At 38.1% G+C, this 65,925-nt stretch overlaps 1 protein-coding gene across 1 annotated transcript; it reads right to left on the reverse strand.

The window, feature by feature from the left end:
* Positions 1–14,072: 14,072 nt before the first annotated feature.
* Positions 14,073–57,553, reverse strand: LOC134203633 (uncharacterized; the record flags this gene model as incomplete). Its single annotated transcript, XM_062678519.1, has 5 exons — positions 57,451–57,553; positions 43,733–43,830; positions 26,888–26,971; positions 26,246–26,260; positions 14,073–14,231 (listed from the first exon to the last, which is right to left on the reverse strand). Coding segments are annotated over exons 1-5 (405 nt in total), but the record flags the coding sequence as incomplete, so codon positions are not given.
* Between the last annotated feature and the right edge of the window lie 8,372 nt (positions 57,554–65,925).

Genomic DNA, 65,925 nt, shown 5'->3' on the forward strand with positions numbered 1-65,925 from the left:
AATTTCGACAAACATCGCATGAATATTCAAAACATAGAATGACATAGTCAGACGACTACTCCACGAACTCATTCATTCGACTGTCACTGAATGTGTTTACTATGTGCAGAAAAAAACATAATTATCATTGTTTATGTTAATGTTTACCGCTGAAAGTGAATCGCGGATGAAAATCGGATTCAGTCCTGTGTGATAAATCACTTTACACTTTTGAAACGTGTTCAGATTTCAGATAACTTTAGCAATTTGTAAAATGTGCATAAATATTCAATGACTAATATTCAACTGAATATTGACTGTCCAGAGCCGACTATGAATGTGTCGGAAGTGAACTGATAAATGAAGAAAAATGGACTTCACTAAAAAATTTCGATTATTTTACACTCTGATTACATTATTCTTAGGTGAACTAAGGTTTTAAACGAAATTTAAATCCGTATATGGAAAATTCCACAATTTCTATATTTTTTTACACTTACTGAAATAAAACTGATATAAAATTGATCATATTCGGGAGCACACGCTTCACTTTGAATTAATTTGAAAACGGCACAAATGCTGGCCTTATCGCCAAAGGTATACTGCCCATGATCGCATATTTGTAACATTTGCATTTTGGTTGATTTTTTAAATCTCTTTTCAATCCTCCCCACAAACTCAATCTTTCCTAGCTTACCACAGATAAGCAAGATAGTAAAGCCTATTTTATTGTCGTGGGATTAGATGCAGTAAATTGAGTTTTCTGAACGATTCACAGGCTTTTTACAAAATGAACAAAAATGCGATCATGGGCAGTATATGCGGCGAGAATGCGATGATTTATCACCGACTGCCTCTTCTGTTATTATAACTCTATTGGTCGCAAAACCGTTATTTGACTTCGAAAAAGTGAAATCAGAATTGCGTACATAATGTAAAACCAATTTAATAAAAATTCCGCGGAAAAAAAATTAAAATTTCGTTTCGTTTCGAAAAATTTCGAATTAAATGAACCTTGATTTCGTATCGTTTCGAAGTCTCGAAAGTAAATCTATATTTCGTTTCGTTTCGATCCTAATCAACATAGACATTTTAAATTTCGTTTCGTTTCGTTTCGTTAGGAAAAAGTGTGTTATCGCATACCCTTACTAGTGGGTACACAATATTGCGATACACATACAAATTGTTTAATGGTTTGTCTAGAGGGTGAGTGTGTTCAGTTCAATTAAGTTTCACCGGGGCAAGTTGAAATGCGGGGTAAGTTGAAACGGAAGCTGTAATTTGGATCGGAAATGACCCAATGCCCTGTTTATTTTTTACAACAAACTACTCCCCTGAACGCAGCTTCTGACTGCCATTCCCGGAAGATTGCAGCTACAAAAACGCAATCCCTGCCTAAGTTTATTTTTCGCCATTTGCAAAATTTTAACCAACTTTTTGACGTGCCAATAAAACAGGTCTCAAAATAATGCTTGGAAGAGTGTGTTCATCAAATTTTCACAGTAGGTTATCATTCAATGTTGAACAAGCATAATGATTATGAAAAATCGATAGGAGATCCGTTTTAATTTTTGTATTTCAGTCGTTTTAAATCGCTCCGCAATTCAAACCCATTGGGGCAAATAGAAATGTGTGATGCGGGGCAAGTTGAAACAACGATTCAAAACGTCTCCCTCGCAATTAATTTTTTTTCTGATATTCAACATAGTCCGTAATACATTCGGAAAACATAAATTTACAAAAATGTCCAAATTTCTGAAAATGAATTTAATAAATGTCCGCCCATCCCGTCATGAAAGTAACCCTCCTACAATCTGGACTAGAAAATAAAATGAAAAGGGGCCATGTTTAAACCGCATGGTCTAGTTTCGAGATTCTTAATCTACTTTTTCTCGTAGACAGCACTGACTCTCAAAAAAAAAATAGAACAAAGAGCATGTAAACATTTTGTTTTCATTCGGAAAATGAACCATCCTGAAAAGTAATCCGAGTGGTCACCAGTGGGAGGTAATTAATCTGATAAATTTCCAGCGTAGTACGTTCTCTAGAATTTGGTCCCTGAAAATTACTCTCGTGACTTTGGTGTATACTGCCCTTATTCGCAGAAGAGTCCCAAGTCAGTTTTTTCCGACTTGAGTAATTTGCCATTGAATTTTTTCATGATTTGTTTTGCATAATGAAATACAAAAAATCTAAGAAATAAAAAAAATGCAATCTTTTCATAAATTTTACATAATTTTCTTTATCTTATATATAAAAATGAAATGGTCTGTGTTCGTATCCGCATAACTCGAAAACGGATGGATGGATTTTTTTCATTTCTTCAGCAGAAACATTCGTTATAATTTCCGACGGGTTTATATGATATTTCCTAATGCTAAAATTACGAGTAAAGTTGAGCAAATGGTAAAAATCTAAAATTGTGATTTCTATGCGAACTTTGCATGGACAGTTCACAACGCGCATTTTCGCCTACTATGCAGGACAACGTCTGCCGGGTCGACTAGTTTGAATATATTTATATGAGACAATTGAATGGACCATACTTAAATTTTTCGATCAATATCTGGAATGTGACTTTTATGCGAGTAAATACCTATCAAGATAAGGCAACACAATTTGGGATTTGGTTTTCAAATTTTTAGAACAAAGCCTACTATGTCATCAATTTTTCTTAAACAGGAGACAATTTTAAGCTAATTTCTAGAAAGAAAATCAAAATCGTAAAAAAATTACATGGGACTCTTATGCGAATTAAGTCACCTTTACAACCTCGTGCGTCTTGAGTCTCACTGAGTACATATATTGTGATTATGTCTGTATGTAGCGTAGTGTTTCAACTTGCCCCGATACGCGGGGCAAGTTGAAACGATGCACACAATAAAGTAATTACAGTATACAAAATATTTATCAAAAAGTTTGGTGAAGTTGCTTATTTTGTATGTATAATCTTTGGCCTGAACTAGCAAACACCGCAAACGTATTCAAAATTTATCAAAGAGCGATTTTCTTATAGCACTTCAAAGATCAACTTTGAAAAAACCGTTTCAACTTGCCCCGGTGTACCTTACGGATAACATTACTAATTAAATTAATAACAGAACACACTAATTAAATTCAAATTTGACAGTATTATTAGGTACTATGTAGAAAGAGTTCACTAAAAACACCAATCTAATTTTTGGGAAATTTTAGTAAGACGTTGTGCGATAAACAATTGAAGGTGGGTATAACGGAATTGTTGCAAACAAGTAACAGAAGGATGGTCGATATTTCGAATCGCTAACAAATTAATTCGACTCATTCCACTGATTCTTTATACATTCCTGAGCAAAAACTTGATTTTCGTACTTTTTACCAAGATAACGTATTTTTGGGTGAGGGAAATGGCGAAGTATGTCATGGTAAAGGACGGACGCGAAAAAATCTATGTCCGAAAAGAAGATGTCTTTAACAAAAAAAACTTGAAAAGTGAAACTTGTATTTTTGAGAAAAAAAAAAGGTTTGGTGTTCTTGATCATCTATTGACTAGGGTTGTGGTACCAGTAGTAACGGTACCTAAAATACCGGGAATACCGGCGATTTCCAGTACCGAAAATACCGGTTCTGAACAACAATCAGAATCGGTGTTAACGGTACTGAGAAAAATAATAAAAAAATTCAATTTTATTTTGCATAAAATTGTAATATGGAGAAAGTGGAAAGTAAATGATAAAAGTTAACCAACACTTCGAAAAGACGAAATTGCTGTTGTAAACCACAGCTTCTTACGTCTCTGGTGGGCTTATTTGTGCCCACCCACGCAATCCACCGCCATTGAATGAAAGAAGAGGATATGCTCCTTCCATCAGTGGTGTTGGATTGCGTGGGGGGCTCAAGTTAGCTCACCAGCAACGTGAGAAGTTATTGTTTACAAAATCAGTTTTAAAATTATGGTTCCGAATTATCAAAAAATCAATTAGGGTTAAGGCAGGTATTTTCGTCTTTTCGTCATAGTCTCGAAAACCAATAAAAGAGACACTTTTTTGACAAACTCATTCGTATCAAATCTTAAGCTCAGGAGATACGTTCTGCTATAGTGGAGCTCTAGCAAATGGATGTTGCTTTCGATGGTTTTAGCCCCTATGACGATGGACGGAAATAACTGCCGTGTCCCTATCAAATCAAAGAGCTACTGGTAATAATGCACAATTCTGAATTTAGAGTCGTGCTTCAAGAACAAGCAAATTTAAAAACAACATTATCGAAAACAGTAGTTTATTATCTCCTAACAAATTACACGAAAATCAGTAATAAATTAGTAAACACTTGTGATGGATCTAATGATAAACAACCCAGAGGGAAGAAAACTCTTTAGAATCGTACTTCCGAGTTGAGTAATATACGGGACACTGGAAACGGTTGAGATCTGTAAGGATTGCAACGTAGTGGAATTTAATGGAATAGTATTAGAACTCGTCTTATGACAGGCATTCCGAAGGTTTGAAATACATTTAATCACTGGAAGAATTTCTTCAAAAAATTCCCGTTATAATTGCTGCAGAAATTTCCTAAAAAAAACATCGAAGGAACTCTTAAATTAATTTCCGCAGAAATTCCTAAAGCAATTTCCAGAAATCATAAAAAAAATCCGAAAGAAAATGTCTAGGGGAATTTCGGAAGGTTTTTCTGAAACATTTCCGTAGTTATTTTCCCGAAAAAAAATCCGTTAAAAATTCTTTAAAGAATTCGTTGAGGAATTTCCGAAAAAATTCTAAAAAATTTTGGAAGGTATTTCCGAAAAAATTCTTAAGACGCAAGAATTCCTTATGGGTATATTAAGGTTTCCCTTTAGGATTTTTTGAAGAAATATCTTGATGCATTTCGCAAAGAATTTCTGTATCTATCTCCAAAGTAATTTCCTGAAAATTTGCCGAAAGAATCCCTGGATAAAATTTCGAAGGAATTCTTGGAGGAATGCACAGAGAAAGAAAACTGCGGAAATTCCTTCAGGAGTTTCTGCGGAAATTTCTTTAGGAATGCGTTCGGAAATTCTTGTAAGAAACTCCGGCGGTATTACGGGAGTCGAGGATTTGGAATTTCTGAAAGTATTTAGCAACACTTTCAGAATTTCTTATCTATTATCAGGTTATCTATTCCTAAAAGAAATTCCGGAGGAGTTTCTAAAAGAATACTTAGACAATTTTTGGGAGGACTCCCCGACAGACTTACTTGAAGAATATGTGTAGGTATTTCTAGATTCATTTGCGGAGGATTTTTTAAGAAATTCTTTAAGGAGAGAGAAGAAATTTACGATGGAACTCCTGGAGGAATTTTTGAAGGTATGCCTGAAAGAATTTCTGGATGACTAATCGAATTAATTCCTGAGGGTATTTTCACGAAAAAATGTCTGGAGAATTTTCCGAACGAACATTATTTTATGAAATATCACCTGGATGAATACTGAAGAAATTTCCAAAGCAACTTCTGAAGTAAATTCGCAAGGAATTGATAATATCCGATATTTTAGCAATCCCGATATTTTTTGTTTTTTTTTTATACACAATTTTTCCAGAAATTCTTTCGGAAATTCCTCCAGGAATAATTTATAAAATTCCCTATCTAGGGGAACAGACGGCTTTGACAGGTTTTGTTCTATTATTGGCAGGCGGGTTTTTGTCGACCGAATTTTATGAAATTTAGCCACAATATTCTTTGATATGCAAAGAATGTTTGGGCCAAATTTGGGCCTGATTATGCTCAATAAAAAACCCCCCTGCCAATAATAGAACAAAACCTGCCAAAGCCGTCATTACCCCTAGTTCATTTGAAGATATGATTCTTTAGAAAAACCTCCCGAAAGGAATTTATTCGTTCATTAAAACAATGTAAAATTCCCTTCTGGAAGTTTTGATGAAAGAATTCCTCATAAAAAAATCTCTAAAAGAATTTGTGAAGAAATTCATGAAAGAATACTCAAAGGAAATTCCGAAGGAATTTCAAAAGGAATATCCGAAAGTCTAAAATAATTTCGGTAAGAGTTGCTAAAAAAATATGAAAGAATAACCGAAGAAATTCCTAGAAGAATTTTCGAAAGAAGGAGGAAGTTCTGAAGAAATTCCTGAGGAAAGTTTCGAATAAATTTTCTCCCTAGAGTTTCCAAAGGTATTTCTTGAGAAAATACTAGCAGAATTCTTGGAATATATTCCGAAGAAATTTCCATCATAAAGAAATTTCGGAAGGTTTTCTCCTAAAAGAATGGACGAAGGTATTCCTTAAACAATTTGAAGAATCTTGAGAAATTCCTAAAGAAATTCGTGAAGGAATTTCCGATTGAATTTTTGTTTTATTATTATAATCACCTTTTGAATTTTCAAAGGAATATTATTAGGAATTTCTAGAGGAATTTCTGGATTTATATTCGAAAGAGATTCCGGGGAATTTTCATCAGAAATTCCAAGAAAATCCGTTAACAAATTTAAAAAAATAAATATTCCGTTCAGAAATTCCTTTACAAATTCTTTTAAACATTCTTGAGGATATTCCTTTAGTAATTATTTTGGAAAATGCTTCGAAAATACATATGGAAAATCCTTCATTAGGTTTTAGAAATTATTTTAGGAATACCTTCGGAAATTGTTTTAGGAGAAATCCTTCGGAAATTTCTTTAGTAATATCTCGGTAAGTCCAAATTATTTTCGCAAATATCTAACGAATTTATTGGAAAATTCCTCCATAAATTCCTTCGGAAATTTTCTAAGGATTCATTGATTCGAGAATTCCTTTATAGATTCTTTTCTGGGATTTCTTCCGAAATTCTTTTAGAAATTCCTTTGGAAAATCTTTTAGAAATTCCTTTAAGAATACCTACGGAAATTGTTTTAGGTAAACCTTCAAAAATTTCTTGAGAATTCTTTTTATGAATTGCTTTAGGAATTCCTGCCGAAATAGAATAAGAAGGTCCTTCTTCCTGTACTTCTTAAGAAATCATTTCTGAAATTCTAGAGAAAAAAAATTGGAATTTCCTTGAAATTTCTCTTGGGAATTTCTTCAGAATTACAACCAGGAATTCTTTCGAAAATTACTTCAAAAAATCCTAAAAAAATAATTATAGTTTCCGTTCGAAACCCTTCCAAAAATTCTTTTAATATTTTCAAATTCAGGGAAAAAAAACCTCCAACTAAATTTCCGGAATAATTCGTGCAGGAAAGTTTTGCATGTTTTTACTAAAAGCAAAAAGAAGTTCCAATGGAATTTCCGGATGAATTGGGTTGTTATGTTTGTATGGGTATAGATGTTTTAACATATTATGAATCTGCATAAAAAAATGGGCCAAACTCCAATTTTTCAGATTTTTTGGAGCAACGGAACTTTTTTTTATTTTTACTTAAATGCAAATTTTAAATTTATATGGGACTACAAATTTGCTCGTATGCTGCATGGGCCAACTGTCAATCTATATGAATGTTAGTTCATTCTATCGATTGGAATGATTTATTTTTTGCTGTACAAAAATGTAAATAAAAGGTTTACAAACAAAATAAAAATATGTTTGAGATCAGAAAAGCATGCTCTTTATATTAAACTGTTAAAAAAACCTTATATTTTTTTTGCTAAACAACCAAAATTACAAAGGCATTTTCAGAGGATTTTCCAAAGAAATACCTGGAAGAATGTCAAAAGGAAGTAATGACGTAATTTTCTAAATTATTTCCGAAGAGAATTCCTGGACTTGGAAAGAGTTTCAGAAAGATTTTCAGGGGAAAAAAAATTAAAAAAAAACTGTGGTGAAATTTTAGAATAAATTCTCGAACAAATTTCCAAAGGAAAACCGGAAAGATAATTTTTACAGGAATTTACGAAGGCCAACAGAATTTTTGGAATTGGAGAAATTTGTAGATCTCATAAAAAAAAATTTAGAAATTAGAAAACTATTCAAGGAAAATCAGTTTTTTTCACGTTTATGATTTCGTGAATTTAATTCAAGATTTCACATATTATTTTTATGTAACGCATCTGCGACGATACGATCACGTTACGATTTGTTTGTAAACAGTGGCGCCGGGAGTGGGTAGGACAAGTAGGGGATGTCCTATGCTCGAATTTTCCTGGGTGGGACAGTCAGGGTGGTGAGAAGACATCATCTAGCTCATAATTTTAGTTGCAGATCTCTTGTCTAGTTGTACAAAAATATAATAGAGAAACATGGTTTTCGTCTTTATGTCTTGAAGTAGCAATGTGTATTGAAATATTCAATCACTTTCAATGCCTTTTCCTGTGCATTACCAGTCCTCCTGTAGCAAACGTAGTCCAGGGTTCGGATTTCTCACTCACTCACGCGACAACTGATCACTCCACCATGCATTTTATCCGGATAAATTACAGTGCGATAAACTCCGGCACAAGCGATGGTGCGAAAAATTGTTATCCTTCTTCCCATGTTTCGCGAAAATCAAATGCTGCTTACTTTGCCTCTCCAAGCTGATTGAATCTGACGATGCGCCACGATAAGCAGAAGGTTCAATACAGCAGTTTTTCCCATCGCTTTCAATCAATTCATGTGGTGGCGTGGTTTTAGTGGGCGCTCTGAACATTTTAAAATTGTTTTGGGTTCGAATCCCGTTGCGGTCCTAAATTTTTGTAAATATGCTTGTAAAATTTATCTGGTAAAGCGACGAGAAGGAAAATTTGTGGATTAAAATTAAATTATCCGGCGCTCCGGCGCTCACGAATTTATCACCCGCCATTCTATCCGGATAAAAATGTTGTGTGAGAATACTTCCTCACAGGGGGACCATGAAAAATCACACTCCGCTTAATGGATTAATCGTAGGTTTTTATTCATATGAGTAAGAATTCCGAAGCCTGAGTAGTCGAATTAATTTTTCTCTCTTTATCCTACAATCAAACATTAAACATTGTTTTGATTAAAAGACCAACTAGCAACTGCGAAGTATACAATCATGCTAGTTGAAAAGCAATATTTGTTCTGAAAATAGATGAAAATTTTACAAATTATGTAAGGATTCTGTCCGGAAGTCCATATTTTTAATATTTAGAATGGTTTATATGTAAAATGTGCATCGATTACTCAACACCAGAACTGTTTCCCAAAACGTCATTTTGCTCATTTGTCCCTACCCACAACTTGGAAAGTGGATACGCCTCTGGTTGTAAAGATGGAGAAATTAGAAAGAAGCTTAACACGAGGATCGAACCCGAGTCCACTGAGTGAGAGCCCAGCGCGTTGCTTCTCAGCCATCCTTGCTACTTGGGAACAGAACAATCGAAGTGTAATTGGTTATGCATTTTGTCGACTTAAGACCATTATAGAGTGCTATGAAAAAAGTTCCCAAAATCATGACTTGCTTTTAGTTTCATTTATAAGGAATATAAGTTGTCAGATGAATAACAATTATGTAAAAAATTGATTAATTGATTATTTAAATAACAATTAATTTTGCCAAAAATGATGATCAATTCTGCTGTTTTTTCGTAAGCTACGTCGTGCCACGTGTAAGAGAAAGACTCGGATAAAGGAATCAAATAAAAATTTCCAAATTTGGGACCGTCACGCAATTATGCGAGATTTTGAACGTTAATAGTGCCTTTATCTTTCGGTGGATTTTTGAGATTTAAATATATATTAATCGACTCAAAAACTCTCCACAAATTTGCCAATTTCATTGAAACTATTGATTATTGAAAATTTCAATTCTTGACAAATACAGCAAAAATTTTTGAACCAACCAATCTCGTTCATACATTCCCAACACGAACATCATCTTCATCATCTCTGTGCGTTTTTCGCACAAGCGTGTCATTTCCGATCGGGATTTCACGGACAGCGGACGATGACGTCCGGTCCGGTAGTGGTCCCAGCGAAAACGGCTGCCGCAGCGATGGCGTTCGTGGCGGTCATCGATGGTGGAGCGGTGGTTCGCCGACAGCGGCACTTAAGTGAAATTTTTCGCATAGGAGGCGTCGACAGAACTTAGTGGTCTAAGCCAGCGGTTCTCAACCTGTGGTACATGTACTCCTGGGGGTACCTTCGCTGGCCCTAGGGGGTACCTCGGAAAAAGATGCGTAATGGCGGACGTATAACAATTTCAATACAAACTTGTTGATAAAGTTTCAATAATTTTTTATTCTAAAACTTTGCATTGTACATAACATGAATGGCGATCAGTAAATCAAAGACTTTTGAATCCTGCTTACCCCAACCAGCACACACTAAATTAAGGTAACTCCTGACGGAATCCAAGTTCCAAAGTGCTCGCGTTTTCGGGGGCACACCACTCGATTCAGAGGCGGCGCACAACTGTCATTTTTGTTGATTTAGCTTTGCTTCGTCGCAGCATGCGTGAAATAATACAAATGACAATTGTGCGTTGCTTCACTATCGAGTGGTGTGCCCCCGAAAACGCGAGCACTTTTAAATTTGGATTCCGTCAAGAGTGACCTTAAGGGCTGTGAGACAAAATAAACAAAGGGACAAAACGTAGAATAAACAATCTTCAATGTAATAAACCTGATCGAGACAAAATGTTGAATAATATGTTAAGAATATGTTTCAGATCTGTAATATAGAATTTTAAAGGTTCTAAAGACTTCATTCGAGATACAAAAACGGTATTTTTCTGAAAAGCTCTATAGCTTCTTTGCAAGAGACTTGGAAGCTTCCTTCCAAGCAGCTCATAAGCCTCCTTTCGAAAGGCTCGAAAGCCTCCTTTCGAAAGGCTCGAAAGCCTCCTTTCGAAAGGCTCGGAAGCCTTTTTTCAAGAGGATCGGAAGTCTCCTTTCAATAGGCTTGGAAGCCTTCTATCAAGGGGTTTGGAAGCCTCCTTTCAAGGGGCTCGGAAGCCTCCCTTCAAGAGGCTTGGAAGCCTCCCTTCAAGAAGCTCGGAAGTTTTCTTTCAAGGGGCTCGGAAGCCTCCTTTCAAGAGGCTTGGAAACCTCCTGTCAAGAGGCTCGGAAGCCTCCTTTCAAGGGGCTCGGAAGCCTACTTTCAAGAGGCTCGGAAGCCTCCTTTCAAGGGGCTCGGAAACCTCCTTTCAAGAGGCTTGGAAGCCTCCTTTCAAGAGGCTTGGAAGGCTCCTGTCAAGAAGCTCGGAAGCCTCCTTTCAAGGGGCTCGGAAGCCTTCTTTCAAGAGGCTTGGAAGCCTTCTATCAAGGGGTTTGGAAGCCTCCTTTCAAGAGGCTTGGAAACCTCCTGTCAAGAAGCTCGGAAACCTCTTTTCAAGAGCTTGGAAGCCTCCTGTCAAGAAGCTCGGAAGCCTCCTTTCAAGGAGCTCGGAAGCCTCCTTTCAATAGGCTTGGAAGCCTCCTTTCAATAGGCTTGGAAGCCTCCTTTGAAGAGGCTGAAAGCCTTCTTTCAAAAGGCTTGGAAGCCTCATGTCAAGAAGCTCGGAACCCTCCTTTCAAGAGGCTTGGAAGCCTCCTTTCAAGAGGCTTGGAAGCCTCCTTTCAATATGCTTGGAAGCCTCCTTTCAAGAGGCTTGGAAGCCTCCTTTCAAAAAGGCTTGGAAGCTTTCTATCAAGAGGTTTGGAAGCCTCCTGTCAAGAAGCTCGGAAGCCTCCTTTCAAGGGGCTCGGAAGCCTCCTTTCAAGGGGCTCAGAAGCCTCCTTTCAAGAAGCTTGGAAGCCTCCTGTCAAGAAGCACGGAAGCCTCCTTTCAAGAGGCTCGGAAGCCTCCTATCAAGAAGCTCGGAAGCCTCACGCTAACTTCCACCTACTCAGTGACTGAGTAAAATTGTATTGCTCTCTCTCTCTCTATCCCACGAAAATTTTACTCAATTTCCGTCAAAAGCAGGACAACTCAAAACTATGAGTAATCCTGCTTTTGACGGAAAATGAGTAAAATTCCGTGGGAAGAAAAGAGATGGCAATACAATTTTACTCAGTCACTGAGTAGGTGAAAGTTAGAGTGCTCCTATCAAGAAGCTCGGAAGCCTGCTTTCAATAGGCTCGGAAGCCTCCTTTCAAGAGGCTTGAAAGCCTTCTTTCAAGAGGCTCGGAAGCCTCCTTTCAAGAGGCTCGGAAGCCTCTATTTAAGATGTTCGGAAGCCTCCGTCCAAGAGGCTCGGAAGCCTCCTTTTAAGAGGCTCAAAAGTCTTCTCTCAGAAGCCTCCTTTCAAGGATTTCCAAAGCCCTCCTTTCAAAGCGTCCTTCCAGAAGGTATGGAAATATTCTTTCAAAAGGTTAGAAATTATTGTTTCAAGAGGCTTGAAGGCCTCTTTTCACGATGATCTTGAGCCTCCATTTTAGAGGTTCGGAAGCCTTTATTTAGGAGGCTTGGAAGACTCCAAAAATGCCATCAAAGTTGTAATGATGTCTAAACGCAAATTTAATTGGAAACTTTCACGAAGAACATTTCAGACATTTTTTTGGAAAGCAGTTCTGTTTTGCCTATATCTTGAGGAAAACGCTTATTTTTTACAGCGAACAAAATATGCCCTATTTAATAGGGGTACCTCATAATATGCAAAAGTTCGAAGGGGTACCTCGCAAGAAAAAAGTTGAGTATCGCTGGTCTAAGCAATCAGATTTGTTCCACGAGTATCAAACTATTGATTTTTTTTCACGACCACCATTTTATTTCAAAGAAAGTTTAGCTGGGATTTCCAAAGTGACTAGTGAATACATGGTGTCCAGTAATTTTTTCCCCCAAGATTATGTATTTGGTTCAAATGTTCATCAAAGTGCAAAATATAATGGTTTGTCGACCGTAGAAAGTTGCCGCCGGTAGAAGAATCACAAGCACGCGTCAGAGATACTGATTTTAATTCTGTTGCTGTTAGGGATATGAAGGCGTATCATTGAAAATAAATTGTTTTTTTTTTTCATTTTCCAAGAGAAAATTGATCTTCAAAGTTCAAAACATAACCGCAGTGTAACTGCAATCAAATTTAATGGCGTCCCAGTGACGGCCATTGGCGCTGGTTTCTGCAGAGAATTTATTCGCAAAGGTGGCGTCATCAGCGATTGAACCGTAAATAATCGAGTGGCTTTCCTCTGCGTCAGTAGCACTCAAGTGAAATTTTAACGCAACATTCTTAAGTTTTCAAGGTTTTAAACATTCTTATTATGGTTTTGGTTTTTAAGTGGAAGATTTAAATCCCCCTTTTTTGTTATTCCTGTTTTGTTCGAAACCAGTGACATAAGAAATCAAATGAATTATCTTATCATATAAGCCATTTTATAGAAAGCTCAAATGACAGGAGACCAAATACTAATATTTACATTTTACAAGGAACATTTGCGAAAATGAAATGAAATGATGATGATGATGACGAAATGATGATGGTTTACATGCAAATTTACCAAAACAAAGACCGAGCCGTCCACTCAAAATTTCGATCAGCTGTTCGAATCTGTCTCATAAAATGGCTTATACCGCCATCGGGGGTGACAATGGGTCTGGGGGTGAGAATGCGTCATCACTGTCACCGGCAGGCTGGACGTCGGATAGCAAAATCGTTCAATAAGAGACCTTATATTTTAATCTTCTTGCCCTCAGATACATTCAATCTATTCTACAAGCATTCTAAGTACTTGAAACAGTGACCCATTCTCACCCCCATTTGACCCATTGTCACCCCCGACACATTCACACATTCACACATACATTTCACATTCCTTGTAGCACTAAACTGTTTTACGTAATTTATTTCGGGCGGTCGTGTCTTATGCATAACCCTTTTGATTTTTTCGAAAACCTTCCCTAATAACATCGAAGATTTAAGAACTGATCTGTTATGTGCTTACAAAACCATAAAACCATATGGCTTGTCTGTTTCTGTAAGCACGACAGATTCATCAGTTGAGCTACATAGCAATGCTATTTAAAACCAAACAAATCAGTAAGTATTTCAGTGTTGCATCATAAATCTCAAATTAAAGGTTCCCCCAAACACACGCGACGCGATTCTATCGCTTGGCGACAGCCATTCTGTCGCCGTTGGTATGGAAGTGTAAATAGAACATTGCCTGCAACGATAGAACAGCGGCGTCGCGCCGATGAAATCGCTTAGGTCTGGGGGTGCCTTAATACTGAAAAACTCAAATGGCTCAGATGTCGTTGATACAAATTTAAATTAAATAATTGTACTCACCTTTCGCAGCACCTTGATGCGGTAGGGGTCTCTGAGTGCGTCCTCGGCCCGCAACGGTTCCGGCGTGTACCGTAGCCTCTTTATTCTAACCATTGCTCTAATACATAGGATAGCAAATTGGAACTTTTTCCTAGCGTTAAACTGACTTTGTTTACGTAACTAAAGGGATCGGAAAACAAAAGGGAGAGAGCGGTGGCGACACGATGACGTAATGTATTTGATAGGAAAAGAAAATGTCGAAAATGCGAAAGTAAAACGAAAAAAAAAAGATAAAAAATAACAATCGAAAACGAAATGAAAGAGAAAAGGAGAGAGAGAAAAAAGCAATCCGTTAATATTGATTACAGCAGTGGGACGCGGTCGAGTCCGCCCAGGCGGACTCCAAACTAGAATTACATTGCTACAACGAGCTAGAATATTCGAGAAACAAGAGCACAAATGATGACGGCAAGCACTAATACTACTACGGGGACTACTATTGGCAGAGTCGGAATTGTTTGTTGACTGTTTGTTTGCTTCCGCCGCGTGACGCTGGTGGAGGATGTGATTTTTTTGATATTGTTTTTGGTTTTTTGGTTGTGGTGGTTCACACACGCGCACGGAAAAGAGAGAGAAAAAAGAGAGAAAGGAAAACAATAGAAAAGCAGGCTTTTTCTTGTGATTCATTTTTTTTTTGTATCAGATTTTTTGAATTTTGTAGAAATTTGTATTGATAATGTATTCCTGCACGCATAAAGCAAAGCATGATCAAACAAATGGATTCAAATCAAACGTTATTTCTAATAGGACAGTCAAAGCTGTTTTGTTAGTGCCAATGAGATTCTAATTCGATGAAAGTGCGGCGAACACACACGTGCTGTTTAGTTATCATACAATGCTCTTGTAATTGCCTGCCGTTTTATGAATGTATTGTTAGAGGGAGAAAGGATTCCCCTTTAGTATTGAAGGCACACAATAAAAGGCAGATGGAAAGTTTCGGCCGAATTTAAATATAATGGTGAAGTGTGGAATTTTTCCAGTGCTCTAGTCATGCAAAGGAATGAGGATTCTCTGCAGAATGGAAGCAAACAAAGCGATGCGGACATAGTCACGTTTGCAGAATAAAGCGTATTTACCGACAAAATCTCGGAAAAGCATGCGATGCTTCCAATCAGTGTCTAACGTGTGTGGTGCGTACATGAAAATACCGAAACAAAAGAAACAAAGCAACGAAGCTGATTTAAATTGAATTTTTTGGGACAATCTAATTTTATTTACGATGAAAATATCATGTTTTAGTCACAATGATAACTGAAAAAAATCCTTACACAAAAACAGCTTATGTACCATTCGGAGCAGTTGTCACTTATTTATGGACAAATAATTCAGAACTCAAAAATAGTCATTAGATTCTGCAGCATCTGTACTTGACATTAACCTGAACAATGTACGGTTTTGCATCGTTTATTTTTTAATCAAGATCACGTCACGAACAAATAATCGTTATAAAAATATTGGGAAGATCTTACGATATCCATTTGCAAATGATTTGAAGCATGAGGATTGATTATGTACAATGTTTATCGCTTCCAAAATTCTGGATAGATCCTTTCGGTTGAGGATGCTGAAACTGTCGTCGGGTAGTGCTCATTGTTCCTGTTGGTTGTGCTCCAAATTCGCCATGATTTGTTCGGACAAAAACGGTGATAGCTGATCTCACATCGCATTGGTCTGTTTGTAGTAGTTTCCACAGAATGTGGTTGCCAGGTTAAGGTACATCTGTTCCGTCCTTTGTGTTAGCAGTCAATCCTCTAGAAGATTCAGAGCGTCTTCCACTGTTACGCTAGGGAACAATGCTGCTAGAGACCATCGACTCATGTTGAGATGTGGAATGAAAAATCAATGTAAAGTTGTTTGAAGGGACCATCGCAGCAACCCAGAAAATATTTTACATATCGAGTCATAGAACATCGACTCATGGAGGTTTGACTGTACGCCTATTTATTCGATGTGTCCTGATTCCAGCAGCTTCTGGGCGAACTCATGGGTGTTGATCACTGACCTGCTTGGGAATGATTTCAGCATACTTTGGAACTCCTTCACTAGTCATTTGGCCCACTGATGAAACTATCTCTCGCATCTCCCTCCCGGGTTCATGGATCTTTGATTAACCTTTAATCCTAGGTAGCATCGCGTTTACCGTCTTCATTCGAGCTTCTCCGATGTTCGCCTAAGCTCCTTTATCGTTTTCTTCATTAGTCTTATTAATCCTGTTAGCGAAGACACTCTCAAATGCCTGTATGGTCCTCCGTTGATGCTCGTCGAAGTCCTCTTTGCCCATTATCACTACTGCGTTACCTTTGACCGCTTTCATGTAGTAGATTGGTTTCGCCTTCAAAATCCTCTTCTCATCATGGTTCGATGCCCCGTGTGCTGTTCTCCTTTGATGGCGCCTGCTACGATGTTTTTCACTATATTCTGATTCTGTTGCTTTCGGGAATTTGCTGTCTGATTATACACGATGATCTGTTCCACGTCTGATTTCTGTGTTATCGCATACCCTAGTCCCTTGTTGAAGTTAGTTATTCCTCCGTAAACAGCTGCGTCGAACAGTTAACGACGAAACCTCTGATGATCTGTACTTGTGCAGCCATGAATAAAGAAGACGCTCGTGGTTAACGTGATTGCTAGAACAGTCAATAATGAACTCGAGCAATTTTGTATTAATCGAGTTAAAAATTCATTTATCGAAACACTGGAAATCCCAAAGGACTGATCTCACAAGCACGCATGTAATGAGTTCTATGTGATACCAAATTTCGTATCACATAGATACTTAATTTGTTTTACCGAGATTCGCACAGCCGAGCCTCAGCAAACATGTTTTACTAAGAATCAGCAAATAATTTGCCGAAGTTACAGAAATAAAAACTAAGTGTATTTTAGCCAAAAATAATAAGCCTGGAAGTCATTTGGCCGAAATTCATGCGGCCGTACATTTAAAAAAAAATCGTGAATGGTCATATTTTATTCTAAAAGTGCTTTAAATTGACTTTTACTTAATTTTTATTTTTGGTAAAGTCACGAGATGAGAGGGCTAAGGGCCGAAAATCTCGTTAATAAAGACAATAATAATAATTTTTTTTGTTAAATATCTTAGCTGTGCATATGCACAGCACAGGTTTCGAAATGGACAAATTGATATGCGATTTGTGAAAAAGAATCCACGTGTCTTGTAGAGACACAAACCCTCAACCTCCTACCCCTCGACGTTTACTGTCAAAAAATGTATCTTGTTTTATTGTCTCAGTGAATGCTTTGACTAATTTAAGGTAAATTTGTTAAGTTTTCTAGAATCGAATCAGCAATGATTCAGTTTCATTGAAAATTTTTGAACACTATAATTCTAGTTTGAATCTTGAGTGAAATAGAACAAACTCGCTGGTTTCCCCAGCAGTGTGCTATTCATGTTTGAAGAAATCTTCATTTCATGAAACAATTATGTTGCTTCTAAAAAGCCGCCAAAATTTCAAAGTGGATTGATTCGTCAATAAAAATGACGCATCCATACACCAAACTAAATGAAAAATATATGAACCTCGTGATTGATTCGAAGTTCAAATCCGCAGAAAATAGAACTGGGCGGTATAACAGTTTTAAGCTTTTGAAAATCAACTGTTATAAAATATGAATGTAGAACAACTTTTTTTTTTTTTTTTTTATTTATTTGAAAAATGGATAGTTTTAGACCAACATTTGTGAAGGGTGTAACAACCATAATTTATTCTTTTCAGTTCCTTGTCTATGTGTATAGACGAGGAACCGGGAAAATAAATTTTGGCTTTTACCCCCTTTTCAAATGTTTGTCTAGAGCAGAGGTTCCCAAACTGTGGGTCGCGACCCCCAGGGGGGTCGTGGGCTGTTCAGTGGTGGGTCGCGAAAGACAAATATTAATTCATAATTTTGTTACTATTTTGTCCCACAAATCTATTCCATACTTTAAATTAGGATCTAACTAATGATTGGATGATTAAAGAATAACAAACCTGACGAGGTCAACGGCCTTTCTTTGTTATACGATATTTGGGCAAGTAGAAAGAAGTCCTATACAATCCAAATGTAAGCCCCGAACCCAATCCAAAACCAATCCTAAGCCAATTCGAATCCGATCTGAATCAAATCCAAATCTATTTTAAATCCAATCCAAATGTAATTCAAATCCAATCTAAATCTAATTCAAATCCAATCTAAACCTAATTCAAATCCAATCTAAATCCAATCCTAATCTAATCGAAATCCAATTCAAAATCAATCTAAATAAATTTCAAATCCAATCCAAATCCAACACAAATTCAATTCCAATCCAATTCAAATCCAATCCACATCCAATCCAAAAAATTGACGAATTTTTGACAAACACAATGATGGGGTATAAATCAATTAATTATAATTTTCCAATCTAACGTGAACTCATTTTTATCAAATTTCACAAAATCAATGCATTTGGTACCTGGTGGGTCGCAAGCAATATAGGATTCTGCTAGGTGGGTCGCATATCCAAAAGTTTGGGAACCTCTGGTCTAGAGTAAACTTTAAGTAAATTGAAGAATTCGTTGAGCGAATAAACATTTTTGCATCTGCCAATATTTTGACATCCATTTTCTCCAACACCTTCATGTTTCACAGATGAGTCAGCCTAGGGCTGCAAATCTCTATGATTAAGAAAAAAATAATAATAATAACCTTTACGTTGTTACCTATCTCTATTTTTTTCCTTAATCTATTTTCAGTTCTTGAGACTTATTTTACCTTGACCAGAGAAGCGGCCTTGGTAGTCATATGGCTACTGCTTCTGTCTCATACGCAGGAGGTCGTGGGTTCAATCCCAGGTCCGTTCCATTATCCTACTTTGTATCTTTCTCTATATTTCTCATGTTCTAGCAATCGCTAGAACTGGAAATGGACTTCCATACCGGTTCCATTACTATTCCTATACCTTCAACTTGAGTATTATAACATTAATCTGCTAGAATTGGAAATGAACTATAGAGCTCGTTTCCTACATCCAATTAGAAATTCCACTAGTTGCCTTCTCCTATCTATCACATTGGCAGCTCGTTAACCAAGACGGACCTCTGCCTCTCGAACCCAACCCAAAAATTCCAACAAATTCCGCATGAACTCGTGGCAAGTGCAGAGGTATATTCGGCTTGCAGTGGGCGAGTAATTGCATCATCATTTCCTCCCCCTTCCCTACATTGACTTGCATTCTGACGTGGCAGGCGCCAGTATGACCTAACAAATGAGATCACCAGTACTTGTACATTGAAGATGTGTGCTAGTCCCAAGCAAACATCTGTTGGTTCCCTGTGCAAGAACAGCTGATCTGGTCATAATGGAGTAGCAACTACGAGCAGTCAATCAAGCTCAAGCTCAAGCTTATTTTACCTTGACCAGAGAATTAATATGGACTTGATTATTTCTACTATTGCTACACATCCTGATCTTTTTTTATTGTTTGTTGGGGGATTAGAACTACTGCGTCCATTAATTAGAACTATTGTAGTATATCCCTGTTTGATGTACGTGTCGTTTATTACTGACCACAACTTAGTATATGGTCAGTCTTATGCCACGATACGTTACCAACCCGGAATGTGGATTATAAAACCAATCACTTTTCCTGGCTGAGCAGACTATATCTCTTTGGGCTGTATACAGCCGCTATCGAGAAATTTCGATCTGCATCTATGTATGTAATGTACTACAACTACAAAGCAGATGTTCCGATGTTTCCGAATTCGGTTTCAATATTACAAATATTATTATGAACTTGTCCAATGTTTTTCAAATGATATCTGCACGGGCAGTGCCCAGTTACTAGACCAGTATATGTACAAAGAGCTCGCTTGTTCAGCTCTAAGAGCTTTTTAGTGACAATTGCATTTGGAACAATAAATCTTTTTGCCTGGTAACACTTTGTGGCTGCCAACCAGTTGGTTATTACCCTTTGTGATTCCCAATTTTTAAGTTCCATTTTAATTGCACTGTTCGATACACCACAAAATGGTTCAGGGCCAACAAGCTGCAAGTTGGAGCCCTGCTTTGCGAGATGGTCTGCTATTTCATTCCCTTCAATACCACAGTGTCCAGGAATCCAATACAAACATCCAGAGTTTAGTTGACACAGAAGCCGCAAGGAGAGAATACATTCCCAGACAATTCTTGATGTGCATTTAAAGGAACTCAATGCTTTTAGTGCAGCTTATTGTCAGAAAAATGCAGATATTTGCATGTCTATATTTTCTTCTCAAGCAAACATTTACACACTCTATAATTGCAAAAATTTCTGCTTAGAATACAGTTGGCCAGTGACCCATGGCGACTGAAATCGGCATCCTAGGACCAGAGATTCCTGCACCAGTTTTCGTATCGATTTTGGAGCCGTCAGTGATGAATATAATTGAACCTTGACGAACTATAGGACCACCGGCATCCCAATCCGTACGCGTCGTTGCGTGCACCATATAGGGAATGTCGTAGTTGTCCTCCGCATTCATCCAATCTCCGATCATGTTCAACACCGGTCCTCTTTTAAAATGTTGTAGAATGCTCAAGTGACCTCCGATAAGGTCTCCTGGTAGAACATTCATGGATCTTTTAAGCCTCAGCGCACTCTTCTCCGCTTCCAGTTGTACGTGCTCATGCAACGGTAGCAGATTTAGGATTGCCTCTAGTGCTTTCGATGGAGTGCTGCGCATCGCTCCCGTAATAGCAATACATCCAAGTCGTTGAAGTTTTGCTAGTTTTGATGCTGCAGTGGCCTTTTTGGTTTTTGGCTACCACAATAGCGAAGCATACATTACTTTTGGTCTTATAATGGAAGTAAATATCCACATAATCATTTTTGGTTTAAGACCCCATTTTCTCCCTACGGTACTGGAGCACACCCAAAACGCACTGATTGACTTATTTATCGTTGCGTCCAAGTGTTTATTCCAATTCAGTTTGGCATCTAAAATCACTCCTAAGAATTTTACCTCTTTACTGAATGGAATTATCCTTTCCTCAATTTTGAGAGGTTGCAAGTTATATTTCCTTCTTTTAGTAAAAGGAACTATAGTGATCTTGGAAGGATTAATGCTTAGACCCTCTTCCATGCACCACAAATATGTGAACATCAGAGCCTGCTGCATTCTCTCCGCAACTACGTTATCAAACTTTCCTCTTACTATGATGACAATATCATCTGCAAAGCTTACAACTGATCTTATTATGGCATCATACTTCATTGCTAATGCCAGTCTTTTCTTCGTATTTATACAATCAGGATTCGCTGGTTGGGATTTTAATACTTGGGTCACTTTTTAGTTGGGCCTCCGCTGGCTGGGCCATGACCCAACTAAATAGCAATCGTACGTCAAAATTCAATGTAAACACGGAGAATGGGATTGGGCGTCACTGGACATCATTTGTGATGTTCAAGTCGAAATACACGTGTTCAAACGGGGGTCTGTTGTTTTGGTTGTGTTTTCGTAGTATAGATGCAGTCTCGTTTCTTTTTCTTGTCGTTTATGAAACTGTCAGTCTGGAACGCACCTATCTCTTTCTTTCTCATAATTCTCCTTATGGCTGTCAGTGCGGAATTTTCAACGTTGGCTACAGAACGAACTGTGGTGGAGGTATTGAAGTGTCAGTCCCGTGTGTTCAAATGACTGTCAGTTCTTCTTCTTCTTCTTCTTCTTCTTCTTATTGGCATTACATCCCCACACTGGGACAGAGCCGCCTCGCAACTTAGTGTTCATTAAGCACTTCCACAGTTATAAACTGCGAGGTTTCTAAGCCAGGTTACCATTTTTGCATTCGTATATCATGAGGCTAGCACGATGATACTTTTATGCCCAGGGAAGTCGAGACAATTTCCAATCCGAGAATTACCTAGACCGGCACCGGGAATCGAACCCAGCCACCCTCAGCATGGTCTTGCTTTGTAGCCGCGCGTCTTACCGCACGGCTAAGGAGGGCCCCAATAACAAGCCCAGCTAAAAAACCGAATTCGTTAGTTGGGTCGAGGTCGTGGCCCAACCAGCGAATCGTTACTGTACTGGTTTACGACTGTTAATTAGTCTATATTGGATATACTCGACTACGATCGACAAGTCTCCAAACAAAACTCGAGTCGCTTTCAAGAAAGCATCTTGTTCAGGAAACGAAATGCTAATTAGCTTTTTCTAGGACTCTCGGAGACTTCCTTCCGAAACCTACCGAAGCGTAGGAGGCATGTTGCTTTCCATCATCACTACCGAGAAGAGCTCTAGAGTCAACAAAAGAAATCTGGTTCCAATATAATTTTCATTATGACCAAGACGGAGAGTTCTTCAAATAGTTTCAAACGTTACGTGGAAAACTCCATGCATTTAAATAGTAAACGATTTTTTTCATGCTTTACACCATGAATTAATGAAATGAAACCTGATGATTTTTTTTCCCGAATTTTTGGATCATTTCGAGAAATTTCCTACTTTTTTCGTATTTCCTACATATTTCCCGCGTTTCCCATTTTCCCGTCTCACTCACCACCCTGCTAATTGAACGTTTCTGTTGAAAGGAACTCCCAGGGAATCAATTTGTCTACGATGCGCAAGCGAAACAAGCGACAAAAGATAATCAACGACAAAGCTTTGTTTTTGTCGGAGATAATAATGACAAAGATCCGAACATTTTTGTCAGCAACAAAAAAGAAGACAATTTTGTTGCTAACTTTTCATCCCGTTATTTTGGATTATCTCTACAGCTAATTTAGTTTTTTTGCCATCATAGTTCCTGCTTTTATGAAAATATTCGAGAATCTAACTATGATTACAAAATTAGCATCGTATTCTCGGAAATATCAGAGCTTGCGAGGCAAATGATTCTTGTCATATTGTGTTTGGGTTCTGATAAAGGCTTGTTGCGAGGTGCGCTCGTCAGTAACAAACTCTGTTGACGACAAAAGGTATAACAACACAGATTTTATTCGAAATTTAGTGCGTTGACTGATCTGATTGGATCTCCATATATTTCGTAAACTCGCAAAAGCAGCCCTGGCTTTCTTGATCCGTGTTCCTATTTCGAACTTGGATTCACCGTCCGACGCTAACTGGTTGCCAAGACTCGGTCTTGTTGACGTTGATGGTGAGACCCGCCGTTGAGGAGCGTTCGGCCAGGTCGTTCAGCTTACTCTGCATATCAGAGCACCGTTGTGCTAGTAGAGCAATATCATCAGCCAAATCAAAATCGTCTAGATGCTCCATAGTAAGAGGCTGCCAGAGCAGCCTACGGTTTGGTACACGGTCAATCGCACCCACCATGATCTCGTCGTTTACGATGAGGAACAGTAGTACAGATAGAATACATCCTTGCCTCACTGCAGCGACTACCCGGATGGGGTCAGACAAAGCTCCGTTATGCAGGAATCTGCAGGTAAAAGCATTGTACTGTGCTTCGATGAGGCCGACGATTCTATCCAGAACTCCCTTGCGTCTAAGGGCGCCCACAGATTTTCGTGGTTCAGACGATCGAATGATTTTTTGTAGTCAATGAATACCATTCGTTGACTTGCTCCAAAATGATTCGGACCATGACAATATGGTCCACCATTATCTTCCTGGGCGGAATCCTGCCTTCTGCCGTCGGAGAGTCGAATCTGTTTTCCCCTGTATCCGATTTAGGTTAACTTTCCACAGAACTTTGAGAACAAAGCACAGTAACATGATGCCTCGCCAATTGTTGCACACAGCCAGATCAGCCTTTTTTGTGACCTTTTCTAAGACGCCCTGCATCCAGTCGGCCGGAAAAGTTGCAGTTTCCCAGATATTGCAGAATAGTTGATGCAACATTTGCGCAGCTAGCACGGGGTCAGATTTGAGCACCTGTGCTGAAATGCGATCGACCCCGGGCGCTTTGTTGGATTTCATGTTTCAATCTCCTGCAATGATGGAGCTTTGGAGTTGTCGCGAGTAATGCGTCGCACCCTTGGCGGCTCATGCCGAGATGTTGATAGTTGGTCGGGCGTCGAAACTTGAAAAAGTTGTTCGAAGTTGAGTCGGTGAGTAACTGACCTGTCGCGTCTTTCACCGGCATACTTGGATTCATCCTTGTTCCACTCAGGCGTCGTGAGATATCGTAGAGGAGGCAAAAGGAACATTTGGGAAAAATTTTCGTTCGGTCGAACTGGTCATTTACCGAAAAAGTTGTTATTCGACCAAAAATGCCGTCAAACATGTTATTTAGTAGAGCGGGTCGTACGGTCGACACTGTCGTTTTTCCGAACAGATAATAGGGCCGAAAATGTCATTTGGTTGACCGTAAATGTGGTTTCCTAAACGACTTATGTGGCCGAAAATGTCGTTTGGTCGAACAATAATCAATGTGAAAAGTGTGATGTGACTAATGCTAATTGAGAAGACGTCTTCCTGCTCTTTTTTCACTCCTCATTTCTCACCTCTCCTCTTAGTATGAAAAGTGAGAAATCAGAAGTTATAAATAAGGAGTGAGAAGTAAGACTTCTCACTTTCCATTCTCACTGCTCATGCGAATTGTGATGTAAGAAATGGTATGTGAAAAGTGATACGTTTCACTTGTCGTTTTCACGCCTCATTTCCCATTTCGGGCTTCTCACTTTTCACTGTGAGAAGTGAGACGTCTGACTTCTCAATCCTTATTGCTAACTTCTTATTTCTCCCCTCTCACTTTGCACTTCTCTTTTTTACAGTCTTACTTTTATTTAAATTCTCACGGGAAATATGTTTAAGCACTAAAATAGTCTTTGTCGAATGAAGTTTTTGACAATTCAGTAGTACCTTTCACTGGAAAAGTTTTCAAATTCGTGATCGTTATTGGTAGCTTAGTGCCAGAAACAGATGCTGCAGAACCTAATGAGTAGATCGGTGACTTCGATAGAAGCTCACAAGCGTGCCACAGGAAATAAGAATATGAATCTGATATCTGCCAGATTTGTGTTTCTATAATGATATGATGTAAAACTCTTTTAAAAATAGCAACTCAAATGGAAAAAAGAAGCACACTTTTGCACAAACAATAGCAAACAATTCCTAAAGTATACCATTTAAATGCTCTGTCTTGATTTAGTGCTCTTGATCCATCATTTCTACTAGCTACTCGGTGTTGTTGATGATATGTACACAAGTTTATTCAGTTCCAACCAGCATTTATAATACAGGACAGCCCACACTACAGAACAGCCACACTAGACAGCGCACAGACACAGCCAGGGAGATGACAGTAGAAGTACAGACATTAGTAAGAAGGTTGCGTAAACAGAGAGCGCAGTTGAGATGGTGACAATAGTGACCAAAAGTGACATTTAAAACAATGAATGAGTGACTTCAACGAGCGAAGTTGGACAATACAGAATATGTTTGGTATTTGATGAACCCTTGAAATGAAGTTAGGCCAAACAAAACTAAATGTATTTGATATACGAAATATTCATGAAATGAAAAATGATTTTGATTAGGGCTTCGCGTTACAAGATTCTGCTATGAGTTAATTTCAGTTTTGTTCCTTTAATTAAATTAAATAAAATGTAAAATATAACTGATCAGTGTAAGGTTTACTATAGCGAAACCCTAAGCAAAGGAAGTGTTTGTGTAGAGGTCATTCTATTATCTTTTTTTTAAATACCGTGGAGCTCCAATAGTCTGTCCGTTTTCAATCTGAAAGCTTGTTCATTTAAATCCCTTTAATCTGTAAGAATTCATAATTTTGGCGATGATAAGATGCCTAAATCACTTGAAAAAAATAGTATTTATATAGAGAAGGGTTCAATTCGGCACCGCTCAATCATCAAACCTCAGGGAAATTATGTAGATTGTAGAGGCTCAAATTGAAAACGAACTTCGTTAATATGAATGAAAACCAGCTCTTATTGTCGTGTCCACGGTATACTCATTAAGTCCAATTGCGCTCATCTATTATGGTAATGAACACCCGAATAGAAACGATCAATAAACTACTAACTTTTACCCTTTTCTTAACAAATGAATTACTAAAGGAAAATGCCAAAATGAAGGACGAGTCACATTCTAAGCGTAAATGTGCGCCGCAACTACGTGGAAGTAAGGCACCCTAAGCAGGCAGATACGATGCATGTTCCTACTATGGCGACCGTGATAAAAATTAGCTAGTCGTACTTTTTCCGTAGTGCTCTGCAGTAGTATTCCACGACGGCGAGATTCCCACGTGGATTAGGTCAGTATTTGTAGGTAGATGTCGAGTATGGAAACGAGTCGCCGGGAAGACAAAAACCAAAAAAGAAAAACACACGTGATATGGTTCGGTTAGAAAATGTGAACACTGGGCCCCCGACGGACGGAAATGCGGAACATAGTTTGTTGCTTTACGAGTATGTGTTTTTCTCTAATCGGGTTGCTACTGGGAGTTTGCCCAATCGTTTCAGGGAGTAGGAATGGGTCCTGGGAAATGAAACGGAACGAATTTTGTCTTCGGTTCTGCTTGCACTCAGCCTATCATGTTAAACCAATTAAATTTAGTAATTGAAAACATAATTTGTTAAACCAAATGATAAAAACAAACCAAACTGCTTCATCGGGAAACAGGACCGAATTAGTATGGTACTGAAGTTAGTAGTAACTCCAAATCGTGTATAACGGGACATATGGGACAAAACGAAAAACATTCCTTTTGACGTACGTTTGACAGGGTAACAAGGATTCGAAACGAAATAAAAAAGAACATAAAACGGTAACAAATAAAAACAACAAATTATACTCTAACGACAGAACAAAAGAAGAATATAAATCGAACAACATTACCAGTGCCAGATCGGCGATACGACTCAAACGTCGCGATTTGGCCGACAGGCTGCGCTTCAACGGGCCAATGTCTTGTTCGAAAAGCTGTGGTCGATGTGGGGCGAATTATGCATAGGTTCCCGTTGTTCACGCCGATCGACGAGTTTTTGGATTCAGAACGAACGGTTTCGACGCAGATGATGCGATGAGTCCCACGTGCAGTGAGGTTGTTGTTGTTGTTGTTGTTTGTCGGGCGTACGAAACAATGGTAGCAAGCCAATGGCGAATCCGATTGTGGATTGTGTTTGTAAGAACACAATTTGTTGGTATCGTCGATTGATTTGGACGGGGATAATTAGGTGACAATAAAAGCAAAATTTGTTGGATCAATTTTGTGGACATCCGGTTTCGTGCGTACGCAAGTTCGTGGGTGGTCATTTTGGTTTGTGTACACGTGACGATGTGGAGAGAACGATGTGCAGGATGATCGGAAAAGTGAAGATAACGATAACATGGTGATGAGGAAGAAAATAAGAATAAAATATACAGTTAATAAAATATATCCTTAGAACACGAATAGGTAACAAAAGGCCTAGTTTGCAATGTGGAATGAACCCAATATAAATCACAACTTTATGCTTTCTGGATGGGCACCAATTCAAACCCGGAAAATAGTTCCCTTGAATCTAACAAAACCTGGAAATGATTATTTCATATCAATGGAAGAAATGCCTTTGAGGCGTTCCTCGGTAATGTTACACTCAAATATATTATTACGGTGCTTCTTTATACGTCACTTCATTTTACCGTCTTGTTCCCTCAAAAAGAATTTAAAGCATTATTGAAATTTGAAAGTAAACCTATTAGAAAACACTCTTAGAAACCCGAAAACCTATAAGTAATTGATTTGCATCTTCAACATTTGCCTTCGACTATTGCAGGTCACACAAGAACTTCCTGGACTACTGGTCTAAAATGTCTACACGCGTAACTGTACCCTGTTTGGCATAAAGTCGTATGGCATAATGTCATTTGGCACAAAACCGTTTAACATTCAGCTACATTGTCTCCAGCATATGAACAATTCGTGGTAATTGGGGACGCATGATTGTACGGCTTATAAAGAATTAAAAATGTTCCTGTAAAAACGGGAACATTACCCATGTGGACACGTTACTAGCAAGATTACTCAGAATTGAATTTATTTAACATTGGTTTTAAGAGTTTTTCTGGAGTATGCAGAAAAATTTATGCCTTTTATTATGAACAGGATTCTTTATTTCTCATGCGTTATGAAGTGTTTTTTGAATAGGAATCATATGGTCGCGTTTTCTACATTGTTCATACATAAGACATCACTTCCATTTGTCGAGCTTAGCCTATTAGTTATAGTACTATGCAACTCTAAGCCTTCTTTCGGGCCATATGTTCTTTACTTAGACAAGACTGATGCTTGCTTTAAAATGTGGAATCAAAAAAGGGAAAATGCATGCTTTTTTAAAAGCAATCATATCCTATCTGCCAAGCAAATGCTTTCTTCGAAAGAAGGCATATTTGCTTGCCTTAAACCCAGCCAATGTCTAAATTGGAAAGAAACCATATCCTCTTTTTCCTTTTGCAGGGCAAAAGTACCATTTTGAAGAAAGGATCATATCTTGCCTCAAATTTGCCTCAAACCAAGCAAATGCATGAAGTGAGGAAAGGAGTCATATACTGCCGTGAATCGCATATTTGACCCATATGAATAGGAAACCCAGCAAAAATGGAACAGATATGCGAACCACGGCAGTATATCTTCTCTTGCCTTCTGTTGGGCAGATACATCCTTTGGAAAAAGGGATCATATGTCCCTTGACTTAAATCGAGAAAATTTCTAATTTGTAAAAAGGAATCATATCCGACCTTGCCTTCTATCAAGCAGATGCATTTTTGTAAAAAAGAAAAAGGGGTTATATCTCCCCTTGTTTTGAGCTGAGCAAATGCCTGAATTGAGTCAAATGAATCGTATACTCTTTTGCCATCCTTTGAAAGAAGGGATAATATCTTCCCTTGCTTTAAGCCGAGCAAATGCCAGAATTGAATGAAAGAATCTTATCGTTTTTTTGCCTTCTGCCGGGAAAATGCATTCTTTTAAAGAAGGAATCATATCTTCCTTTGTCATATGCCGGGAAATGCATGTTTTGATAAATTGAGCGTCTACTTTTTTGACTATACTACTACAGGACAAAGTGTGGTTCCAATAAGATACACATGCATTGAATTTTAATACATTTTCCTTGTGTAAAAATAGCTTTTGCTCTTAAACACATACAATTTTGTTTATCAAGTGCCAAACGGCCGTTGTGCCAAATGAAATTATGCCAATCAGTTTTTTGCCAAATGACTGTACCACCCGCGTAACAAAAAGGCTGTAAGCTCTTTTCAAAAATGTTTCATGTCCTCTTTAATTCATAGAACCAAATTTGAATATGCCTTCAACAATTGATCCATTGCATGTCACCCAAGAGTTCTTTGGAGAATAGGCCTTAAGATCTACCTACACGCATAACTAAAAGGGTGTTCTTTTTTTTAAATGGTTCATTTCCTTTTTGATCCATAAAACCAAAATGGATATGCCTTCAACAATTTTTCCATTTAAAAGTGTCGGCACCACGCCGTTTTAGTATCATCTCAAGGAGATTGCAAAGTCCGAAGAATTTCCGAGAAAATTTCGAAGTATCCCGAACGATTTCAGGAAAATTTCCCGAAGTATTTCCCCAGGGAATTCAGAAACGTTTTCCGATGAAGTTTTAAGGAGTTTACCAAATAGATTCCGAAGAGTTACAGGACGAAATTCCGGAGATTTCCCCGCGGAAATACCGAATACTTTCACGGGGAAATTCTTGAAAAGTTTCTCGAAAATATTTCGGATAGTTTTCTAAGTAAATTCCGGAAAGTTTCTCGATCACATTCATAATAGTTTCCTGAAGAAGTTCCGAAATTGTTGAATGAAATTCCGAAGATTTTCCCGAGAAAAGACTTTTCCGATGGAATTCCAAAGAAACTTATATATTTAGGAGAAATTTAATTTTTCCCGAATAAATACCGAAAAGCTTCCCGAAGAAAATCCAAAATACTACCTGAGGTATTTCCGAAGACTTTCCTGAGAATATTTCGGATAATTTCCTGATGAAATACCGAAGAATTTCATAAGGAATTCCGAAGAGTTTCCCGATCAATTTTCGGAAAATTTTACGAAGAAATTGCGAACAAATTCGGAATTCGAAATTTTCCCGAGGAAATTTCGAAGATTTTTAAAATTTAAAAGTTTTCTTAAGAAATTCTGATGAGTTTTCCTAAAAACAAGTTACATACAGATTTAGGATTTTTCCGAGAAAATTCAGAAGAATTTAATTCCGAAGAATTTCCCGAAGAAAATTCGGAGACCTTCCCGAAGAAATTCCGAAGAGTTTCCCGAAGATATTTCGGATAGTTTTCTGAGTATAATTTTCAATAGTTCCCCAAGAAAATTCTAACAGAATTTCCCAAAGAAATTCCGAAAAGTTTGCCAGGACGAATCTTATGAGTTTTCCGAGTTTACGAAGACCTTCCCGAGGAAATTCCGAGCACTTTCTCAGGAAATTTCGAAGAGTTTCCCGAAAAAATTCAGAAAAGTTTACCGAGGAAAATCCTATGAGTTTCACGAAGAAATTTCGGATAGCTTCCTGAGGAAATTCCGAAGAGTTAAGGTGAGCATTTTTCGAAATAGTTCACACAGAAGTTCCGAAATTTTTTCCGAAGGTATTCGGATAGTTTTCTGCGAAAATTCTGAAAAATTTCCTGAGGAAACTCCGCGAAAATTTTTCGTGAGAATTACGAATGTGTTTTGTGGGAAATTTCATAATGCATGGGTGGTAATTCAAAAAAATCTATTACTTACAAAATTCCTCTGATATGACTATGGTCATCGTTTTGAAAAAGGACATGGTTCCAGAGATATTGGTGGGAGAAGAGATCGTAATTCTCACTCCTTCTCACGAACAGAGAATGCTCCATCACGCTGATTTTCGCCGAGAAATCGGTTTTCGAAACAAGAAAAAAGGTGTGATGAGAGAAAACCATTTCTCCCTCACTACCAGTTGATTTGCTCGTTTTCTCACTCCTTTCTTCCTTTTTGTGCCATCACCAATTGCAAAAAGAGTGGCCTTTATGGAACAAACAACCTCATCCCTACATGCAGTCGATTTGGTGGTGTGGCTATAGTGATCGCATCCCATCGCCATTTTTGATGATGTTCTAGGTTCGAATCCCGCTGCAGTTATAAAATTTTCGTAATTGCTTACCGAAAAATTTCGCGAAAAGTGTGTGAGGCGTAAAAGTGATGAAACGAAAAAAAACGTTTTTCGCTTATCTTCTAGGTTTGCTCTAGAAAAAAAAAGGACTAGGAGAAAGATGTTTTTCACTACAAGCTCCGAAAAAAGATTCTCCTTCGACCCGAAAATCGCTTGATTTCGGCTCATCGAAACGAAAATTACGAACCCTGGATGGGAGTATTGGCCACTTCCTGATCGAGCCGGAAACAAGACTTCCGTCGTGTCAAACTTCATGATTTTGTAAAACAAGCTCATAGGAATATGTTATGAGGATATTTGATTCATCTGGTCATATTCCGGAATATCCTAGAATCAGGTTCCCTGGCAGGAGTGACCACTTTTTGATCAATTCTGAAACCTGGCTTGCGACGTGTCAAGCTTCATGATTTTGCAAAACGAGCTCATAGGAATGTGTTATGAAGACAACCATTTGAACATGCCTTGCAAAATCATAAAGATTGGGATGTCATTAGCCAGGTTTCAGAAAAAATCAAAAAGAGCCTGTTCACTCTTGGCCAGTACTCCGGTGTGTCCCGAAATGGGAGCAGGTAGATCAAAGGTCCATTAGAACACATTAAATGAGCTTGTTTTGTAAAGTCATGGTTTGACATGTCGCAAACCAGGTTTCAGTATTAATTAAAAAGTGACCACTTCCACAGGAAACCAGGGCACCAGGGTGTTCCGGAATATAACCAGATGGACTAAATACTCTCTGAACACATTTCTATGAGCTTGTTTTGCAAAATCACGTCGAAAGACGAGTTTCCGGCTCGATCAGTAAGTGGCCATATTTCCGGGACGGGAAGTTACCCCAGTACTGCCATCAACATCTTCGGAACCATGTTCTTTTTGAAAACAATGACCGATGTCCATAACACTATAGGAATTTTGATCGATTGCTTGTTTATGTTTTCTTGTTCAAACCACTGCTCGATTATTTTGAAACCATATTTAAGAAAATGTTGTATCGAGTGGCGAGTAGCCCATGAGGTTGATCAGACGTATGATTAGTGTTGCTGTCATTTTTTTCTATGATGAAATTCGGCATTCACCCGGTTCTTTTTTTACACGGGTGGGTTTTAGTTGATTACGACCTTGAGCGTTGATGAAACTATCAGGTTAGCCGGGAAATTAAAGAATACCAACCGTGTAAAAAAATATTGGGTGTATTCATTTACAACAGTTTTTTCTAAAATCAGATGAGATATCTGATTTCATAAACTTTGACTCAAGTAGTAAGTTGACGCGCTGAACAGGGAATACGAAATTGGACAACAATACTACGATCCAGTAGAGATAATTGGAGCAAAGCAAACACTTGGATGAAGCCTTTGGTGAGATCATGTATATTGGAGTTCTACAATGGAGTAAGTAGACAGCTTTTAATCCTAGTACAGTCGTCCAGGTAAGATTGCTATTAATTTTGTCTTACATAAAATCAATATTCCAACTTTAAATTTAATTAAAAATCCGGAAGTTTGTTCATGGGTCCATTATCAAATTTATGATGGTAGCATAAACAGGCAAAGCTTATTATAAGTAAAAACGACCTCGAACTGGTCATGAAATACCATGCAGTCTGTAATGGGTCACTCGAGCTGCAATAGAGCTAGCACCTTTTTACTCCCGGTCAGCTTTTTTCCATAACAGTGGGGGTTATAATGGACACACACACATGTTTAAAACAAATGTTGTATCGTATGATTGCTGTCCTTTAGGTGCAATTTGATACTCGATTAATTTGAAAAACCTTCAACAAGAAACCATTTTCCCAACCATTCAAATTTTAGCAAATTTTACCCCGACCAAAACCAAGCCAAGCCAATCAAAATCTCATATCTAAAAAACTAACTTAATTAAGACGAAAGCTAATATATCGATTAACCAATAATACAATTTTCAAACACTTTGATAAAATCCCGCTAAACCAAGGAATCGGCGAATGTTCTTAACGGATTTATATTGGGTATGGGAAGCGGGAGGTAACTCGCCCATAGAGGTCATAATGTGCCACCTCTGAATAGAGCAAAACGGGGAAGGGCCGTTTGGCCGAATACCGTTCGGCCGAATGCCATTTGGCCGAAGATCATTAGGCCGAAGGTCACTAGGCCGGAAGTTGTTTTGCCGAAAGGGTCATTTGGCCGTATAGATCAGTTCAATCAAAGTTAATTGCCTGTACTCCGTGTACTTAACCACCCGACTTGGACATTAATTTACAATGTTCTGAAAACTCATATGTGAGTATGTACATTATGTGGAAGATATTGGTTTGAAAAATGTAGTAAAAGTAACCACTATGCGTCCAATTTGGTAATCTCGAGCTCATTCAGTAGCCGCTAGGTTGCGAAGGCCGACGGAAGCCCTTCGTAGCTTAGTTGGTTAAAGCACCAGTCATCAGTTGGAAAGTGAGAAATGGGGAGTGAGAAGTGACAATGAGACGTCTCACTACTCACTTCGCGCTTTTCACTTTCCACAGTGAAACATTAGGAGTGAGAAGTGGCGAGACATCTCTTTGCTCACTTCACACTTCTCACTATTTACAGTGCAGTCAGGAGTGAGAAATGAGGAGTGAGTAGTGAGATGTCACATTTCTAACTTCACGCTTCTCACTTTTTACAGTGAGAAGTGAGAAATAAGGAGTGATAAGTGAGTAGTAAGACGTCTCAATTTTCACTTTTCACAGTAATAAGTGAGAAGCGCAAATGAGTAATGAGACGTCTTGCTACCCACTTCGTACTATTCGCTTTTCCCAATGAGAAGTGGGAAATAAGTTGTGAGAAGTGAGACGTCTCACTTTTCACACCTCATGATCTTTTCGGGCAAATATCCTATTCGGTCAAATGACTTTCAGCCAGATGGGTTTCGGCCTAATGACCATTCCACAACGTAGTTCTTACTCGCGTTCTTTGTCCGCTTCTACACAATAAAATTTTAAATTTGTTAACTGTTATCAGTAGTCAGTAGCAAATATGCTGATCTTCGGATTGAGCTGAAGAAAAATTTCTGTAATGGTTGTTTTCATTAATAAAATGGACATTTTCCTTTACGTAGGCGTACCACCCCCAGTTCCCCTAATCAAGCACAGGTTTAATCTTCAGTGGCATTCGATTGGTTAATATTTCGCCGAAAACCATTCCGTGCAATTCATTTTCACGGTTAAACATTTCGCGGAATATCATTTAGCGATATGTAACGTTCAGCGGTAAGACATTTGGCAGATTGTACCTTTTCACCGAATAACTTTAGGCGGAATGTAAGATTTCACGGAATGCCATTTTGCTGAATAATGTATTTAGTAGATTGGATTTTTTTTAATTAAAAATGGTGTAGAATTCATCAGATTATCATTTTCTCAGATTAGCATAGTTTAGAATAGCTTTCTCTTCTTCTTATTCTTCGTTTTCGAAATTGTAATTTCCCTTTACAAACCCTTCATAATGACTGGCAGACGAGCCCCTTTTTGCTTTGTTATGGACATATGTTTTTTTAGTAATCCATTATTTTTCCCCTTCCGCCTTACACTGAGCAAACGTATTCTTTTAAGAAGACTTTAACCCTACCTTCGCCTTATACTGGGCAGACGCGTTCTTTCAAAGAATGCATTATCTACTCTTTTCGTCTTATACCGGGCAGACGCATCAATTCAAAAAAGGCATTACATTCAAACCTCCATGAATCGATATTGAAGGGACCATCAACTCATGAAAATATCGAGATGTGGAATAGAAAATCCTTGGAAACCATCACAGTAACCCAGAACTGGCAGACTGGCTGAAGAGCATAGTTTCTACAATAACTCCCTGGCCTGGGGCTGAACTCACAGCGGTGGATGAAAAAAACATCCCGCAACCTGAAATATTGATCGGCTTTTTTCCGTGGAGTACAGAAGACAAGAATGAAGAAATTCTGGCACTCCTGGAAAGCCAAAATGATGGGCTAGCAGTTGATGCATGGAGGATACTACAGCGCAACACCATTAGCCAAAGACATGTCGAACTAGTATTCACAGTCGATGGAGCTTCATTGAACTCAATCAAGCAATGTGAATTCTCACTTGACTACAAATTTGGGAATGCAACCCTGAGGAAGAAATTCCGCAGAAAAATCAGCAAGAAGGTAGTGAACGACCAAAGCATAGGGATGAAAATGACTCTCATATGACACGAGAAGGAACTGGAGATGACAAAATGATCGTCGATCAATCTGTCCAGATCCCAGGACCGAGTGGAATAGAGAGGACAAAAACAAACCATAATGCTTCTGGCCACACTACAAGCACCGACGTTCATAAGCAGAGCGAGCCTCGAACGTCAAACAAACGGATTAAGTCGATGTACCGAGACATTAAAGTCCAAGTAGACAAACATCCAATTAAAGGAGGCCGCGAAACCAAAGACAGGGAGATACTAAATCCCCATGCAAGCGGTAAACCAAAAAGGACCTACAATAAAGATATCTAGTCCATGCAGGTGAACATCCATCACGCAAAGGGGCATCAGCCGTACTTTGCAAAAGGTTCACGGAGAGCAAACTGGATGTCGCATTCATCCAGGAGCCATGGGCAATAAATAGTAGGATACTTGGAATAACTACAAATTTCAGTAAACTAATTTACTATGAAGGGCAACTTGCACCAAGAGCTGCCATTTTAGTGAACGGAAGAATAAACATAATTCCAATTACAGAATTCATCAAAAGAGATATTGCTGCGGTCATGATGGAGGTGCCAACAGCCCATGGGACAACGGTAATATATGTTGCTTCAGCATACTTTCCCGGCGACGTGGGCGATGTACCTCCACCAGAAGTAGCAGCTTTCGTTTCTTATTGTAAAAACAAAACAAGTCGTTCATAATTGGCTGTGATGCCAATGCTCATCATACCGTATGGGCCAGCACGGACATCAACAACAGAGGTGAGTACCTTTTGGATTACATTTCTAAAAATGAAATAGATATATGTAATAGAGGAGATGCTCCAACATTCATGAACGCAGTAAGGCAGGAAGTTCTTGACTTAACGCTGTGTAGTCCATTCATTTCGGACAATATAAATAACTGGCATGTTTCAAGTGAAGAATCCTTGTCAGATCATAAACATATCATTTTTGAGTATGAGGCTGGAAAACAACTCACACAATATATCAAAGATCCCAGAAAAACTGATTGGGAGCTATATAATTCTAAGTTAGATGCCGAAAAAAATATATTTGTATCTAACAAACTCTTGGGATGAACTTGAGAAAAGCTCAAACCAACTTTCTAGGCTAATCCAAAACTCTTTTAATGAAAGTTGTACCCTTAAGATACGCTCTACAAATAGAGACATACCATGGTGGAACAACAGACTACAAAAACTGCGCAAAAGAACCTGAAAACTTTTCAACCGGGCTAAGCGAACACAACAGTGGGAACAATACAAACAATCCCTCACCGATTACAACCGAGAGATTAGGCGATCTAAAAGGATACATTGGAGGCATACATGTGAAAACATAGAAAATACTCCAGCAGCTGCCAGGTTGCAAAAAATCCTAGCCAAAGATCATTCTAATGGACTCGGTACTTTAAAAAAAGATAACGGCTTATTCACTACATCTGTGAGTGAAACTTTAGAATTGATGATGAACACTCATTTTCCGGGGTCTATTATCAGTTCAAATGAAGACCTAAATGCGAATGCAATAGGAACTGAAATCATTGAAATCAGCCATCAGATTCATGGAACAGTGAACGAAATGACTGAGCTAGAAAGATCCAGGAACGATGCACGTATTCTTGCCACCCCATTGTTTCCTGCGAGAAATGTTGAATGGGCAATAGATTCCTTTGAACCTTTCAAATCACCGGGTAGTGATGGAATTTTTCCTGTACTACTGCAAAAAGGTAAGGCAATTTTAATACCTATCCTCACAAAGCTGTTTCAAGCAAGTTTATCGTTGAGCTACATTCCATCAGTTTGGCGACAAGTACGGGTGACATTTATCCCCAAGGCAAATAAAAAGGATAAAACCTCACCAAAATCCTTTAGGCCTATAAGCTTGTCCTCCGTTCTACTGAAAACAATGGAAAAATAATAGATGAACATATCAAGTCATCATATTTAACCCAACTACCGTTAAGCAAACACCAATTCGCTTATCAGGAAGGTAAGTCATCAGTAACCGCATTACATGCAGTTGTTACAAAATTAGAAAAATCTTTTGAAGCAAAAGAAATTTCTCTTGCTGCTTTCTTAGATATAGAGGGAGCTTTTGACAACACTTCTCATAATTCCATAAAAAGGCAATGTCAAATCGTGGCTTCGATAAATGCATTGTAGATTGGATTAAAGAAATGTTAACAAAAGAGAAATATCAGCTAACCTTGGAAACTCTCACATTAGTGTTAGAGCAATCAAAGGGTGCCCACAAGGAGGCGTATTATCACCTTTATTGTGGTCTTTAATAGTAGATGATCTTCTCAAATACCTTATAGCCCAGGGCTTCGAAGTAATTGGTTTCGCTGACGATATTGTCATAATAGTACGAGGCAAATACAATGACATTATCGCCAACAGAATGCAAACTGCTTTAAACTATGTCTCCACATGGTGCGATAGAGAAGGATTGAGTGTAAATCCGTCCAAAACCACTATTGTGCCCTTCACGCGTAGGAGGAAATTCTCACTAAACAACATGACATTGAAAGGTACACGATTGGAACTTTCAAATACAGTCAAATTCCTTGGCGTAGTTCTTGATAGCAAACTTAACTGGAACATGCATTTAGAACACGCCATTAATAAAGCGACAAATGCTCTATGGATTAGTAAACGAACTTTTGGTAGAAATGATCCATTGGATATATTCAGCTATAGTAAAACCAAGAATTACCTATGGTTCGTTGGTCTGGTGGCCAAAGACGAAAGAGAAGAGTGCTCAGATGAAGCTCGAAAAACTTCAACGATTAGCGACTATCTCAATTACAGGTGCAATGAGCAGTACACCATCGAGTGCACTAAATGCTTTACTGTACATGCTTCCTCTGCATCAAATTGTACAATTAGAAGCTGAAAAGATTGCCTTGAGGATCAGAAGATCCGAAAACCTCTTAGGAGGTGACCTTAAGGGTCATCTTAGCATTCTAAAAAACTTCAGTATAAAACTAGTAATAAGCAATGAGGACTGGATGGAGAAAAAGTAAAACTCCAATAGACTGTTCAAAGTAATTGATCCTGGGCGCAATACATGGTTGAATGGAGGACCAACACTTCGTTCAGGATCAATTACGTTTTATACTGACGGTTCAAAATTGAACAACCATGTGGGAGCAGGAGTTACTGGCCCTGGGATAGACATATCGATTCCCATGGGAAGTTGGCCATCCGTATTCCAAGCGGAAGTTCACGCAATTCTAGAGTGTTCTGTAATATGTTTGCGTAGGAACTACAGACACTCAAATATATGCATAATGTCCGACAGCCAAGCAGCTTTGAATGCTCTGAAGTCGGCAACATGCACTTCAAAACAAGTTTGGGAATGCATTCAGTCCCTCCAAAATTGTCTTGTCGGAACCAAGTCAATCTATATTGGGTTCCAGGACACTGTGGAATAGATGGTAACGTAAAAGCCGATATGCTGGCGAGAATCGGATCATCAAGTCGGTTTACAGGACCGGAACCTTTTTGCAGCTTACCAACTTCTTCTCTTCGTATGGAGCTGAAGGTATGGGAATCTATGAAAATAGAAACCAATTTTAGGAACGCAACTAATGCCAGGCAATCGAAACGCTTTATCACTCCGAATGTTTCCATGACTCGCAACATCTTAGAATTATCTAAAAGAGACCTAATCACTTATACGGGTCTCATTACAGGTCATTGTCCGAGTCGATATCATTTGAAGCTTATAGGAAACTTCAGAATGATCTATGTCGCTTCTGCGACATAGAAAAGAAGATTCGGAGCATCTGTTATGCCGTTGTCCGGCAACTTTTCGAACAAGACAAAAGTTCTTCACCAAGGGCTTATAGAACCACTTGAGCTTGGTAGAACAAATCCCAATTCGGTGGTGCATTTCATTCGAAAAGCTGAGCCGTGTTGGGGAGAAGCTGTTAGTCAAACAATGACGATCACTTCCAATAGCGATACGCCATAATGACATAGCAAGAAAAAAAGGGGAATATATTACAATAGATCAAAAAAATGGTCGCAGTAATAAAATATACCCGACAAGGAAAAAAAAAAACCCAGAAAATATTTTTAAATATGGTATAATTTGCTTCCATGAGTCGATATCGAATCATAGATTATGCTTTATACCGGGCAAGCACGTTCTTTGAAAGAAGGCATTATCTACTCCTTTGTCTTATACCGGGCAGCCGCTACCATTTAAAGAAGACATTACTCCTCCCTTCGCCTTATACCGGACAGACGCGTTCTTTTAAATAGTGAATTCCCCTCCATTCGCTTTAAACCTAGCAGACGCGTTCTCTTGCAAAGGCATTATCTACTTCTTTCGCTTTATAGCGTTGACGCATTCATTCATAGAAAGCATTATGTTTTCCCTTTGGTTTATACCGGGCAGGCGCATTCTTTGAATCGGAAAACGCTACCATTTAAAGAAGGCACTACCCAACAAACAATTTGAGCTGAATACGCTAGTTTTCTAGCTGAAAAGGCTATTTTTGGCTACATAAGCGCTTTAACCGCCTCCAATGTTTGTATGGTACTTCTCTTTTCACCTTATAAAGGTCTTCCCTTTTTGCCCTTTGAAAGAAAGCAATAAAGCATTACCTACTCCTTTCGCCTTATACCATTCTGATGAATCCATTCGAAGAAGGCATTATCTTCCTTCTTTGCTTTATACAGGGCAGATGCGTTCATTCATAGTAGGAACTATCTCCCCTCTTTTCTTCATACCGAACTAACGTGTCCATTTCAAGAAGACATTATCTTCTCACTTTGTCTTATACCGACCAGAAGCACTTATTCTAAGAAATATTGCCTTCTTTCATATCTTTAAACCACTATCCAAAAGTATGTAAGCTCATGTGATTAAATAGAATTCAGTAAATAGTTCAGGTATGTATTCTAACTGAATTCCACCAAATGACATTCCGCGAAATGTCTTTCGGTGAAAGGTGCATTCCGCAAAATGTTACACCGGGAAAAAAATTCCGCGAAATGTTTTTCGGCGAAATAGTATACAACCTTGGCATTCGGCTTTCGGTCGAATGGGTTTCGGCCAAACGACCCTTCCCCACCATGGTGCATACTCGCATTCTTTGTCCGCTTCTACACAATAAAATATTAAATTTGACAACTACTGTCAGTAGTCAGTAGCAAATATGCTGATCTTCGGTTTGAGCTGAAGAAAAATTTCTGTAATGGTTGGTTTCATTGATAAAATCGTCTCACCCCCAGTTCCCCTAATCAAGCACAGATTTAATCTTCTGTGCATCATAAATTCGTAAGAATGGATGAGAGTGATTTATTTTTCAATATTTAGAAATTTGAATTCAATTTAAATTGCATTATTCTACTTAACGGAGAGTGAGACGTGAGGGTGTTTTTGTATCTTTATTAAGGTGTTTTTTTAATAGTGAGGGTAATTCTGTTGATCAAAATAGCCGAGTTTACTGAGAGCCTTCAGTCGAATAAATGTTTCGCATTTGGAACAATTTGAGTTGGAATACGAATTGATTCTACGAGGATTATTGGTATCGGAAATCAGACAAGAGAATGAGCACCGTTTGAGGAACGTCTATTATACACGATTATTGCTACTGAAAACTTTGAAACTCATATGACCTGAAAATTGTAGCGCAACACTATCAAGAAGCCATCTTGACCATAAACATTCAAAAGTCAAATTTTTGTCATCGGAAAATAAAATACTTAGGGTACATAATTTCCGAAAACGGCCATTCAACTGATAAGATTAAGTATTAAAGAAGAGAAGTCTAAACCTGCGCTTGATTACTCAATACCTAAATATGTTGGACATTCGCCGATTACTTGTTTAAGCGGGGTTTTATCAAAGTGTTTGGAAATCGTAGTATTGATTATACGGTTTATTATTTTTCCTCTGAATTAAATTAGATTTTTTTAGATGTAAGATTTTGAATGGTTCCACTTGGTTTTAGTCGGGGTAAAATTTGCAGTAAAGCTCGAGCTTTGGGAAAAACATCCTAGTTTAAAACTACCTGTCCTGAAGAAGGAGTCTCTGGCCGAACTTAACGGAACTAGTGATACTTTATTTCCCAAAGATGGCACTTACGTCACTAGTTTTGTATAGCCTTACACGTGACACATAGAAAAATCTGACCCTGGACTAGAATTTAACAATTTGCTTCATAACCCAAGCAAAAAATCTGTTTATGTCCCCCCAATAAGCGACGTAAAGGGAGGATGAGTGAAATGACAAAGAATCCTGAAAAACCATTGAGAGCTTTCTTCTTAATTTTGGACAGCAATCAACTAAAATTCCGAACACAAATTAATCTAACCTACAAACCTCAATTTCTTTCACAAAAAAATGTCTGGCCGTGCAAAAAACAATGTACGGTCTTCCCATCGCCGATCATAAAATGTAGGGGTGGCCCATCATTAATCCAATCATAATAATTTTCGGAAAATTCATAAGCTTAGTAACATTCGGATTAAATTCTAAGATAAGCGAAACATTATCTAAATATTGACATTACGCAATCTTAATAGCGTGAACAGACTGTTCCAAAAAGCAATTAGTCACTTTGAGACCACTTTTCGCTTATTCATAGCAATATCCAAGCATCAACTTGTTAATTTACTTTTGTATATTATAATATACAAAAGAAAAAAAAAACTAAAATATTTGAAGAAACTGCAAAGTACAGCAAAATGTGGTGGTAAAACATAGTAAACCATAAGCAAACGATTCATCGAAAGCAACTCGATCAGACAGGATAAAAATATTCAGCAAACATCCAAAAAATATGACTTAAATGCATGCACTAAATTGTAGTCAACAATCCATTCATAAAGCCCCACGCAAGACTTTATCCAAAACACTTGGACCGGGCAATCTCACGTTTGTCCACTGTCACTCATCAAGAGCGTCGTTGATGCGCTCGCTATAATTAGCGCAACTCACGCGAAAAACAAACCGCTCCGATCCGGATTCTACCCAGCCTAGGAAACAAAATAACTTTATCGGCGGCTCCCAGTCATCCTCGGCCGACTGTGTCACAAGAGCCCCAATAGAAAACAGCGTTGTCCGGTCAGGCCCTGTTTGTCCTCTACCGGGCCACCCACACAAATCCAATTCAATCACATTCTTCTATCGCGCATTCACTGGGATGACATTGCAATTTTTTTTTTTTTCAATTTTTGAGTGAAAAATCTAGCAGCTGAATTCTGTGTCGTCGATGACGACCAGTGCGATTCATGTGACGATGCTTCCAACCGTTGTCGCACCGAACCGGTCATCTCATCTTATTTATTTGTTTGCGCGCCGTGCCCATTCCACATTGCAAATAGGTGCTTTCGTCTTGTCTACTGTTCTATACTAGGAAATAAAATTATGGGTGTTGATAATTTCCAAAACAAATGCCGATTTTTGAAACATTAGGAAGTCCGTCGCACAGAGATAAGATAGGCCATAAACGAAAATAGAACCGGCTGGATGATTTGGAGGAGACGATTACAGTCGGTGAAAACGATTTCTTAATCAAATTTGTGCCATGACATGACATTAAAATTTGCTGTTTGTTATGATCTTTTTCCTATTAAAAAAGAAGTGTTCTACCTCAAAATAAAAATTAACAATAACACTTGCAGGTACTAAAATGAAGACTAACCAAACTGAAAATGTAAATTAAGTATTTAAAAATTTTAAAACACATTTTGTTCTCAATTTATCACAGTTTTATAAAAAAAAACAAAACAAATATTTTAATACTCAAACTCATGAAACGAGAAGTAGGTCATACCACGCAACTTAGAAATACGTCATTGCTTACGGAAATTCTCTTTTAGATATACAATAAAATCAAACAGTTTTAGAATCGTTTTTCACCGACTGTAACAGAAAAAAGAAAATGATCCGATCAACTGAAACCTAATCTTCTGATAGATGGTAAATGTAGATCGTGAAAATAGATACAATTGGCTGAAATAAGAAATTCTAGAAGTAGGGACAACACAAACCAATTGATTATGTACAGCGAGTAAATCGAGAGAAGATGGCAATGCTAGAAACAGGTGGATTCAGCGGATGCAGACGCTGCTCTGTACACACGATGGTGGGGAGAAGATTAGAGAAGCTGCACAGGAACAATTCCAGGATATTGCAGCCGTGAGCAGTGGGGTGCGTATTGTGGTGGTGAGGTTTAGCTGAGAAACAACAAATAAGTACAGAGTGTGTATTATGCGGAATAGTCGATGGCGGCTGCTATCATGATCATTGGCCAAAACGACGAGGGAGGCGTCTGCCATCGAAAATATGGGGAAACCAGACGAAAAGCTCAGTGAGATCTGTGGCGCTACTTACTACTGTGTTGAAGAACGGGTGCTTCAAGGCCTCTATCACGGTGATACGCTTGCTGGGGTCCACCACCAGACACTTGCGGATCAGATCTTTCGGGTCCTCTGTGGAAAAGAGAATAAGAACGAAGATATTTTGTTTAAAAAACCATGTAAACATTAATACCATAATAACTCAACACAAAAGATTTTGAGAACGTACCACATAGCACATACCGAGCACATACCGATTCTTTTTATACAAAAGGATGTGAATAATTTGAAGAAAATTTACATAACTTCGGAAGTAATGGATTCACATAAAGGTACGCTAAATAACGCATCATTTAGTTTGATCAAGGTTTGAATCCAAAGGAGAATGAGAAAATCTCTCACTTATCATGTCTGTATACACCCTCGATATGTAGCATACCGTGAGAGACGTTTTTCGGTAGCTGTTACGATAATGAACTGATTCGGGGGCCTCATGATAAATTTCTTTTAATAAGCCCCAATTGCGGGGGCACCGGTTCTGATGATGCATTTCAACTTGTTTGACACAGCTGTGCGAAAAAAATATAGTCCCCAACATGAAATGAGCGAGAACAACGCGTTTTATCAAACCCCATCGCACAGTGGCGGGCCCCCACACAAATGCCAGACAACACCTAATATGTTCTCGAATCTTCCACCAAAGAGTAATTTTGGGACGCTAAATTCATTTTGAGGTCAGAATTGTTATCCAACATACGAGTACTTCTGGAGGCGCAAGCCTTTTAAGGTCTGAAGCATTAACAGCTTCCTCATTATACATTGAAGCAGTAAATTTCCAGCTTTGGAGCAGCTAGGAGCAAATCACCACACTAACCACCGAAAAGTAGACCAAAAATAGGTTTCAATACATGATACCAGATCGTTTCGAATCGTTCCCGAAAAAACTTTAGTCAAATTTTCTTTTTCCATACAAATTTGTTCGGGAGATGCTTTACAGCATTAACTTCAACAAACCACCAAAAATTAAATTTACAAGCTACAATCATCAAATTTTGGAATCAGTTCTTTTAGTATGTTTTCGAATCTCGAGGAAAATGCTGCAAAAATGATACCTAAATGCTTCATTTATTTAAAACAGTGGATTTTAGGCTTTCACTATTTTTTTAGAGATTGTGCTAACGTAAGAACTATATCACATACATAAAACGCGACGCGAGACTGAGCACAACACTTATGGTTCTTACAAACGAAAAAAGGATTTTTTTTAAATTACCTTTTTGTCGACCGGTTTCGGGCTCGATGCTGCCCATCTACAGGACGTGGTCCAATTGATTGGACGTGGTTGGACCACGTCCTGTAGATGGGCAGCATCGAGCCCGAAACCGGTCGACAAAAAGGTAATTTTTAAAAAAAATCCTTTTTTCGTTTGTAAGAACCATAAGTGTTGTGTCCAGTCTCGCGTCGCGTTTTATGTATGATTTTAGGCTTTGTCGATATGTGATCTATTATTCAAAAACATTCTCATTGCGTAGCTTCTTTCATGAAAAAAAACTTGAATAAAATGAATAGGGTTATGCGCTAATTCGTCCATGGCGCTAGCATTCGTCATATCAAATTATAAATCACTAAATACTCGCGAATCGTAAACTGAAATAATGAACTAATCATCTGGCGAGATAGAAAAAAGTGTACACTACGATCTGCATTCATTTAAATTACATTCCGGTGTTACTTACTTGAAATACAGTTAAATTTAACTTTGCGGCAGTGACTTTTTCACAATTTCCTACGTTATCCGTGCGACGAAGGAAAATCCAGTTCGTTCACCGCTGTAGAAGACGCGCAACACCGTCACCAAAATCAACGTAATTCACTGATTTTCACCGCACTTTTTCACATAAATTTCTCACTGCGCACTAAATAAAAGCAATGTTTATTGCTCAAGTGAATAATTATTGCAAAATAACTGCCGGAAGGCGTTCAAATGATCTGTTTTTTCAAACTTTAGAGCGTTTGAAATTTATTTTCTTCGTCGCTTTGTTTATAGTCGAAAAACGCGTTGCCAAACTGGCGGTTTGAACTGAAATAATCTTATGTTACACATCTGATAATGCATCATGCAGTCAATAAAAGTAGGTTTTTCAATTATTTTCCGCTAGCGTAATAAAAGTAAAGTCTTCCAAATAAATATTTTTCATACACACTCGTCATTCACACTAAAATTTTCCACTATTCCAAAAGTTTGAAACAGGAGAAATAATTTCAAAACAGAAATCTGTTGGCAGCACTACCCACGTACATGTTAAGCATGTGTGTTAGTTGTTTGACAGACTGAGGCATTTAACTGAATGGCACAATCGAAACCATTTTTATGCGGTCGAAATGGGATTGCAATAGGTAATTTTTGTTAACTGGAACCGAAAATAAACTTTTAAGTTTGACTTTTAAAATTGACCGAAATGATAGTTATTCTTCATAAAGTCACAGATAAGTCGTCCAGTTATCCAAGAAATGGCTTGAGCTCAGGAACAAAGATTTGCAGTCCTGTTTTAAGTATGGTACATGCTCCTTGTGGTACAGAGAAAGAATACGTAGATGATCAATTTTCCAGTTTCATATATGGTACATGCTCTCTGTAGTACAAAGAACAGAATGCGTTCACTGCATATGCTCTTGGTCATCCAAGAAATCCCTGGAGTAAGGCCTTTCGATCTACACGTGTAACAGAAGATCACTTTTCCGGTTTCAAATATGGTCCATGCTCTCTGTAGTACAAAGAACAGAATGCGTTCACTGCATATGTTCTTGGTCATCCAAGAAATCCCTGGAGTAAGGCCTTTCGATCTACACGCATAACTGAAGATCAATTTTCCGGTTTCAAATATGGTACATGCTCTCTGTAGTACAAAGAACAGAATGTGTTCACAGCATATGTTCTTGGTCATCCAAGAAATCCCTGGAGTAAGGCCTTTCGATCTACACGCGTAACTGAAGATCAATTTTCCGGTTTCAAATATGGTACATGCTCTCTGTAGTACAAAGAACAAAATGCGTTCACTGCATATGTTCTTGGTCATCCAAGAAATCCCTGGAGTAAGGCCTTTCGATCTACACGCGTAACTGAAGATCAATTCTCCGGTTTCAAATATGGTACATGCTCTCTGTAGTACAAAGAACAGAATGTGTTCACTGCATATGTTCTTGGTCATCCAAGAAATTCCTGGAGTAAGGCCTTTCGATCTACACGCATAACTGAAGATCAATTTTCCGGTTTCAAATATGGTACATGCTCTCTGTAGTACAAAGAACAGAATGCGTTCACAGCATATGTTCTTGGTCATCCAAGAAATCCCTGGAGTAAGGCCGTTCGATCTACAAGCATAACTGAAGATCAATTTTCCGGTTTCAAATATGGTACATGCTCTCTGTAGTACAAAGAACAGAATGTGTTCACTGCATATGTTCTTGGTCATCCAAGAAATCCCTGGAGTAAGGCCTTTCGATCTTCACGGGTAACTGAAGATCAATTTTCCGGTTTCAAATATGGTACATGCTCTCTGTAGTACAAAGAACAGAATGCGTTCACTGCATATGTTCTTGGTCATCCAAGAAATCCCTGGAGTAAGGCCTTTCGATCTTCACGGGTAACTGAAGATCAATTTTCCGGTTTCAAATATGGTACATGCTCTCTGTAGTACAAAGAACAGAATGCGTTCACTGCATATGTTCTTGGTTATCCAAGAAATCCCTGGAGTAAGGCCTTCCGATCTACACGCGTAACTGAAGATCAATTTTCCGGTTTCAAATATGGTACATGCTCTCTGTAGTACAAAGAACAGAATGCGTTCACTGCATATGTTCATGGTCATCCAAGAAATCCCTGGAGTAAGGCCTTTCGATCTACACGCATAACAGAAGACCAATTTTCCGGTTTCAAATATGGTACATGCTCTCTTTAGTACAAAGAACAGAATACGTTCACTGCATATGTTCTTAGTCATCCAAGAAATCCCTGGAGTAAGGCCTTTTGATCTACACGCGTAACTGAAGTTCAATTTTCCGGTTTCAAACATGGTACATGCTCTCTGTAGTACAAAGAACAGAATGCGTTCACAGCATATGTTCTCGGTCATCCAAAAAATCCCTGGAGTAAGGCCTTTCGATCTACACGCGTAACTGAAGATCAATTTTCCGGTTTCAAATATGGTACATGCTCTCTGTAATAAAAATACCAGAATGCGTTCACAACATATGTTCTTGGTCATCCAAGAAATCCCTGGAGTAAGGCCTTTCGATCTACACGCGTAGCTGATGATCAATTCTCGCGTGATTTTTGAAAACGTCGTAAGTCCAAATGAGAGACTCTCTTTCATTACGCTCTCTTGCTAATATCTAGGCTAGTTTAAAATTTGTTGCAATATTTTTACCTCAGCACACAAGACAAAGCTATTTTCTTCAGATCGGTACTGGAAAATCCAATGTAAATGTTAGTATGGCTTTGTAATAATCGAAAGAGAAAGTAAACAAAGAGAGCCTCTCTTTTGGACTTACGACGTTTTCAAAAATCACGCGAGAATTTTCCGGTTTCAAATATGGTACATGCTCTCTGTAGTACGAATAACAGAATGCCCTCACAGCATATGTTCTTGGTCATTCAAGAAATCCCTGGAGTAAGGCAATTTGATCTACACGCGTAGCTGAAGATCAATGTTCCGATTTCAAATATGGTTCATGCTCTCTTCATATTGAATACATTTGTGTTGAACTTGAAGTTAAACTTAAAAAACACACAAATAAAGGGATGATTCAAATATGACGTCCACTATTTTTTTAGATTTCTAGCCCCCCCCCCGCTTTTTTGTATATGCAGTGTCACAAAATCTTAGAAACACTTCCCCCCTAAAATGACATCATTGTTGAACGACCTCAAAGAAAAAAAAAACCAACTTAGTTCACCGAATAGTGATACTGCCTTTCTCGCATTTAGTCAAGACACCTACCTTATATGTTGCTTATATGGCTCGGTTCAATGTACCATTTTCGTAATAACTTTCAAACGCGATCAACTAGGCTTTGCCTTCTATCGAATAAAACTTGTTACGAGAAAATCGGCTAAGGATTACTACAAGAAAAGTTGTCTTTCTTAGCTTTTGTGCACACACATACATACATACACACATGCATACAGTTCGGTGAGCTGAGTTGATTGGTATATAACACTATGGGTCTCCGGGCCTTCTATAAAAAGTTCGTTCTTGGAGTGAAATGATAGCCTTTCGGTACAACTTTGTTGTACGAGAAAGGCAAAAATAATGGGTACATTATATATTCAAAACAGGCCTTTAGATCGTTGGTTACGCGTGTCGATCTGAAATGATCCACTTCAGGTATTTCTTGGATATCCGCGAACGGCTTTCATACGCAGATTCTGTTACTGTGAAACCTCCATGAGTCGATATTAAAGGGACCTTACATTTACAAAACCATCTTGTAGATCATTGGTTATGCATGTAGATCTGAAGGCCTCCACTTCAGGTATTTCTTGGATAACCGCGAACGTCGTTCATACGCAGATTCTGTTATATGTACTACAATGGGTACATAACATTTAAAAAACAAGCCTGTGGATCATTGGTTACGCGTGTAGACCTGAAGGCCTTCACTTCAGGTTTTTTGTGGATAACCGTGAAGATCTTCCATACGCAGATTTTATCATATGTACCACAATGGGTATATTGCATTTACAAAACAGGCCTGTAGATCATTGGTTACGCGCGTAGATCTGAAGCCTCGACTTCAGGTATTTCTTGGATATCCGCGAACGTCTTCGATACGCAGATTCTGTTATATGTACTGCAATGGGTACATTACATTTACAAAACAGGCCTGTAGATCATTGGTTACGCGTGTAGACCTGAAGGCCTCCACTTCAGGTATTTCTTGGATAACCGCGAACGTCTTCGATACGCAGATTTTGTTATATGTACCACAATGGGTACATTACATTAACAAAATAGGCCTGTATATCATTGGTTACGCGTGTAGATCTGAAGGCCTTCACTTCCGGTATTTCTTGTATAACCGCGAACGTCTTTCATACGCAGATTCTGTTATATGAACTACAATGGGTACATTTTATTTACAAAACAGGCCTGTAGATCATTGGTTACGCGTGTGGACTTGGAGGCCTTCACTTCAGGGATAACCGCGAACGTCTTTCATACGCAGATTCTGTTATATGTACTACAATGGGTACATTACATTTACAAAACAGGCCTGTAGATCATTGGTTACGCGTGTAGATCTGAAGGCCTTCACTCCCGGTATTTCTTGGATAACCGCGAACGTCTTCCATACGCAGATTCTGTTATATGTACTACAATGGGTACATTACATTTACAGAACAGGCCTGTAGATCATTGGTTACACGTGTAGACCTGAAGGCCTTCACTTCAGGGATTTCTTGGATAACCGTGAAGATCTTCCATACGCAGATTCTGTTATATGTACCACAATGGGTACATTACATTTACAAAGCAGGCCTATAGATCATTGGATACGCGTGTAGATCTGAAGACCTCCACTTCAGGTATTTCTTGGATAACCGCGAACGTCTTCGATACGCAGATTTTGTTATATGTACCACAATGGGTACATTACATTAACAAAATAGGCCTGTATATCATTGGTTACGCGTGTAGATCTGAAGGCCTTCACTTCCGGTATTTCTTGGATAACCGCGAACGTCTTCCATACGCAGATTCTGTTATATGTACTACAATGGGTACATTTTATTTACAAAACAGGCCTGTAGATCATTGGTTACGCGTGTAGACCTGAAGGCCTCCACTTCAGGTATTTCTTGGATAACCGCGAACGTCTTCGATACGCAGATTTTGTTATATGTACCACAATGGGTACATTACATTAACAAAATAGGCCTGTATATCATTGGTTACGCGTGTAGATCTGAAGGCCTTCACTTCCGGTATTTCTTGTATAACCGCGAACGTCTTTCATACGCAGATTCTGTTATATGAACTACAATGGGTACATTTTATTTACAAAACAGGCCTGTAGATCATTGGTTACGCGTGTGGACTTGGAGGCCTTCACTTCAGGGATAACCGCGAACGTCTTTCATACGCAGATTCTGTTATATGTACTACAATGGGTACATTACATTTACAAAACAGGCCTGTAGATCATTGGTTACGCGTGTAGATCTGAAGGCCTTCACTTCCGGTATTTCTTGGATAACCGCGAACGTCTTCCATACGCAGATTCTGTTATATGTACTACAATGGGTACATTACATTTACAGAACAGGCCTGTAGATCATTGGTTACACGTGTAGACCTGAAGGCCTTCACTTCAGGGATTTCTTGGATAACCGTGAAGATCTTCCATACGCAGATTCTGTTATATGTACCACAATGGGTACATTACATTTACAAAGCAGGCCTATAGATCATTGGATACGCGTGTAGATCTGAAGACCTCCACTTCAGGTATTTCTTGGATAACCGCGAACGTCTTCGATACGCAGATTTTGTTATATGTACCACAATGGGTACATTACATTAACAAAATAGGCCTGTATATCATTGGTTACGCGTGTAGATCTGAAGGCCTTCACTTCCGGTATTTCTTGGATAACCGCGAACGTCTTCCATACGCAGATTCTGTTATATGTACTACAATGGGTACATTTTATTTACAAAACAGGCCTGTAGATCATTGGTTACGCGTGTAGACCTGAAGGCCTCCACTTCAGGTATTTCTTGGATAACCGCGAACGTCTTCGATACGCAGATTTTGTTATATGTACCACAATGGGTACATTACATTAACAAAATAGGCCTGTATATCATTGGTTACGCGTGTAGATCTGAAGGCCTTCACTTCCGGTATTTCTTGTATAACCGCGAACGTCTTTCATACGCAGATTCTGTTATATGAACTACAATGGGTACATTTTATTTACAAAACAGGCCTGTAGATCATTGGTTACGCGTGTGGACTTGAAGGCCTTCACTTCAGGGATAACCGCGAACGTCTTTCATACGCAGATTCTGTTATATGTACTACAATGGGTACATTACATTTACAGAACAGGCCTGTAGATCATTGGTTACGCGTGTAGACCTGAAGGCCTTCACTTCAGGGATTTCTTGGATAACCGTGAAGATCTTCCATACGCAGATTCTGTTATATGTACCGCAATGGGTATATTACATTTACAAAGCAGGCATGTAGATCATTGGATACGCGTGTAGATCTGAAGACCTCCACTTCAGGTATTTCTTGGATAACCGCGAACGTCTTCGATACGCAGATTCTGTTATATGTACCACAATGGGTACATTACATTAACAAAATAGGCCTGTAGATCATTGGTAACGCGTGTAGATCTGAAAGCCTTCGCTGCCGGTATTTCTTGGATATTCGCGAACGTCTTCCATACGCAGATGCTGTTATATGTACTACAATGGGTACATTACATTTACAAAACAGGCCTGTAGATCATTGGTTACGCGTGTAGACCTGAAGGCCTTCACTTCAGGGATTTCTTGGATAACCATGAAGATCTTCCATACGCAGATTCTGTTATATGTACCACAATGGGTATATTACATTTACAAAACAGGCCTGTAGATCATTGGATACGCGTGTAGATCTGAAGACCTCCCCTTCAGGTATTTCTTGGATAACCGCGAACGTCTTCGATACGCAGATTCTGTTATATGTACCACAATGGGTACATTACATTAACAAAATAGGCCTGTAGATCATTGGTTACGCTTGTAGATCTGAAGACCTCCACTTCAGGTATTTCTTGGATAGCCGCGAACATCCTCCGTACACATATTCTATTCAATGTTTCACAATGTCAGGGTTGTTACGAAGATCCTGAAATATTTTCCGCGCCAAATCCGCGCCGACTAAAATCAAATCCGCTCCATTTCCGCGCGACATGAAATCCATTCCGCGCCAAATCCGCGCGATCCAGATCTAAATTCTAAGCAAATACACGTTAAAAGTCAATTTTTGTATAACAATTTATTGAGCGTCTTCTCTTCAAGTTCTTTTTTTACAATTATTACTGATTTCAAATATGATTTTAAACTGCCACATATGTTTGTATCAAAATGCTAATAGGACTAATAAACCGGCAGTAAGTATTAAAACCCTTCTAAATGGCCACTAGAAGTACTGAATCTAAGGGAACAAGAACAAAACAGTCAAAACTATTTGCATAAGCATTGCTTTTTGGATTAGATGATGGCTATGGCATGTTTTGTTATTATCAGTTTTTTTGTTGATAGTACTTTATAAAATTCGGCACAAAGTACGTTGATTACAAATGAATGTTAAGGCCAGATTTGATCATAATTTATTAAAAATATTAAAATATCTGCCAAAACCGCTTTTTCTTTTAAAGTAATTAATTGCTTGCTTAGATATTGAGGAATTAGACAATGAAGCTCCGTTTCAAAACAAAACTTCTGTGAAACAAATATTTGAATTCATATCAAGAAACAAATAATACAAAATCTAACATAGTTGCTCAAGCTCCGTTGATTTTTAAGCCAGAATCAAGCGTAAATTCCCACAAAAATTCCAGAGGAATATTTTTAAAAATTTCAGAAGAAATTTCTTTGGAAATATGCAGAATATTTTGCGTAAACTCCAACAGAAATTAGTCCGTCATTTCTACTTCAATTCTTGTAACAAGCTTTTCTAAAAATTCACGCAGAATTTTTTTTGACCATTCTTACTGGAATTTCATTTAATAACTCCGATCCATCTTTCGAGCGCCGATTCATCCCAAAGATTTCTGCGGGTCATCCTCCTGAAATTCTCCCGGAAATTTTCATGGAAATGTTTGCAGAAATCCAACTGCCCTTGGATCTGCTGACGTTCAGAAGTTGCTCCAAATTGTCTGTGGAAATTCTTTCGAGAACATCTGTGGGAATTCCTCCGAGTATTCTTACAAAAATTCCCCTGGGAAATTATTTTGTAATTCATTTGTGAATTTTGTCGTGAGTTCAAGTAAATTCTCCGCAAATAACCTGCGGTATATCTACAGAGCTTACTTGCAGAAATCCCTTTATGAAATCCTACGGAAATCGCTTAAGAAATTCTTGCAAAAATTGATTGGTGACTTCCTGCGGAAAAACTCCCGGTTCTATTTTTGAGCACTTATTAAAGACATATCTGTGATCATCGCTATAACTCTTTTGTAAATTCAAGGCGGCATTCTTTCCGATTTTCTATAGTCATTCCTGCGGTCAACGCTCCAGGAAATTCCTCCAAAAATATCTTTATAATTTTCCGGGTTTTTAATGCTGCAGAAATCCTCTTTACGTTGTGGAAATTTATTTGTAAGGAATTTATTCAAGGATCATCATGGGGTCCTTGTGGAAATTTCTTTTGAAAGTTTCTTCGTTTTCTGTTGGTAATCCTGTGAAATACCACCGGAGTTAACCGAAAATATCAACCCACCAGAGGCCAGAAATAACTTTTGAGAATTATCTTCTAATTTTTGATCGACTTTCTGCGGAAGAACTTATTAAAATTAGGCATCTGCATTAAATCACAGAATATGTTTATGTTTTCAATTGTTGTATAAACCTTTATTCGTACTAGATGAATGTTATAAAGGAAATATAAAATGTTCCAATATTATGAAAGAATTCCTGACGACTTTTGAAAAATGATATGCTGAGTGGTTCATCGTAAAAGAAACAACCGATCAGAAACTGACAAATATCTTGGAATTACGAAGAAATTGACAAGATGAAAATGGGCGTTCATGTCCTTCAATAGGCATGGTTTGTGTGCGTCGTGTTTTAGAATGGATTAAAATGACAACAAGTGGAGTATCACTCCTCATAATATTTGTTTAAATAATGCTTGAGAGTGTAATTAAATAAGGACTTGGACATATACGAAACGTAAATTTATTCTCAACAACATTTTGTAATGAAATTAAGCCCATCTAGATAGGCATAAAACTAATTTTCAAACAAACTTCCTTAGATTTTTTTAGAAATTTCGACCTAAAACTAAATCCGCGCCAAATCCGCGCGAAACCCTAAAATAGTTATGTAAATCCGCGCCAAATCCGCGAAAACCGCGAAATCCGCGAAAATCGCGAAATCCGCGTAGTCGTAACAACCCTGCAATGTACACATATCATATTCAGAACAGGCCAATATTAATTGAATTTATGTTATTTTTATTTAACACGGTATGATACCGCATAAAAAACTAATTTTGTATACTTAAAGAAATCGCACACCAATACCAACAGATTTATTTGACAGCAATCCATCGAGTTTTAGACTGGACGAATGAAAATTCTCATGGACGTAAACAGATTTTCATAAGACAAATTTGAAAAATTTGAAGGGTATTTTTGATTGCCGATTCTCAATAAACTATGATTTGTTCAATGCGCCAATAGTACACTATGAAAACTAGGAACTCTAAAATACGTGTTACATACAACTCAGTTAGAGTAAGTAGTTGGGCTGGCGTATAAATTAGATTTGAAAACCAAGCACTACCTACTACGACGGGAATTAGCTCACTACCCTAATACAACAATAAGGTATTGCAGCGTTTGTAGTTATTTGTATAAAAATATCCCCCTATGCAAAATTTGAGCTAAATCGGACATGATTTAGGGGTGCTGAAAATTAATCAAAACTTTATTTTTTTCTCACAAGAGGGAATTTTTTTTTGTTTTTTGAATTAATTTTTTGAAAAAAAAAATCGGCTGTTTTGGCACGAAAACAGTTTTTCATCGAATTTAAAAACCGGACGTTACGCAAACATTTCCTAAGCCCTAAAATATGCTCCTATGTAAAATAATAATATAACATCAAAATTTTGAATTTTTTGTAAACTTGATCTTTACACGTAGTGCTTTGAATTCATGCGGTACTGCGTAATAATAACTGCGTAAAAATAAACCTCAGTGTAATAAACATTGTCTAGTCCGTAAATCTGATCTCAAAAGTTTCCAAAGTTTCAAAAAATTCAAAATTTTGATAGCAAGATTTTGAGCACCCCTAAATCATGTCCGATGGATTTCAAATTTTGCAGAGGGGCATATTTTAGGGCTTAGGAAATGTTTACGTAACGTCTGGTTTTTAAATTCTATGAAAAATTGTTTTCGCCATAAGAAATTTTTCGAAGTCCCAAAACAGTCGATTTTTTTCAAAAAATTAATTCTCAAAGTTTCATGCATTTTGAGTCCTTTGGCATCAAAAAACAAAAAAACTATTTGCCCCTCGTGAGAAAAAAAAGTTTTGATTAATTTTGAGCACCCCTAAATCATGTCCGATTTAGCTCAAAATTTGCATAGGGAGGCTACAAAAACGTTTGCGTATCGTCCGGTGTTGAAATTCGATGAAAAAAAAATTCATCATCTGAAAGAAAGTCCCAAAAATGTTCTAAAGGAAAAAATTGATTTTTTTCAAAAATATTTTTTTTAATGGCATCAGATCTCGACGTCTCATGCATTTTTAAGTCATTTGGCATCAAAAACAAAAATTCGATTTTCGACTTTTCCTTTGGTCCCCCCTTGAGAAAATATTCATGGGTAAAAATTTCAAAACTTTGGTGAATTTTATGCACCCCTAAATCATCTCCAATTGAGCTCAAATTTTGCCTGGGGTCATATTTTGGGGTAATGAAACTTGTGAGCAATGTCGTTTTTTTTAAATTCGATAACAATTTTTTTCCCATATAATCCATTGTCCTAGTACACAGTTCAAGCAAAACGTGTAATTTTCTGTTATACACATATCTGGCGCATGCAATTTAATGTAAATGAAAATCAAAACGGCAAATATTGAATTGTGATTTGAGTCAATAACTAGAACCACTCCCAGCGTCTAATTACTGGGAATTAGTGAAGTACGAACGCAGGATCAGTCTGAAATAGAAAAAAAAAGTTTCTCTGATGATTTGGATGCGTTCCGAATGATGACTAATTTGCACCGATATGTTAGAAAATGTATAATAATAGAATATCAATTACCACCAATTGTTGAACAACGATCAGCACATAATAATTTCCGTTCAAAACACAACCTTCTAGAAGAAATATCCCGAACGAAGCTCAAGATCAACTCGATAACTTTGATGTTAATTACTTGGCAGGTTGATATCGTTTTGGTCGTTTTAAGGGTTTAGTACACTATAAGTTCGAAAAAAGTCGATATTTTCAAAGTGTCTACTTTATAATAAACTTTACCCGATGGTCATAAGACATGTGGCAAAGTTACAGACCGAAAAGCGCTAAGGCGAGCGCCCGAAAAGCTTGACCGTTATCGACGGAACGAGTGATCTTTATAGTTCCAATTACTACTGCGGTTATCTGGAAACAATGTTTTCCAAGTTGGCGGACTTCATAACGCAAACGACGAGTTTCACGATTTTGCGATCTAAACCTCTTATCGTGATATCGTGATATTTATTACAGCTAAAAATTCAAAAGATGCCGTTTTTCACTTGAATGAAGATTTGAAGAAGAAGGTTAAAATACAAACAGTGAAAATTTAACATAAATAAAACTAAATATATGATTATTTTTTTGGGGGGTAGCGTAGTTGGCTACACGTTTGCCTCATAAGCGAATGGTTAAGGGTTCAATTCCCAGCCCCTCCACCAAACCCTCGTCAGTCGCCAGACCGGCAGCCCATACGTTGGCGTTTTGGGGTGTACGCGCCTTACCGTCGCGGCTGCCTAATGACGACTGACAACTTGTTCTTCTCGGAGGCATTCCTCAATGCAACAATGCAACGATGATTGGATACACACGACATGGACAAACCGACACAATGGACTCACGACAAGATGAACTGGCAACGGCAACAATAACGAATAATGGATATCTTAAAATAGATTCTGTGTGGATTCTGTAAAGCAGAATACCATAGTAGATCACGGCACAGTAGCGGTCAAGAACATAGAGTGCCTTGAAATAAATAAATGAATAAAAAAAAATATGATAATTTCGCGAAACCGAGTAATTGAAGATGTTTCAATGAACATTGATGATGTGACAAAAGATATTTTAGTTACTAGATAAAGATTGTCGCTGTCGTCGTTGTCCGAAACCTCTATTGTTGGCGAGGATAGGGGATCTAAATGTCATTGAAGGAAAAATACATGCGATTCGCGACTACGAAGGTAAATTCTTCACGCAAAGTCTGACAGTTCCTATATATTTTGCTGTGGAGGAACAAGAAGGAGTGATTGGCGGCCATGTTTCATGCACAGTCTGATAGATAGCAATGAGATTTAGCCATAAAAGAGTGAGTAGAGACACAACCTTCGTATTCGCGAATTTGACAGTTTAGTACCACACATGTTTCGGACAGCAGAATAGAGGGAGCCGAAGCGACAATCTTTATCTTGTAACTAAAATATATTTTGATGAGACGAATGAGAATAAATATCTTGGCGTGATTATTGATGACAAGCTAAAGTTTGACAAGCACATTGACAATGTTATCAAGAAAATAACCAAGAAGTATGGAATTCTCTGCCGGCTGAAAAACGACTTAACTATTGCAAGTAAGATACAATTGTATAAATCAATCATCTCTCATCATCTAGACTTTTGCCGTTCCATTTTATTTTTGCCGAACGCGACACAAATATCGAGATTACAGCGTTTGCAGAATAAAATAATGCGTTTAGTTTTAAGGTGCAACAGATTCACTTGCTCGTCTTTTGTGTTGAACGCTGTAGTCAGTAAAGCAACGGATTGTATATCTAACAATGGTGTTTATTTCTAAAGTAATAAAGTTTGCTACCTCGATATTTGTGTGATCAAATTGAAAGAGGAAGTGACGTCCATAGACATAATACTAGATCCGCGAATGATGTACGAACACCACATTTCTTGAATAGCGCTTCACATTCATTATTTTTCAAAGAAAAAATGTATTCAATTCGATGCCTACGCACATCAAACGTGCAGCGACACTAACAGAATTCCAACGACAATGTATTTCACACGTTGAAGCTGCCTTTTGTACAGCTACTGGATCAACTTTTTATTAATGACTAATTTTGTATCTTGACAAAGTTACTTTTAAACGGATATTTTGTATGGACAATTTATTTACCTAATTATTTGGGGCTCTAATGATCTTTTAGTTCGCCTCGATGATGATGATGGATTTTTATATAGGCTAGATGTACCAGTTGTGGCTATAGCACCAGTTGTCGCACTAGTGCTTTATATGCCAAATGGCCAATCAAATCACCGCAAACCAAGTTCATATCGATAAAGCATATTCATATGATACGATAAAACCTTTGATCTCCTCCAAAACAAGCAAAGCATAATTGTAAAAATGGATTTTGCTTAATTTTTGACGTCCTTTGCACCAGTTGTTGCACTAGTGGTCCCTATTTGGCCAGTCCCATAAGAAAACAATGGGATTTGCCAAATAAGGAACCAAAATTAAGAATAGTGCCACAACTGGTGCATGCGTTCCTATTATGGATTAATCAATTTTGATGATTATAACAAATTTCATTGTGGTTTTCACAGCTGTTCTAAGGAGCAGAAAGTAAAACCTTTCGCTTGATATATAAAGTCCACCCACATGCCTTTTGCTTATTTAAAAAAAATAGTTGTTCTTATGTATGGCGACAATTGGTACACCCACCCTAGTTGACGTAATTTTGACTTTTTTGTGTAGTCTACAAAAGTTTGAGCCTCGCGCACGTATTACAGATATAGATGATTTTTTACATTTATTTACAACTGTGCAAGTTTAGAGCTGTTCGAAGGATTCTTTAGATCAGTAGTAAGTCATCTGGTGGATTATTTAACTCGAGACTGAACTCAGAACTATTGATATCGACGGAGAGGTACCACAAGTTTTGAACTTTGTGATGTTCGAACTTCGTAGAAAAGTATGATGCTTACGAGTTGTAGATTGGGGGTCCTTCAAAAATGACGTCACATGTTTTAGAGGGAAGGGGTCTAAGATTTTGTGACAGTACATTGATTATTTTATAGATAACTCGTCCAGCTCAAACCTTTGTAGGGGTAGGTGGCGGGACCATCATCGTCACCATCAAAAACGGTTTGTCTAAACAGATCACGGTTTGAACTCTTGAGTTTTACCAACTCTTTAACAGTTAAAACAAAAAAATGTATAGCAGAAAAATATTTCTGTGTATTGAAATCGAAAACTGGTCCAAAAAATATGAGTGAGTGTTTTTAGCGTGTAGTGTTCATAAGAAATAGTATTTTGGCCATAACTTTTGATCCCATAATTAGATCTGGCAATTTTTTAATAAGAAACAATGAGACAAGAGGATTCCCAGTTGAATGAAACTTTATACGAATAAATCAGCCAATACCAAGTTTCAAAAAGTGAATCTACAACATTTTTTACACATACACACATTCACTAGAGTGGGGCCCTCCTTAGCCGTACGGAAAGACGCGCGGCTACAAAGCAAGACCATTCTGAGGGTGGCTGGGTTAGATTCCCGGTGCCGGTCTAGGCAATTTTCGGATTGGAAATTGTCTCGACTTCCCTGGGCATAAAAGTATCATCGTGCTAGCCTCATGATATACGAGGGCAAAAATGGTAACCTGGCTTTGAAACCTCGCAGTTAATAACTGTGGAAGTGCTTAATGAACACTAAGCTGCGAGGCGGCTCTATCCCAGTGTAGGGATGTAATGCCAATAAGAAGAAGACATTCACTAGAGTGGAGCGCAGTTGTATGAAAACACGCAAACTTCATCCAATCAAATGAGATCAAAGTTTTTCAATCAACTGTGCAAAATATGGGCTCGATTGGTTGCGTCCTCGCTTTCCGCACCACTTTATTATCGTCACTTTATTACATTTTTGCTTTTAGCGGCTTCAATTTATCGTCAATTACGTGACTCAATACGTGAGGCATATAGTCTTAAAGACCGAAACGCTTTGCCGAAGAAGGTATACATACCCTAGCAGCACACATGTTCCACATAAGTTACTGCAACTCATATAGGACCAGATTTTGTCACAATCAAGTTGCTGCAACCAATTTGCTCTGATTTGTGCTGCTCGGGTAGCTGGAAGGTCTACGAAAACTGTTATTACGCTTCGAAAATCGATGGTTCAAACCATAAGCAAGAAATCAATGTTTCTGCCAGCACTACCGGACAACCTATGGTTGTCAGAGGGCAGAGCCCATCTTCCTTCTTGTCGCAATTTTTACTTTGTGAAATGATTCCGATTAACTCCCATTAGCTCATAAACCCTAAAAGATCAATAATTTTGGAAAAACACTCAGTTAAATTATTGGTCCACGTAGTTCAGCAGTGCTGGCAGAATAAACGATTTGGTTTGAACTAGAGGCCTGAATAAGAGAAACGCGGATAGGTATGTGCCGCCAATCGAACCGTCAAAAAACAGCAGCCAATCGAGCAGGAGACCTGTCAAGCAGCCAAAATGTTGGCTCAAATACTGAAAACGGCCAAATTCGATTTTATGCCATTTTTCAATAAACAAAATTGAATGTATTTTACATTAGTTTGCCATAATATATGCAAGTCAATTATAGATTATGAAATGAAATTCCATTGTTTATTGGATTCTATTGTTATGTGATGTGGACACATAAAATAGCGGAATGTGAGATTTTATCTACATAAACTATTTCTTCCTTTTCATTTGTTGTTCTTTGATGAAGAAGATTGAATGCAGTGTTGGCAGTATCATATCTTCTATCCGCGTTTCTCTTATTCAGGCCTCTAGTTTGAACAACCAATCTTCGAAGCGTTAAATCTTTTTTCGTTGACGTTCCAGCAACTCCAAAATCGAACTTTCTATATAAATCTTTCTATATAAAACCAATCGACTCAACTCGTCAAACTGAACAAATGTCTGTCACTCCGTGTATGTGTGTGTGCATGTATGTGTATGTGCACACGAAAACCGAAAAAACATTAACCACTTTTCATATAGTAATTGTTGACCGATTTTCTCGCAACAAGTTGCATTCGACGGGAGACAAACCCTAGTTGATCACTATTGAATATAATCACGATCGGTCATTGCGTTTAAAAGTTATAAAGGAAATGGTGTGTTGATTCATATAAGCTTGGTTTGTTGATTCTCTATACAGCGTTTGCATGAGCCGTAATGTAGGCAATTATTTATGATGTGTATCACACTACGGCGAAACCAAACGATTGAATCGAGAGAGGCATCGTCACCGCTAGGTGGATTATTCTGGGTTTTTTAGTATTTTTTTTGTGATTTCTGTCTGATAGTTGATTGAAGTTAATTTGTTATTCGTGATGACTTGCGGAAGCTTACTTAGGGAAAAAATGTCTCTTCGCGCAGATGTGTTAATTCGAAGATCTAGTTTATTAGGGCTTATACGCATATGATGTCACACTATTAGTGGGGATAACGGCAAAATAGTGATATCGAGAATAGAGAATTGACAATGCTATGTGAAACATCATTTCTTCATGATCCTCACACCTATTGGTGCTAATCCGTTATTGGATGAGAATAGCAAAATTGTACATTGAACTTAGCATACAACAATAATGCTGAGTTGGCATAAATTCAAATTATCTTTATCTCAATTAAGAGTTGGGCCAGCATCATTAGGCCTAAAGTTAAGTTAGAAGTGAAAAGTGAAAAGTGAAAGGAGGAAAGTGAAAAGTGATAAGCGATAAATGATTAGTGAGAACTGAAAAGTGGAAAGTGAAAAGTGAGGAGTGAGGAGAAAGAAGTTAGAAGTGAGAGATAAAAAGTGAGAAGCAAGAAATAAGAAGTTAGAAAAATGAAGGGAGAAATGAGTAGTGAGAAGAGCGATGTGAGAAATGAGAAAAAAGAAAAGGGGAAGCGAAAAGCGAGAAGAAAAAAAAGAGGAAAGAAAGAAGGAAAAATGGTAACAGGAATAGAAAATCACAAAAAAAAATATGAAGAAAAAAGAAATATGGAAGAAGAAAGAAGAAAGGCGAAACAAGGGAGAAAAAAAGGGAGAAAAAAGGGAGAAGGATGAAAAAAGAAAGAAAAAATAGGAAGAACAAAAAAAGGAGAAAGAAGGAATGAAAAATGAAGAGCAAGAAAGCAAGAAGGAAGCAGAAAGAGGGGAAAAAGATAAGAAAAGTCTCAAGTAGGAAGAATGAAGAAACAAGAAGGAAAAAGGAAGGAGGTTAAAAAAGAAGGAAAAAAGAAAAAGGACTGCAGTCAAACCTCCATGAGTCGATATTGAAGGGACCATCGACTTATGGAAATATCGAGATGAGGAATAGCAAATCTTTGGAAAGCCGTTTGAAGGGACCATCACAGTAACCCAGAAAATATTTTTTAATATGGCATAATTTGCTTCCTTGAGTCGATATCGAGTCATAGAACATCGACTCATGGAGGTTTGACTGTAATACAGAAGAAATAAGCAAGAAAAAGGAAGGCGGATGCAGGATGCATGAAGAAGCAATAAAGAAAAAAAGAAAAAACTGCCCAAGTAACCATTAGCACTATATTACGCCAAACCGCCATATAAGGCCACTATACGGCTATTTAAAAACTCATAAGCATTAAAGTAGCACTATATGGTCGATTTGGCGAAATATAGTGCTTATTGGTTACTTGGGTGACTTCTCACTTCTAACTACAGACTTCATTCGATTTTGGCATCATTCGATTTTGGCAACAAAACCATTCGAATTTGGCAACACATTTTTTTTAATACGATTTAGGAAATACAAAACTACCATAGAAGGCCATAAATTTTGTAATCATGACATTTGATGTGCCGCATGATGCGTTTTATTTATTTCCCAAAATTGACCTTTGAAGTGGTACTCGGTAAATTAGTTCACCGGTTCCAATCGGTTCAAATACGGCCCAGGAAGTACAAAACCATCATAGAATGCGTTAACTTTTGAAATAATGAGGTTAGATAAGACTTGACCCTTGAACCGGTACTCGGTAAAATCGTTTACCGGTTCCGATCGGTTCTAATATGGCCCTGGAAGTACTAAACCATAACTTATGAAATCGTAAAGCTTGATGCGTCGCATGATGATATTCGCCTGTTTCCGTAAAGGCTCCCCCAAACACACGCGATGCGACAGTCGCGACGCGATTCTATCGCTTGGCGCCAGCGATTCTGTCGCCGTTGGTATGGGAGCGTAAATAGAACATTGCTTGCAGCGACTCAACGATAGAATCGCGGCGACTAGTTGTCGCCGTCGCGGCGATGAAATCGCCTAGATCTGGGGGAGCCTTAAAGTGATCCGGTAACAGGTTCCGGTGGAAGGTCCGGAATCGGGAATACAGGCCATATTTTGAACCGATAAAATTCCTGATTGATTTTGGCATAGCTTATGCGTCGTTTCCATTCAAAATATTTAAAATAATCATTTCCGAAATATGCGTTCAGCTAAATGGCCAAGAGCTAACACCCATTTTAAATCCGGAATAACTTTGGAACAACGTGGTCAATCCTATCCATAAAACTCCTAAAAATTCAATCAATTTCGCTTCTTTTGGTGAAAGTTGCGAAAAAAAAAGACAAAAAAGTTACAGCTAAAAAACATATTATCGTTTTTAAAAGGGGGAAATTGGTAACGAAAGGAAATTGGTAACAAAAAGTATTTGGGAAAGGGAAAAAATATTTTAAGAAAATTTCAGCTCAATCGGATACAGAGTTTTCCACGAGCGGTAATGGCCGCAAGCTTGCCTGCGGGCTAGTCTCTGATTTGACGTTTGTGGAGGTCAACTGCACCCGCCGTTCCGAGTATTTTGATCAATGTGAAATATAAGAAGGCTTGAATTGACCTTTCCGCTCGCGGAAAACTGGATAAGCTGGTGCAAAAAGCCCAAATGAGCCTGAATTCGCAGGAACCAACAGAAGACTTAAAAAATCAGCCAAAATTAATTAAAGGTTTACAGTACGATGAACAAAATACAATGTTCTCTGAGATCGTTCCTTAGTACATCAACTGCATTTCCTGTCAATCTGGACTCACTTGCGTCTCCAATCAAAATTCAAAACAAATGAACCTCCGACGTCCACTACTATTTGAGTTTTCTAGACCCCCTCCCCCCTGTCATGCTTTTTTGTACACCTAGTATACTGTCACAAAATGTTGGACCCCCTCTCCCACCCTAAAACCTGTGACGTCATTTTTGAACGACTCCTTAACGTAGAAAAAAAATTATTTAAAAAAAAGTTATTGTAATGACTTTAAGCAAGATAGTGGCTCTGTGAAGGTGAAATCGGCGAGTGAGCCTTTAAATAAACAAATTTCAAAAAATGGTTTGGTTAATATTATACAGATTTATAGAATCATGTTCGATGACATTTTCTCGAGCAATCGATCAAGAGCGAAAACGATCGTATCATACCATACGGTTAGTAATACATAATTCCATAGAAATATGTAATGTCTGCCATCAACTTCGTATTGAAGAAATTATTAAAATAATATTCGTAATAGCGGAGAAATGATACAGCATTATTTAATTTAACAGCCAACTCAAAGTCGTTTATATAGGAAGGGTGACATCAAGATCTGTATGGGCGACTTCAATGCGAAGATCGGGTCCGACAACTCTAACTATGAGCACATCATGGGACGCCATGGTCTCGGAAAAATGAGCGGAAACAACTGCTGTGCAGAATTCTGTGGTAACAACGACGTGGTGATTGGGGGATCGCTCTTCCCAACAAAATGAAAACCCCATAAAATTAAAATGCACATCCACAAAAAACACACTGCTGTCAAATTAAAATGGAGACCGACGAACGGAACGAAAATATTTTGCACTTCGGTTGGCAAGTTTCAATCGGACAACGCGAAAATATGAACTACTCGCACGGGAAATTGTAGAATGTGGTTAATTTAACATTTTGATAATTCGAAGCGACTCTAACCACATCTATACGATCATCTTGAGGAATGAATATCAAGTCGGTGAACATACGATGTTATCAAAGACCGAGAAACCATCTCTTTTTCGACTATTGTCACGGACTAAACAATCCTGCTAGTGAGAAAGAATTCCCATAACACTGATCTCTATATACCTTGCTTAAAAATATGATCCATGTACTTATATTTAAACAATAACGAGATGCGCTAAGCACAAGGAAATTATAATAACTCTCGTGGAACAATTATTCACTCCCGAAAAATTCTTCACTGTTGTTGAATC

This window comes from Armigeres subalbatus, unplaced genomic scaffold, assembly GCF_024139115.2.
Source record: "Armigeres subalbatus isolate Guangzhou_Male unplaced genomic scaffold, GZ_Asu_2 Contig2012, whole genome shotgun sequence".
NCBI classification, from domain to species: Eukaryota; Metazoa; Arthropoda; class Insecta; order Diptera; family Culicidae; genus Armigeres; species Armigeres subalbatus.